Here is a 70,698-nt window from a genome sequence, read left to right as displayed (position 1 = left end):
TGAGTGTTGGGTCCAAGTTGGTCATTGCTCGATCACGGGCAATGAGATGAAAATCTCTCATATGTGGATAAAAATTCATGCCGAATTTTGTTAAAGATCACGTTCGACTCATACGGAAATGACCTTGGCTAGTAGGTAGAAAATTTTGAATAAAGAGTTAGGAAAATGGAGAGATGCGTTGGCAAAAGCGAGAGACAACGTTCAAATTACAAACATCATACATGATTTTTTTGAACAAATGGGGAAGCATTCTATATCGCCCTCAAAAATCAAAACTAGAGTACAACAAATTTGAGATAAAGTAATCTTTCAAGAGATTCTTACCGCGAGAGTGCCTACGTCTGTCCACGTTTTTGCCACGGTTGGGTTGTGAACCACGGTGGTGTTGGCTTGATTGATGGAGCATACCCACTGCTATAGCAACTTGATCATCATCTTCTTCCCACTCCCTTTCTTCTTCAGCACATTTGCGTATTCGTTCTTCATTTTCTCGTTCGGCCCTCTCCAACAACCTTCTCATGTAAGACATTGAGAGTAGAATGTGTTTTTTAAAATCTGAGAAATGAAATGATAGAGAGAATATGGTGTGAGAGATCTGAGTTGAGGCTGTGGTTTTATAGAGGGATTTAGAAGATAGAAGGGACAATTGTAGCAACTGAAAATCTTATCTGAAATTTGAGATGTGAATTTATAATAAATATGGACATGTGGCAACTGAAAATCTTATCTGAAATTTGAGATGTGAATTTTATAATAAATATGGACATGTGACAGCCAAAAATCTTATCCGAAATTTGGGATATGAATTTTATAATAAATATGGACACGTGGCAATCGAAAATCTTATCCATCGACCGGATATAGATTAGCTCTATTTGCTTTACTGTCAACTGCAACATTTCATGTCTTTGTAGCCAAACCCAGCAGCTCCCCGACTCCCACCACCACCACTATGTATCTCAAGTTCTAAACCCACAATTCCAACCGTTCAATTTTTTTTTTGGTCGAATCCAACCGTTCATTCAGAAGTAGTCAATTTGGGATTCTCTTCAACCACTTTAGGCCGACATAAAGCTCTGTTAACAAAAATCTTTCATCTCATGAAAAGAAAAACTCATAGATTAACAAATATCCCGCTTTGCTAATTTACATTGACTTTTAGGTAAGGACATGTTTGGTGCAGTATAAAAGCTTCTAAAAAATCCATTGTGCCACCACGTGGCCGGTACCTTTTTTTTTTTTTTTTTGGTGAACACGTGGCTCGTCCTTTCAGTTCCTTCAATAACAGGTCAAAGAATCCCGCTTCAAACACTCAAACGAAAAACAGAGGGAGAGCCAAATCCATGAGCGAAACAGAATCTATGCGTTGCAGAATATGAGATTTTCTCACTGAATAAATTAGCTGAAAATTTTCTCGGAGCCGAGAAAGCGCGAGAAAATGTCGACAAACAATGGAGAGGTAGAGGAAGGAGGAGGGAGCGGACGGCGAACATCTCCAACTTCGAGTAACACCAGACTGAGAATCAAAGCCGACCCTTTCTTGGTGTGCTGCAGATGCTTCAGCGTCATCACTGCTCTCACTGCCGTTCTCTGCATCGTCGTCAATGTCTTCTCTGCCATTGAATCTTTCAAGGATGGATCTGATGTACTCTCTCTCTCTCTCTCTCTCTCTCTCTCTATACATATATGTGTATATATTTATGGAGTTGTAGATTGGATGATTTGATTGTTTGTGTGTCGGTGAATTGTAGGTTTTCGACGGGATATTTCGGTGTTATGCTGTTTTGGTTGCGATTGTGGTGGTTGTGGCCGAGACCGAATGGGCGTTCTTTATCAAGTTCTGGAAGGTTCGTTTTCACTTTTCACTATTCTTAAGCCCTAACACATTTTATCAAAGGAAAATTTCGATTCTTAGAAATTAATTTTTAAGCAATTTTGGTAGCTGATTTTAACCTTAACACAACAAATTTATTACGAACATTGTGCGGTTTCTATGCTCTAGTTAGAAGACTCAGAGTCCAGAGTAAAAATGTGATTGAAATGTTTTATTTCTTTCCTTTAATTGTGGAAATCTCCAAATCTGATCTCGGTTAGAGTGATCGTAACCATAACTTGTTTCAAGGAAAAAGAAAGGAGAAAATATTGCTTAGAGGAGTAGAATCTGAAACTTTCACCATAGGAGATGTAGGTGTTGTCAAATGATACACGCTTTGGACTGAATGGGTGGGGAAAAGAATTTTGTTTTACAAAGAAAAATTATGTTTGGTGTAAAAGTGGACAAAGGAAGAAAAGAAAAGGTTTAGATTTCCATACGTTCTATTGTTGGCTTTTTATAATGAGAATGAGCAAAAAGAGAAGGATAAAAAAAAAATTAACTGAAACTTATGCGCAATTACAAGGGGAAGTTGGCTTACCAAAACAAAAGATACCAAATTTTGTAGTTTCTTGTCATATTTCCCCTCATTTACTCCATGCAACCTAAGCACAAGAAAACATTACAACTTTCTAAAAACAGTCTCTCTCTCTCTCTCTCTCTCTCTCTCTCTCTCTCTCTCTCTCTCTCTCTCTCATTTTCTCTTGCTGTACAAGAGCCAAACATAGTGTAAGAAGACATCTCCTTTATGGATGCCTTGAACTGATTATAGGTCAGTGTTCCAAAGGCCACTCCAATGCTCCTGATAGAAACAGACTAATTCTTCTATCAAGGATCAAATCTTCCCAAGGAAAATATGAAATGAACTTAATCCACATGGAATAAAAACTTATTATTAGATTTTATAATTCCTCAAATAAGGTACTTGATCTTTGTGATGATCAGGGACCCCCTTTCTCCCCAACAACCCACAGGAGGGGTTTTGCTAAGATGCGATTATAATTCCCAAACCAAAAGGATTGAAATAATAAAAATGAAAAAGAACCTGAGAGAGTACCAACAGTAAGACAGGCACTTGATAACATTCAAACCTTTGCTGCTAAGTGCAATCGTGATGAATTTCTGTCTCCATTTCTCTCATTCTTACTCTGTTTAGGAAAGATCAACAATTTACTGTTTTACAGTAACTCAAAATTTCTGGCAATGTTGGAGTTATTATTCAGAATTTTGCTTCTGTGATCTAATTTCAGTATTCAGTTAACTGTTTGCAGGTATTGGAGTATTGGGTTGGTAGGGGTATGCTGCAGGTCTTGTAAGTCTTCAAATATACTCAAAATATTTTGTTTCAGTTTCCTAGAGTATTTCTCTGCACCTAGAGATTGTAGAGCGCACCTCAGTTTGTTCCAAATTGAATATCGTAGCCTTATAACAGTATAATTGTAGCTATGAGGTCCGTGACAAAGAATAATGATGGGATGGAAATTAAATTTTATGCTTGACTTCGACTGAAGCAACTTGTCATATCTATTGCACACCAGCATAAATTTTATATGGTTTCTGAAGTCGTGATTGTTTGTACCAGTGTTGCGGTCATGACAAGAGCTTTTCCTGATGATACTGGTACAAGGAAGACGCTTGTTCTTCTTCAGAACATAGCAAGCTATATGCTCCTTGCTTGTGGTGGGGTCTATATTATTTCGGTAAGTCTCAGTAGAAGAATCCTATAAGAATTCTGGACATTTGTGTGTCTATGCCTGTGTGCATGTTTAAATGTCTTCTTGTAGCTGAGGTTAAAGATTTCTGTCTCAAGAGCATGATTAAAAATTCATGTCTTGTGTTGAGGGCTGCTTGGGAGTGGCAAAACATAACACACCAAAGTATCAGAAAATCTTTTAATATTCAACACTACAATAAGAAAAACGAAAAGCATTATTAATTCCAGACTTTTTTAATGGAAATAAGCCAATTACTAGAGGATCACAGTAATTATTGATAACCCTCACAGAATTACTTCAGGGAATTTGTTGTGTGTTGCGGTAGGGAGCACTAACCTAATTATATGAATGTTCTCGTGATATTTCTGGTTCATGAATTATGGTCAACTAGCAGTAGGAGCTGCTAAGTACATTGGTCAAAGTTCTATCTACTAATCTTCAATATTTGATTTTTTAAGGGAATTCTGTGCATTGGCTTCCTGAAACGGGCTCGGCAGAAGACAGAAATTTCAAGGGAGCAAGCGGTAAAGGATCTTGAGGTAAGCTTTCATATTCCTGGATTTCCAGAAGTGATGTGTGTTACTGGAAGTCCAGACATGGTTCAATGTTCCTTTTGCTTATCATACTTGCTTGTATATGGTTCTTACTACAAGGAGAAATAGCTTTAGCCCTGACATTAAAGGCTTGCTTGCTATAAGCTTTCTGCCATTTACGAGTCTTTGGTCTTTTTAGATAGTCTGTTTATGAGTTAGGTTAATTTGTGTTTGTCAATTGTCTGTAAGTCAAATCTATTACAGAAGTTTGCTTACATTCACCTGTTTGCAACAATCACAGGAGTTGGAGCGGCGAAGGGAAGAACTTGAACACTTGCTTATTGAGGAAAGAGATTAAGACACTATGGTACGGTACCATACCGTACCGTAGACACAGAGTGATTCTCATGAACCTTACTCTTGTTTCAGTATTTGATTCTGCTAGTGAGTGGCCTCAGAACTAGTTACTTTGTAGGAGTTTATTTGTTTGTATAGTTGTGAAAAGGCATGTTATTGATTTTCCAATGTACCGAACATAAGAAATCTTGGCTGTTATTCATTTGTTTAGATAAAAATCTCCATAGGCTGTTTTAAATTGATGGATTGTTTTCTGCCATAAACAGAGGTTTATTAATGAAGTTGTTTTCCCTTTTTGGTTGCGTTTGGCCATGACAAAATTATTAATTTCCCCCAATAACTTAATTAAGATTTAGATACATATAATCTGTACTTTATATTAAGAGAACCCTCTTGTCAGTTGATAGTGTATTTATCCAATGCCACGGAAAGAAAAATTGGGGATAAAAAAGGTAGGGGTATTGAAAGCATTTGCTTGGCTAAGCTGTTTTGTTGCCTCATCCATGTGAGAGGTGAAATGCTAGATTCTCTAGTTGGTCTGACTGTTAGATGTTGAATTTTTTAAAAGGTCAATTTTTTTTTTTTTTGGGGTTTTATCGGGTTTGCACTATATCATAATTGTCAATTTACACCGTAAGCTTTTTTTAAATTGTATATTTGTGTACCCTTGAACTTTACATACATTACTGGAAAAAAAAAAAAATCACATATAGTAATAGTCAAGTTGAAAGATAAAGATAAGATGGCAATTGCAAATTACCAAACTTATATTTTTTTTATTCAACAACTATCATCATCAAAACTTGAACTTATGACCAACCCCACCACCAAAACCCAAAAAAAAAAAAAAAAAAAAAAAACTTGACTCATGATCTCCTCCAGAAAAAAAAATAGAGACAAAATACCAAGACTAACAATATGTCACGTCGCACAAAATTGGTTGACTTACACTTTGACTTAGGGGAGGCCCTAGGCACAAGCAGGTAAGACGGCCGCCTAGGCCCTAAATTTATAGGCTTTTTATCACAAATGGTTCTTAACGTTTAAGATTTTATCACGAATGGTCCTTGAGGTTTTTTTGTGACACTAATAGTCCTTAACGTTAGGGCTTTTTATCACAAATGGTCCCTCCGTTAAAAATTCTGTTAAGTGTCTGATGTGGAAGACAAGTGGAGCCCATATTCCAATCACATTGTGACATGTGGATGGAAAAATAATTAAATAATTTTTATTTATGAAAATTCCTTTTTTTTCTACAACTTTTCATCCCCCTTCCTCTACTCCATCTCTCTTCCCCTCTGCCCTCGCTCTCCATCCTCTGCCCCCTCTCTCCCCCTCTGCTCTCCCTCTCTCCCCCCTGTCCTCTCCTTCTCCCTCTGTAAAAATAATAATATAAACCATATATCTTTCTCCATCTTTGTATAGTGGTATATAAATCATAACCCACAATCCCCCTTTGTTTTTTTCTTGCCCATTGCCTGCCACCTGCAAGAAAAAATTGTCTTTGGGATTCTTTTATTAGTCTCTGTTTTTTTAACACAGCCACCCGCAAGCCGCAACCCACACCCAACTCCCCTACCCTCTCCCACTGTATTTTCTCTCCTCCTCTACTCTACCCCTCTGTTTTTAATTATTTTAAGTTGTTTGAAAAAATATTTGCGTAAAAGGAAATGTGAAACTACCTTGTGCAAGTGATTATGCAAAATACACAGAGGGAGAGGGGTGGGTTGTGGGTGGGTGGGCGAGGGGTGGGTTGCGGGTGGGTGGGCATGGGGTGGTCGGGTTGTAGAGGCAAGGAAAAAACAACAGAGGGAGAGGGAGAGCACAGGGAGGAGAGAGGGCAGAGGGGAGGGGGAGAGAGACAGAGAGAGAGTGGATTTTCATAAAAAAAATATATATATTATTTATTTATTTATTTAATCCACATGTCATGATGTGATTGGACATGTGGGCTCCACTTATTACACTTAACAAAATTTTTAACGGAGGGACCATTTGTGATAAAAAGCACTAACGTTAAGGACAATTAGTGTCACAAAAAAACCTCAAGGACCATTCGTGATAAAATCGTAAACTTTAAGGACCATTTGTGATAAAATGCCAAATTTATATAATACCCTATAGGCTTTTTATCACAAAACGTCCCTGACGTTTTCGAAATTATCAGATTGCATCCTTAAAGTTTTTTTGTATCACTAATGGTCTCTAACGTTAATATAGGTGCTTTTAAATAGTCATTCTGTCAAAAAAAAACTGTTAAATCCAGGGATATAATTGTCAAATCAATCTAAAATTATAAAATATATATATAAATTTCTCTCTCCCCTCTTTTTTTTATTTTTTTATTTTTTATGTTTCCTTTCCTTCTCTCTCTCTTTCTTTTTTTCTTCTTTCTTCCTCTCCCCGAGTTCAGTCTTATCTCTCCTCTTTCTTTTTTATTTCCTTCCCTTCTCTCCTTCTTTTCTTCTTCGTTCTCCTTTCTTTCCCCGAGTTCACTCTTCTCTCTCTCTTTCTTTTTTTCTTCTTCCTCTTGTCATGGGCATTTTTTTTCTTCTTCTCTCAGCTAGAAAACTGGGCATTTCCCCATTCTCTCTCCTTTATCTTTTTTTTTTCCTTCATTCTCTGAGAATGATTTGGGTACAATGTGCAAGGGTTGGTTTGGGGCAAAAAGTCACGACGTCGGCTTCTATTGGCCTCTTCTTCTACCTTTGTTCAATTTTTATTTTTATTTTGGAAAAAAGCTGAAGAAAAAGAGAACAAAAAAATCCAGACACAAACCCATTTGCAGGAAAATGAGCAACGACGATGGTAATCGGAATAGGAATAAGAAAGGCCAGTGGACACCGCCAAACAGACCCTACCAGGAGAAAGAGGAAGACATGAAGATTTGGGGAGAGAAAGAAGAAGGAGGAAGAAGAAAAAAAAGAAAGACAGAGAAAGAGAAGAGTGAATTCGTGGAGAGAAAGAAGAAAGAAGAAGAAAAGAAAGAGAGAAAGAAGAAGACAGAAAGAGAGAAGGAAAGGAAATAAAAAAAGAGAGGAGAGAGGACTTTTTATAATTTTGGATTGATTTTACGATTCTATCCCTGAACTTAATAGTTTTTTTGACAGAGGGACTATTTGAGAGCACCTATATTGACGTTAAGGACCGTTACTGATACAAAAAAACTTTAAGGATGCAATCTGATAGTTTCACAAACGTCAGTACGTTTTGTGATAAAAAGCCTACCCTATATATACATACCAGTGTTTTCAAAGGCATGCCTTTGCGCGCATCGGCGAGCGAGGCAGCAGGAAATCGCCCGAGGCTGTCGGCTGTTTCGCGAGTTGCACGTTTAGCGCAGGGAAGGTGTGAGGAGGCGTTGCAAGGCGTGGCTAGGTGGAGCGAGGCGTGCCAGATCTGGACACTTCTGAACCGGAAGAAATTTTGCGAGTCTGCAAATTGGCTGTGACTCTGCGAGGAAGACGACTTCACGAGGAAGACGACTCACGTGTTTTTTTTGCTGAGTTCATCACAAGCCTTTCTCTTTAGTGTTTCCCTCGCTTTCTTTGGCTGTATTAGGCCAAAATGAACTGCTGATACAAACAATAATCAGGCATTTTCATGAGAACCAGACGAGGGAGTAGGAGGCCACCCTCTCATTCGATTCAGTCACAATATCTGAGATCAGGAACATGATTATCTGCAATAAAAGAAAAAGATTTCCTGTTATTTATTAGAGAATCAACCATACACTTAATAAGTACAGAAATAAACGAGTAACTGGATTTGATGTTTTAATATCAGTTGCTTACTCAGAAAGTGCAGTGATCTCTCAAGACCTGTCGAGCAAGATCAACTGCTCCACTCTTTTTGTATATAAGATGCAAATTAAAAGCTGCTTCTCTGCGAAGGTCACAGTAACCCGGTAATTGATTTTCAACAGACTCTGGCTTTTCATGGGGAAGTTTTGGGATGGGGTAATCCTTCGCATGCATTGCAAGAACTTTGTCATAGTGCCAAGCGGCCAGTGTCACAAGACCGACGTGATGGTATGCCCTGGCTATGTTGAAAAAAGCCTCTTGGCTGAATTCACAAAGCTGCAAATTTTTGTGGAGGAATGCTAAGCCTTGTGCAACACACTGGTGCCTATTCTGAAGTCTGTGTCCAAGGGCCAAGTTGATTAAGGCAGTACCGACACACAGATTAATCAGGGGATTCTCTGGCAATAATTTATAAGCTTCAAGGTATTCTCTTGCAGCATCTTGATGACGGCTCTTTTTAGTAAAATGATGCCCAGAAATGATACTCGGAGGTGCACAGTCTTTGAGTTTGTCTCGCTTACCACGTAGAAACTTATAATGCCTCGCATACCAGTCATCTAATCTGGTAATTACTTTGTAATAGCAGTTCCAGGCAGCATTGCTGTATGGATGCTGGTCTGCAATGTATTTTACACAGTCAACCCCATGCTCAGGATCTGGAGTGTTGTATGCAATTTGAGCTCCAAGAGACCGGAGTTCCTCCTCAACAGAACACATGTTGCGAGTCGATTTCAAAGCAAGATTTATAATCTCCAATGCTTCGCAATATCTATGCAAGGAAGCCAATGACTTGCACAAATCTATTATAAGGCCATGATTCTCTTTATCCTTGAGAAGATCTGGCAGGGGAGGTTCTTGGTGTATTTCTTCTGGAGGATCATCACCTGAATCATCACTTTGCCAGTCAACTCCAGCAGCCATTGCCTCAGCTCTCTTTTCTTCCTTTACTTTTGCCTTCTTTTGAAGCAACTTCTTCGCTCTGGCAGCTTTAAGCAGATCTGATGCAGGAGCTACTGGTCTAGATCTGCATAATAGGTTATCTGTTTGGTGATCATCCAGGACTTTCACTCTTTCTAACAGAACACTTTTTGTGAGCCTCTTTTTCACTTTCACCTTTTGCTGAAGAGATTCGATACGTAACGACTCATGTACCAAAGGATAGATTGCATCGACAAATTCCTTGAGCATCCCTTTAGCTCTGTATATGTAGCAAAGCTTCAGTTTCACTTTCCCATTACACCACCATGGTTCCGATTTATTTGTTTGGGCTTCAAAGCGATCTAGATTTTTTGGAGGAGATAGCAACAAAATGGCTTCATCTTCTCTGGCTTCCTCAAGAAGAATAGAAGCCAATGTTAATCGGGTCTCAATATTATCTTCAAGTGTCTTTACAGCTTCATAGAACCACAAAATTGCCTGTACTCTGTCATTCAAGGACAAATGACATCGAGCAATTTTCATATGTAAAAAGCCTTTATTATATTTGGTGTTTCCTTTCAACATTAAATAATACTTCAATGCAGAACTATAATGCCCAAGACTCATAAATGAGTCTGCGACTTTAGCAATCAAGTCAGCCTGATCTGCACTCTGCTGTTCAAGAGCACTAAAGAGAGTTTCTGCCTTCTCCATATTTCCGAGGTAAGCATGGCAGATTCCTGCTTTAATTTTCATTGTCAAAGACATCTCTTTATTTGAACAGAATAAAAGTTGTGCATGCTCAATATGCTGAATTGCTTCATTATATGAATTATTTTCCATAAGTATGGAAGCTAGCAGATCAATGACACTAGGATCAGCTTCGGTTGGATGATCTCTGAGATAAGCCTCCAGAATATGAATAGAATGCTCATGCTGACCACTTCTGTCATACATCACAGCTCCTGTCTTGAGTGCTTCAACATTATCAGGACAGGCTTGTACTATCTGTTCATACGATGCAGCAGCTTTATGATAATCTCCAAGCTTAACATAGAGTGAAGCACGACCCAATTTCAGGTCAATATTTTTAGGATCTGCTGATATTGCTCTTGAAAGGCAATAAATGGCTTTATGAGTGTCGCCTCGTCTATTGAACCAGCCAAAGAGCAGTTCCCAAAGAGCTGGATTTTTTTGTGCTAAAAGTGCAGCAATTGTGAAGCAATTCAAGGCTTTCAATTCATTACCAAGATTATCATGGACAAGTCCAAGTGTATGATACGTCTCGGACAAATCTGGTGCCTGCTTAACAATTTCTGCCAAGATGGGTATGGCCTCTTCATAACGTCCATGTACATAGTGAAGAGTAGCTTCACCAAGCCTTCGAGTAATCTCAGGAGTAAGTTTCTTCTTTGATCCTTTCCGTCTACCTTTTTTCTTGGGCTTCCTTGTTCTCCTTTGCATACCATAATTCATGGCCTCCATTATTTCCTCCATGCTTGCTCCAGTAACATCCTCATGCCTGGCCTTCTTAACAGACCCTTCAGGCCTACTATCCTCAAGTGCTTTTCTCTTTCTTTCAGCTAGAGCCTCATAACCCAAGCCCACAAACTGCTCATAAACTTGGTCACCAAAAGCATCATCTTCCACAAAATCCAAGGGATTAACCCCATCTTTGAAACTGAAAGTATTCTCATCCTCATCCTCATCCTCTTCGTCCACTTCCCCGTCTTCTTCATCCTCTTCATCATCCTCAACATCTTCTTCCATGTCTTCTTCAAGGCACACAGCAAGTGCATACTGTGAAGCCTCTTCATGATCACCAGTAGCATTGTCTTCCTTATCCATCAAGATGTACAGCCAAATGAACCCTCGTGGAGAGCCAAAAGAAAAAATAAATGAACAAAAGCCTACACTGGCAAAAACTATGCGATATCCAGAACCTGTTTTCCCACCATCACCATTAGAATGCTAATTAATATTTACAGTCCAAAATAGAACAAATCAAATTTATCAAACAAGCATATGATCATCCAAGAATACCATAAATTCTGAGAGAGAGAGAGAGAGAGAGAGATATATATATATATATATATATATATATATATATATAATGCAAACAAAGGAGTAAGATATATATATATATATATATATATGTATATATATATATATATATATGATCATCCAGGTACAAAGTTAAAGCCAATTCTGACACTCAATGCTTTCAAAGGCCAAGGCAAACAAAGGCGTAAGCTTTAATAATTAAAATATGCATAGTAAATAACCAATCAAGCATAATGTTCAAACCGAAACATTTAATATTCTATTACTCTAGAATCAATCCCAAGAAGAAGAAAAAAGTGACTCAGTCATTTCACTCACCATCATCCAAGATATATCACAACCAGTGTTTTCAAAGGTATTCCTTCGCGCGCATCGGCGAGCGCGTCGGAGCGAGGCGGAAGGAAATCGCCCGAGGCGGTCGGCTGTTTAGCGAGTTGCACGTTTAGCGCGGGGAAGGCGTGAGGAGGCGTTGCAAGGCTTGGCCAGGCGGAGCAAGGCGCGCCAGATCTGGACACTTCTGAACCGGAAAAAATTTTGCGAGTCTGCAAATTGGCTGCGACTCTGCGAGGAAGACGACTCGCGTGGGTTTTTTTTTAGGTTTATTGTAATGAAACGACGTCGTTTAGATTGCAGTGTTTTAAAAAAAATTAAATGAAACGTCGTTTCACTTGGAGTGTTTTGAAACCAAAAAAACGCAAGTTTCTGTTTTTTTGTTCTTACCTTTATTGTAATAAACTCCTGCCGGCTGTAGCTTTATTTTACTTACCTTTTTTATTTTATTTATTTTTTTCTAAATTAATATATATATATATATATATATATATATATATATATATATATATATTGTATAGTATAACCCTAATTTCTACCATTATCGGATAATCTCCACCAATTTCAAAAATTCTCTTCATCTTTCGACTGCAAGTAAGCCATTTTATTTTTCTATCTAATTCTTTGCAACTATAATTTGAAAGTTATGTATAATTTTTTATCAATTCTTTTTTCAATAAATTAGTTATCTTATTCGTTTATGTGATATAGTAAAAATTTGATGTACATGCCTCATACTTGTATCTTAAAAATATTAATGGTGTTGTTTTATAGCTATGAATCGAAAAGATCCTGCATGAAAGTATGCAAAATAAATAGAGGGGGAAAACTTATTGAGATGCACATTTTATGATCAAAGATGCAGTGAAAGAATTTCTAAACTTAAGCATCATTTGAGTCAAACTCATCATGGTATGCAACCATGTAAGAAAGTTCCTGAGTATGTGAAAAAAAGTGTGTCGCAACTTTGAAAAATTTTCAATTTAAAAAAGAAAAAAGAAAAATGAAATGCTTAGAGAGATTGGGGATGGTTGTTGTTAATAATATGTTAACTCGCAATTGTACGGGGCAATTAGTAGTATAGCAAGACAAGTACGAGGTCGTACCCACGAAGACTGAGAAGTTCAAATTAGTTATGTACTTTAGATTACCAAATTCAAGAAGTTAGGAAGTTAAATCTAAAACAGAATTTAAAGCAAGAGTGAGTTTGAAAACAAATGCAGCAAGATTAAAATGAACTTTGAAGTGAGAATGCTTGTGATTATAGAAAGAAATGAACAAACTGAAATTGCAACGGAAAGCAAGTAAACAAAAGTAACAAAGGGTGGTTTTGAAAGTTAAAACACAGGTTTGGAGACTAGGGCATTCGATTCACCATAACAATTCAATTCTGGGTTATAAAGATTCAAGTAACAAGTCTAATTCAGATTCAAAGATTGATTCTAGCTAAAGTATGATTAGGCCATGGTGTTTGGTCCTAACCTTGTGTTCCTAATTCCCTAATTTGATCATTTGTTGTCTAACCTAAAATTAAGCATTAAGAACCCATTAAGCATAGAAGAACATTTTAAACAACCAAGTATGTATCTAATCCCTGTTGTCGAATGTCCATACATACTCTTCCTATTCATAGTTCAATTCGAATTAAAGCATGGTGTATACTCTTAATTCAAACCAAGATAGTTAACAAACAAGTTCTAATGGTGATCAATCATTCAAACAAGCATGTTAACTTATAAGCATAATGAATAAGAACATGAATCATGAATCAAACTTGAAACTCCAAACTTATAAACCCAGAATATTCATGTTAGGTTACATCGAAGCCCTAGTTATGGATTTAGCTACTCATAATGGAAAAGAGACTTGAACAGAAATGAGAAAACATAATGAATGCAATAAGAGTAGAAAAACCCTTTTTCTGAAGTTCTTGTGGTGTCCAAGGCTTCTCCAAGTGCTTCTCCACTTCTAATGCTTCTCCAAGAGCTTCCCCACTTCTAGAAAGATGTATGAAGGATATGGAGGTGATTTGGGATGAGTTTGAGTGAGTGGTGATGGCTAAGGAAGATGAAATTCGTAGGGAAATGGAATAGAAGTTTGCTGGAGTTGTTTTGGTGATTGTTGGAGTGTTTGGGATTGTGAGAGTGTTTGAGGATGGTTGGAGTGAATTGTGGGGGTTGTGAATCTCAGGATTTGTTGTGTCTTGAATGTGGAATGGATGTGGTATTTATAGGGAGAGGGGAGTGATAAATCTGAATTCAATATGGCTAATGCATACAACACTTGCATTATAAAAGATGAATTGGTTGATGCACTTCACTAATGCATACAACACTTGCATTATAAAATCTGAATTGGTTGATGCACTTCAGCAATAAATCCCACCAGCAGCCCTAGCTCATCTTCATGTCACCATGACCAAGCCTCCAACCAGCTACAATAGCTCATGCCTAGCTCACCATGACCAAGCTTCCAACCAGCTCATCCTGAGGTCAGCATGACCAGCAACTTCAAGGGCTTACAACTTGGGCTAGGCTGAATCAAATGAAGACTTTAAGATGTCCATTGTGAAGTTCAGAATGTGTATGATCCAACCACACAAGTATTGGCCCAATCCAAGCTCGGAGGAGGAAGTTAAGGCCGAAACAAATTGCTAACTCAGTTTGCTCGCTGACAAAATCCATCCTGAGCATGGTTCTGTGTTTGCTAGGTGACGGACTCCAGATTTATCCAATGGAGCTGAATTTTGGATATGTTATAGTACACACCCATTGGAACAACTTTCATGAAGAATGTTGCCTCATCCGAGCTATGTAGGTTGCTGAAACAAAGCTTGAAATATGACCTACGGAACTGGACTGGCAGGGGGCTGTAGCCAAAATGAGTTTGTCTTTAAGCTCTTCTTCTCTTCATCCAAATTAGGCCTTAACATGCATGAATTGCATGAATTATGCTCTCTTGCTCTTTTCGCCTACAAAACACACAAAGGGAGGCAAATAACTCAAAATTATAAGAAACTAAGCAAAAGAAGTAAGTAAATTGGGCATGTATATGTATGAAATTATGAGCTTAACACACCCCCAAACTTAGATTTTGCTAGTCCTCGAGCAAAACAAAAGAGAAACAAAGATAAAAACAAAACAAGAAGTTAACTAGACCACTTTCGTAGGTAACTCGATTGCATTGAGCGTATGCAACAAGCCTTTAAACCTCTAGGCATCCCTAGTAGGAGGAGTTGTGTCTCCTGAGGGTTTAACAGATACGATACCCACAAACGTTTTTCTAACTCTACAAAACAAAATGGTTAGAAAAACAACTTTGAAATCAACTAATGAAAATGAAAGAAAGTTTTAGTCATACCTTCAACACCATAGAGTTGCCAAGATAGGTCATCAATCAGTGTGTACAAGTGGAAGCTATAGCTCAAAGGCACACAGTTTCAAAGCAAGCACACTCAAACCTTGAATAGAGAACATGCTTCGACTCTAATTCTCACAGATAACACTCAATCACTCAGAACCTATGTTTTAATTCTCTCAAGAAAGCATAAGTGAGTGTATGAAATAGAAGCACAAATTTGGTTAGATCTCATGAAAGGAATTAAATACTAAGAATAGAGATACACACATACTTACCAGCACCCATGAATACATCCTCAAAGATCAGCTAGGTCTTTCACAAGGTTGTAATGAAAGGCTAAGGTTTAGGGGAAATGGAAGAATTGGAAGGAAAAACAAGTAACTTAAGAACACACCAAGGTTGCATGCTTCATTAATCTGCAAGGTATCATTGATTTAGATTGGCATGACAGCAAACTTCATGGTATCACCTGGCATGGACTTTATTTTTCACACTTAGATCAAATCGAAACACTTTCATCTTCGTTGATTTGATCTGCATCTTCATTAACTTCATTGCACAGATTCACACCAAATTTCATTTAGGTACACGGCAGCAACTTCCTTGCATCAAACTTTATCTTGGCACACCTTGGTATATTTCTAAGTTATAGGGTATGGCTACAAGAGGTTAAGTATCTCAGATTGAGATACAAAGGTAGGGAAAATGATGAGGGTGATAAAAGAAAAGGCTTTGAGTGTTTGGCTTCAAGAGGGCTAATGGAACACACATATGGGTAGGGTGAAAAGAAAGCATAAAGAATGGTTATACACACATAGCCTAGCATCACTTCAATGAGTTCATTCATGAATGAGAGCAAGCATATGATATCTGCAAAAGAGAATCATCCTTAGTATTCGATCAAAATGAAATGATGAGATCAATTAGAGTGAATTGAAGAAAATAAGTATGGATGAGAAATAGAACACTTTAAACCCTCTCAAGAAAGCAATTAGGCTCGATATAGCTCACTAGGGTAGTCTCCACTATTTTCCTTCAAGAATTTGAGCATGGTACTTTAGCCACCAGAATTCTAAGAGCCAAAGCTTTGTGAAGTGCAAAATTCTGATATGAAAACCTCAAATAGCAGCTCCATAGCATTGATTGTATGACATTCTTTAAAAAAAAAATAAAAAAAATAGTGACAAGAGAACGAAAATTGAAAACACAAATGGATAAGAAAATTGAAATTGAAAACCTTCCCCCCAGACCTGAATTGAACATTGTCCTCAATGTGAAAGCATACAAAAGATGATTGAGAACAAACAAATGATAAAGGGAAAAGTTTAGAAGAAGGTTTAGGAAAAATAAAAAAATAAAAAAATGAATATATAAGCAACTCATGGATGACCAGTTAAGGGCCTCAGAAAACACAGCCAGGGGATCCGGGAAGGTTGGAGGGGTCACAATGGTCCCGCTTAAAACCCAAACTTCTTAGACACCGAAGGTGTCGCCTAAAGAACTCCTAGACACTGTATTGACGGAAGTGCTCACTGGAGTTACCATAAGTTAGCTCATATGAAAAATCTTTTTAAATTTTTTTATTTTTTTATTTTTTTTTAAATTTTTATATAAAAAAAAAAAAAAAAAAGAAATTTAAAATAATAACAAGTAAAGAGAAAGGATTGAAATGCTCCCCCTTGATGCGATTAGGTCGATTGCTACCAAGCACCTTCTTCTTGAACACATGGGTTGCCTCCCAAGAAGCGCCTTAGTTACTGTCTTGGCAAGACATTGTGCAATCAGCTAAGTTGATGGTACGAAGGGAAGTTGATCTACCACATGGCCAGTTTGGATGCCAGCTGAAACTCCCTCATAGAATGGCTTTAAACGTTGTCCATTTACTTTGAAAGTCGAGCCATCTTTAGGGTTTTGAATCTCCACAGCTCCATAGGGAGAAACATTGACCACGGTGAATGGGCCTTGCCATCTAGACTTCAATTTTCCTGGAAAGAGACGCAAACGTGAGTTAAACAAAAGAACTGACATACCTTTGGAGAACTCTTTCCGTTGAATGTTTCTGTCATGGTAACTCTTGGTTCGTTCTTTGTAAAGCTTTGCATTCTCATAAGACTCATGTCTAATTTCTTCCAATTCATTCAGCTGAAACTTTCTTGCATGGCCTGCCTTGTCTAGATCAAAATTTAACTTCTTTATGGCCCAAAAAGCATTGTGTTCAAGCTCCATTGGCAGGTGACAAGCTTTCCCAAACACAAGACGATAAGGGCTCATTCCAATGGGAGTCTTATATGCTGTCCTATAAGCCCATAATGCATCATTGAGCTTGGCTGCCCAATCTTTCCTTGTATTGTTCACCACCTTCTCCAGGATGTGCTTAATTTCTCTATTGCTTATTTCCACTTGACCAGAAGTTTGCGGATGATATGGTGTAGAGACTCGATGGGTGATGTTGTACTTCTTCATGAGTGCTTCGAATGGCTTGTTACAGAAGTGGCTGCCTCCATCACTAATGACAGCCCTTGGAGTACCAAACCTTGTGAAAATATTATCCTTCAAGAACTTCAGCACCACCTTATAATCATTGGTTTTGGTGGCTATGGCTTCCACCCATTTAGACACATAATCAACAGCAACAAGTATGTAAGTATAACCAAAGGAAGATGGGAATGGTCCCATGAAATCAATACCCCACACATCGAAGAGCTCCACAACAAGTATGTTATTCAATGGCATTTCATTCCTGCGACTTATGTTCCCCATCCTTTGGCACCTATCACACTTAACACAAAAATTAAATGCATCTTTAAATAGAGTGGGCCAAAAGAAACCAGATTGCAGAATTTTAAGTGCTGTTTTCTTAGCTCCAAAGTGACCTCCACAGGCCAATTCGTGGCTATGCCTAAGTATGCTTTCTTGCTCTTCTTCTGGAACACATCTTCTGATGAGTTGATCCGGGCAATGCTTGAATAAGAAAGGTTCATCCCATACATAATGTTTCACCATGGAAAAGAACTTCTTCTTATCCTGAGAAGTTAGATCATTTCTAAGAACACCACAAGCAAGATAATTAACAAAATCAGCATACCATGGCTCTTTGACTTGGGCAACATATAGTTGTTCATCAGGGAAAGTCTCATTCAAGGGTAGCACAGCTCCTCCTTTTTCTTCAACCACAATTCTGCTCAAATGATCAGCTACCACATTCTCACATCCCTTCTTATCTCGAATCTCCAAATCGAATTCTTGCAGCAAGAGAATCCATCTAATCAAGCGTGGTTTGGCATCCTTCTTAGTGAGCAAGTATCTAAGGGTTGCATGGTCAGAATAAACAATTACTTTAGAACCAACAAGGTAAGAACGAAATTTTTCTAAAGCAAAAACCACAGCAAGCAACTCCTTCTCTGTTGTGGAGTAGTTGATTTGAGCATCATTCAAGGTCCGGCTAGCATAATGAATCACATGGGGCAGGTTTTTCTTCTTTTGACCTAAAACTGCACCAATAGCAAAGTCAGAGGCATCACACATTATTTCAAATGGTAAAGACCAATCCGGAGCTATGATAATAGGGGCTGAAGTTAGCTCCCTCTTCAAGGTAGAAAAAGCTTCCATGCAAGCTTCATTAAACTCAAAAACAGCATCCTTAGCAAGGAGATTACACAATGGCCTTGTAATGCTTGAGAAATTTTTTATGAACCTTCTATAGAATCCAGCATGACCTAGAAAGCTTCTAATTCCTTTAACAGAGGTAGGGGGTGGAAGATTTGAGATGAGATCGATCTTGGCTTTATCCACTTCGATTCCCTTGCTTGAAATCACATGGCCTAGCACAATGCCTTGTCTCACCATGAAGTGACACTTCTCCCAATTCAAAATCAGATTTGTTTCCTGGCATCTTTTAAGCACTAGAGACAAGTGGTGAAGACAATTATCAAAAGAGGAACCAAAAACTGAAAAATCATCCATAAATACCTCAATGAATCGTTCCACCATATCTGAAAAGATTGACATCATGCATCTTTGGAAAGTTGCTGGGGCATTGCATAAACCGAATGGCATCCTTCTATAAGCAAACGTACCAAATGGGCATGTGAATGTGGTTTTCTCTTGGTCTTCCGGAGCAATGGGAATTTGATTATAACCTGAAAAACCATCAAGAAAACAATAGTAAGCATGGCCAGATAAACGTTCAAGCATTTGATCAATAAAAGGTAAGGGGAAATGATCTTTTCTAGTGGATGTGTTCAACTTCCTGTAATCAATGCAAACTCTCCAACCAGTGACAGTTCGTGTAGGAACTAGCTCATTCTTCTCATTCTTCACAACGGTGATTCCGGACTTCTTTGGAACAACTTGCACAGGGCTCACCCACTTAGAATCTGAAATTGGGTAGATGATTCCTACATCGAGTAGCTTTAAAACTTCAGCTCTAACCACCTCTTTCATGTTGGGATTTAGCCTCCTTTGGGCATCACGAGATGGTTTGCTGTCTTCTTCCATTAAAATCCGGTGCATGCACATGCTTGGACTAATTCCTTTGATGTCTGCTATGGTCCACCCAATGGCTGTTTTATGCTCTTTTAGAACTTTAATTAAGCTCTCTTCTTCATGTGAGGAGAGACCTGCAGCAATTATAACAGGGAGAGTTTCGTTAGCACCCAAATATGTATATTTAAGATTATTGGGAAGAGGTTTAAGTTCTAGCTTTGGTGGGATGACAATGGATGGCTCCAATTTCGTGGATGATGGTCCAAGAGGCTCGATTGGTGGCCTAAAGGATGGTGGGTATGGCGGAAACACTTCTAAGGCAGCCACCACTTCTTGGAACTCCGGTTCACAAAGATCTTCCTCTTCTTGTGTTAAGACAGCTTCTAGAGCATCATTAGACTTTCTCTGCAAAATTTTGGAAGAAACCTCATGATCCACAACATCAATTGAAAAGCAAGAATCAAGAGAGATAGAAGGTTGAGATAGAGCATTAAGCATTTTAAATTCAACAGTTTCACCCAAAACAGTCATGGAGAGAGTGCTATCTTTCACTTTGATGATTGTGTCTGCAGTGGCCATGAATGGCCTGCCTAGGAGAATGGGATCAACACGATCTCCATTTGGATTGTCTTCCATGTCCATCACTACAAAATCAGCAGGGAGAATTAGTGTATTAACTTGAACTAGAATATCTTCTACAATACCTTTTGGATATTTTATAGAATGATCAGCTAGTTCAAGTCGCATTGAAGTCTTCTTCATCCCTTCTAAGCCAAGCTCTTGATAAACTGAATATGGCAAAACATTGATGCTTGCTCCCAAGTCCAACATGGCTCTTCCAACCTTCTTGCCTCCAATGTTAATGGGAATGTCAAAGCTGCCAGGATCATCTAGTTTTGGTGGAAGCTTCCTTTGCAATACAGCACTTACATTCTGGTCGAGCTTTACTCCTTCATTTGGAGCGAAATTGAGCTTGTGAGTTTTCAAGTCCTTGATGAATTTTCCATATGCAGGAATCTGTTCAATAAGATCAAGCAAAGGCAAATTGATATTAACTTTACTCAAAATATCATAAATCTCTTTAAAAGCCTTATCTTGCTTTGCTTTCTTAACGGCCTGGAAATGGAATCTGTGGAACATATGGAGCGGGTGGCACGTATCTATCTTCTTGAAGATGTGGTGGCACAAATTTGTCATCCCTTTTATGCAATTGGAATTGATCGGATTTCTGAGAATCTGATTTGGCCTTAGGAGCAGATTGAGAAGTTTTGAGTTGTTCTCCTTCCGTGGCCATGGTCTCCTCCTCTTCATTTTCTACAATCACAACATCATTTGAAAGATTAGAATCATCTTTATTATCAATGATCTTACCTGATCTGAGCACATGAATGGCCTTGGCTTCTGGGTTCTTTGGATTGATCTCAGTTTGGCTTGGCCATTTCCCAGGCACTCTTTGAGTTATTTCAGCAGCTATTTGGCCTAATTGGACTTCCAATTTGGAGATGGCAGCTTGTGTAGTTTGCTGAAAATTGGATTGGTTGATTGCCATCTGCTTCACTATATCTTCCAATGATGATGATGATTGTTGTGGCCTTTGGAATGAAGGGGGATTTGCTTGATTCTGGGTATTTCTCCATGAAAAGTTTGGATGATTCCTCCAACCTGGATTATAACTTTGAGAGTATGGATCATTTCTTGGACCTTGGTTGTAGGAATTTACCAACTTAGCTTGCTCTTGCACAAATTCTGGATATCCAGCCCCAAGTGGACAAGCTGTGGTAGCATGGTCATGAGATTCACAAATGCTACACACTTCCTTCGGAGGGCTTCTTGAGTTTAATGCAAGAAGAGCATCTAGCTTTTGTTCCAGTTTTGAAATCTGCACACTAGAAGCATCATTAGAACCACTAATAACACGTTTACCTCTTGTATCCGTATGTTGGGTCTCCATTGCTATCTCCTCAAAGAGTTCGTACGTTTCTTCTGGAGTTTTGGTTTTAAAAGAACCACCTGCAAAATTGGTGACTATATTATGACTAGAAGGGGTTAGTCCTTTATAAAACATACGCATTTGAAGCTTCAATGGAATCCCATGATGAGGACATTGGTTGAGCAACCCATTGAATTTCTCCCATGCTTCACAAAACGATTCATCATCTTGCTGTGCAAATAACAAGATCTTGTCCCTAAGCATGTCGGTCTTTTGCGTGGAGAAGTATTTTTCCAGGAACTTCTTTTGAATGGCAGACCATGTAGTGAGTGAACCAGGCTTTAAAGAATTCAACCAATACTTCGCCTTATCCTTTAAAGTGTATGGAAACACTCTCATTCGAAGTTGATCTTCTGTCACACCTGTCAAGGGAAAAGAACTCACAACATTAAAAATATCCTTTATATGAGTCAATGGATCTTCATTAGGTAAACCATAAAAGGAAGGCAGCATATTAAGATGAGAAGATTTAAGCTCATAATTTCGAGCTACAGTGGGCAGCAAAATGCTTGAAGGAGATGCTGGAATTGTTGGGATATCAAGTTCTCCCATGAACTCAATGGCAGCCATCATTTCTTCTTCTTCTTGGTCTGAACTTGCTTCCGAATTTGAAAGTGAAGAACCGGGAAGTTCAGTGTGGAGAGCAAGACTTGTAAATGTAGCAAGAGCTTGCTCTTTTGCAGTTGACAACTCCCTTTCTAGACGATTCTGAATTTCAGAGGTCACTCGTCTGGGTTGCAATGATGGTCCTGCGTTCAAAGATCTAGAACGTTGGAACGAAGACCTCACTTGTTCAAGTAATGGATTTTTAGACATAAACTACCTGAAACAGAAAATTAGATTAATTAGAAACACTAAAAAGAATAGGGTAACCTTGGGCACATAACCAGGGAAGAACTTTCGTTCAGTCCCCGGCAACGGCGCCAAAATTTGTTGTTAATAATATGTTAACTCGCAATTGTACGGGGCAATTAGTAGTATAGCAAGACAAGTACGAGGTCGTACCCACGAAGACTGAGAAGTTCAAATTAGTTATGTACTTTAGATTACCAAATTCAAGAAGTTAGGAAGTTAAATCTAAAACAGAATTTAAAGCAAGAGTGAGTTTGAAAACAAATGCAGCAAGATTAAAATGAACTTTGAAGTGAGAATGCTTGTGATTATAGAAAGAAATGAACAAACTGAAATTGCAACGGAAAGCAAGTAAACAAAAGTAACAAAGGGTGGTTTTGAAAGTTAAAACACAGGTTTGGAGACTAGGGCATTCGATTCACCATAACAATTCAATTCTGGGTTATAAAGATTCAAGTAACAAGTCTAATTCAGATTCAAAGATTGATTCTAGCTAAAGTATGATTAGGCCATGGTGTTTGGTCCTAACCTTGTGTTCCTAATTCCCTAATTTGATCATTTGTTGTCTAACCTAAAATTAAGCATTAAGAACCCATTAAGCATAGAAGAACATTTTAAACAACCAAGTATGTATCTAATCCCTGTTGTCGAATGTCCATACATACTCTTCCTATTCATAGTTCAATTCGAATTAAAGCATGGTGTATACTCTTAATTCAAACCAAGATAGTTAACAAACAAGTTCTAATGGTGATCAATCATTCAAACAAGCATGTTAACTTATAAGCATAATGAATAAGAACATGAATCATGAATCAAACTTGAAACTCCAAACTTATAAACCCAGAATATTCATGTTAGGTTACATCGAAGCCCTAGTTATGGATTTAGCTACTCATAATGGAAAAGAGACTTGAACAGAAATGAGAAAACATAATGAATGCAATAAGAGTAGAAAAACCCTTTTTCTGAAGTTCTTGTGGTGTCCAAGGCTTCTCCAAGTGCTTCTCCACTTCTAATGCTTCTCCAAGAGCTTCCCCACTTCTAGAAAGATGTATGAAGGATATGGAGGTGATTTGGGATGAGTTTGAGTGAGTGGTGATGGCTAAGGAAGATGAAATTCGTAGGGAAATGGAATAGAAGTTTGCTGGAGTTGTTTTGGTGATTGTTGGAGTGTTTGGGATTGTGAGAGTGTTTGAGGATGGTTGGAGTGAATTGTGGGGGTTGTGAATCTCAGGATTTGTTGTGTCTTGAATGTGGAATGGATGTGGTATTTATAGGGAGAGGGGAGTGATAAATCTGAATTCAATATGGCTAATGCATACAACACTTGCATTATAAAAGATGAATTGGTTGATGCACTTCACTAATGCATACAACACTTGCATTATAAAATCTGAATTGGTTGATGCACTTCAGCAATAAATCCCACCAGCAGCCCTAGCTCATCTTCATGTCACCATGACCAAGCCTCCAACCAGCTACAATAGCTCATGCCTAGCTCACCATGACCAAGCTTCCAACCAGCTCATCCTGAGGTCAGCATGACCAGCAACTTCAAGGGCTTACAACTTGGGCTAGGCTGAATCAAATGAAGACTTTAAGATGTCCATTGTGAAGTTCAGAATGTGTATGATCCAACCACACAAGTATTGGCCCAATCCAAGCTCGGAGGAGGAAGTTAAGGCCGAAACAAATTGCTAACTCAGTTTGCTCGCTGACAAAATCCATCCTGAGCATGGTTCTGTGTTTGCTAGGTGACGGACTCCAGATTTATCCAATGGAGCTGAATTTTGGATATGTTATAGTACACACCCATTGGAACAACTTTCATGAAGAATGTTGCCTCATCCGAGCTATGTAGGTTGCTGAAACAAAGCTTGAAATATGACCTACGGAACTGGACTGGCAGGGGGCTGTAGCCAAAATGAGTTTGTCTTTAAGCTCTTCTTCTCTTCATCCAAATTAGGCCTTAACATGCATGAATTGCATGAATTATGCTCTCTTGCTCTTTTCGCCTACAAAACACACAAAGGGAGGCAAATAACTCAAAATTATAAGAAACTAAGCAAAAGAAGTAAGTAAATTGGGCATGTATATGTATGAAATTATGAGCTTAACAATGGTCCATGAGGAGGGGCTCAGAGTATGGAAACTTCATTGGATGAAGAGTATGGAATCCCCGGTACTAGGAGTGTTGCAGTTGATGAGGCTCTTAGAGCACAACCTAAATCAAAAGGACCAATGAATAGATTTGTCACTTTAGAAGCTCGGCTAAATACATTAAATTCAGCATACAAACAAGAAGAAAGAAAGGAAATTTGTCAAAAGATTGGTCGTTTTTTTCTTCTTCTAGAGCACTCCCATTTATATATTGTAAATGATCCATTTTGGCTACTTGTGGTGGAAGGGATTGTCGCATATAGTGTAGGATTTAAGCCTCCATTAATGCCTGAGCTGAGGACTTGGATCCTTAAAAAAGAAGTTTGGTGCATCACGTAGGGAAATATTGTTAGACGGCGACACTGAAGCTACAATGGCCTACATGAAAGCGAAAGCGTAAGTGGATCTTGAATTTTTTTGTAAGTTCAGTGTAGATGAGGAGAATAGGCTTGCTAACTTATTTTGGAGAGACTCTACTTCACTTTTGGATTATGTTGCATCTGAAGATGTCCTCATATTCGACAACACATACAAAACCAATATGTATGACAAGCCTCTAGTGTTATTTGTTGGTTCAAACAACCACCAGACGAGTGTTGGTTGTGCCCTATTGCTTGACGAGACCTTTGGAACATAAAAGTAGTTATTGGAGACATTCATATCCTCCATAAAAGGTAAGAAGCCTACATCAATACTGACGAATGGGGATGAGGCGATATGCACAAAGCAATTGAGTATGTGTTGCCCATGTGCAATCATACGTTGTGCTCATGGCATGTGGCAAGGAATGCACAGAATAACTTAAAGGATGAAGAATTGGTAAGATCATTTCAAGCACATTTTTGGGAACCAATTACAATCAATGAGTTTGAAAAGAAATGAGAGTTTTTAAAGGACAGAGTTATTACACATAAACAAAAGGAATGACTGCAAATGATGTATGCAAAATGAGATGCTTGGATGAAATCACGCCTTAGACCCAAGTTTTTCAGTGGTATGTGCACTACTCAATGCGTGGAGTGTATGAACAAGTTTGTGAAAAATTACTTGATGAAAGGCGTTAAGTTGTTTGAATGTATTCCAGCAATTGATAGGGTCATAGCACGAATAAGGAATACCTCGGGAAATGATGATTTTGACCAAAACAGTCAAAGAAAGTGCTTACAACAACACTGAAAAGTATTGAGCAACATGCTTCCCAAATTTACACTCATAGGTGCTTTTTATTGGTATGTAACGAGATCAATGTTTTGCCAGCACTCATTCATGAAAAAATAATTCATAATTTTGGAGGACGATTTTATATTTTAGCGAAATACGGTGAACCGCAAAATAATTGGAGTTGTGTGTACCTTAGTGGGCAAGATGCTCGAATAGAGTGCAACTGTCAGAAATATGAAAGCGAAGGCATCCCATGTTGCCATTTGTTTTATGTGATGAAGTGGGAGCATGTTATGAAAATTTCCTCGTCACTCATAATGAAGTGATGGACAAAAACTAGTCGAATGGACATTGAATATGCATTTATGTCAGAAAGTGGTAGCAAGGAGGTTGTACAAACCGTGAGATACGGAAATTTAAGTTGTATTGCCAACAAAGTGTGTTTGTATGCATCAAAGAGCAAAGATGAGTATAGTATTATTTATAAATTTTTCTTATTAAAATAAATTAATGTTCAAAAGGCTTACGCCTCAGTGCTTCAAGGCTTACACCTCGCATAACGCGACTAAAACGTCTCGCCTTTAAAAACATTGATACATTCCTATTATTTAAAAAACAACTATATTATATAAATATTATGTTAAGCCCAAACTAATTATGGTAAATATATAAATAAAAAAATAAATTTACCTAATCATTCAATTCAAAATTAAAAAGAAAAAAAATCCAATAAAGGCCCACGTATTGTAAAAAATAAAATAAAATCTTCCTTAATTACTCAATTCAAAATTAAAAAGAGGAAACTCAATAAAGACCCAATTATTTTTTAAAGTTATAACTTAAATCAATGAACCTAGTTGAATCAATAAGGAAATTGACAAAAGACATGGTAGAAAAACTTGATTATGTAAAGTTAATTGTTACTTTTAAATTGAAAAATGTAAGACGAGTGATGTTTTGATGCATGTTATAAAGTTGTTGTGTAAATTAGGTATTGATTGTTTCTTTTATGTTACAATTGTGAATTTTAGTTCATATAATACTTTTTAAATTTAACGAAAAAAAATCATATATATATATATATATATAAGAGGCCCCATTTAGGAGCCTACGACCTCCAAAACGCAAGACCGACACAACATGTTATGGGTTAACGAAAGACTTGACATACAACATAATGGAGGTATGAAAATGGTAGGTAACCCAAACAATGGGTATGAGGTTGACCAAAAAAAAAGTTGTAAAAGAAGAAACTCAGTAAATTTTTGGGTAATAAAGTGAAATTTACTTATTAATTAATTTTTGTAGTAGGCCTATAACCATGTTTTAGTTTCGGGTTAACTGGTGAAATACCCCCTGAACTTGTACCTATGTTTCAATTAGCACCCTACCCTTTTTATAAAAAAAATAGAAAATTAAGGATATGAACTTCTTTTTTTCGCCAATTTCTCCTTACCGTCTAAATCATCAACATTTCATTCAATTTGTTGTTAAATATGAGGGCAAATTGGTCATTTCCATATGAAAATAAAAAATAATAATTTGAAATTTGAAATAATAATAATAATAATAATAGAAATAAAGTTTATAAAAATAAAAATAAAAACCTCACCTACCATATCACTCTGTCTCTCCCACTCTCTACAATTCTTTCTTCCCCAATTCAACCACAACCATAGGCACAAACGCAGCAAAACCTCGAAAACCAACCCTAAGACGACGCCGTTCCCAACGACAAACGCAAGCGATCGTCCCCCCTCTATGGAAGACCAGCCTCTGCTCCTATTTCAGGCGCGAGTCCACTTCTGCTTGAGGAGGAGGACGACACGAATGGAAGACCAGCCTCTACTCCTACGTGGGACCCGACCTCAGAGCGCATGAAGAAGCAACAGTTGGAGGAGGAGGAGGGTGCGAATGGGTTTGGGTCTATGGGTGGGGATAAGGTTTTCTTTTTGGTTTTTTGGATGTAGGGGTGGGTTGCAGTGGGGAAGGGGGTGGATCATCGGCTGCTGTGATGACATTGGATTGGTTGAGTTGAGGGATGAGGAGGAGTTGTTCTGTGTCAGTGAGATGAGTGGTTGGTTGTGGTGATTGGGTGTGTAGAGTAAATTTTTTAAGGAGAGAGAGAGAGAGAGAGAGAGAGAGAGAGAGAGAGAGAGAGAGAGAGAGACTGTGTGTGTGTGTGTGGTGGCTGTAGGAGGGTGGGCTGCTAAGAGGGGAGGTGGCGGTGGGGAAGGGGATGGCCTTGGGTTTAGGGCTGGGTAAGAGGTTTGGTGATGCAATAGTGGGGAGAGGTGTGGTGGCGATGTTGGAGAAGAAAGGTGATGGTTGTTGGGAGGGGTTTTTATTTATTTATTTAATTTTTTTTTCTCTTTTCTTTAATTTTTTCTAAAAAAAATATTTATTTTTAATGATTTAACAAAAAATTGGATGAAATATTGATGATTTAGACGGCAGAGGGGGAAATTGGCGAAAAAAAAATGTTCATATTCTTAAGTTTTTTTTATAAAAAAGATAGGGGGCTAATTGAAACCTAAATGCAAGTTCATGGGGTATTTCACTAGTTAATGTTTGGTACGCTTCACTGGATTGGACTGGACTGGACTGGACTAAATAGCACTCGAAACCCATGTTTGGTAACAGACGGGACTAACTTAAATGAGACTATATAGTCCAATAGTGAAAAAAAGGCCTCACTCGCCCGTCTAATATAGTGAGCCCGAAAAGTGGTTCACTAAATAGCACGTTCCTAAATAGAACACGCTAGTCCGACTCCTCTCTTTAAAAAATGTTAGGATTTTATTTGTTTTCTTTTTATTATTGTTTTAAATTTTTAATTGGGATTTTTAACATTTATTTATTTATTAGGTCAAAATCCGTAATTAAATTTAAATATTACAAGAATTATTTTGATATTGCATTTGACCACATTTGTATTTGGAAAATCAAACTATAATAATTGACAAATGCTTGATATTCTTTTTATATTGAAACAAGTTTAATAATTCATGATGTGCTGGAAAATCAAACTATAATAATTGACAAATGCTTGATATTCTTTTTATATTGAAACAAGTTTAATAATTCATGATGTGCTGCTTTCTTTATCGCAAGCAATTATTACCTTGTTAAATTATATTTTTCAGTTTAAAGTCAAAAGTCAAATATACAAAAATTATACACACACATATATATATATATATATATATATATATATATATATATATATATATATATATTTTAAATTATTTTTTACTTGGTCTTCCATGAAAGACGTAGAATTATATAGAGTGAGTTTAGCTCCTTAGTAATGTTTCGACCAACAAAAAATAGAAGATTTGTAGTAGTCTTGGGGCAAGGCTAAGGAGCAACTAAGATAAATCTTGAGAAGCCAAAAAAAAAAAATCAAAATTTTATTCTTCATAAACAATCATAATTTTATTTGTTTTATTGTTTTAAATCTTTGAATTGTGTTTCTTTGTAGCATTTATTTATTTTTAGGTCAAAATTTCAAATTAAATTTAAATATTACAAGAATTATTTTTTAGTCCGACACAGTACCAAACATAGGTCTTCACTACTTTTACAATCCAGCTTCTTAGTCCGACGCAGCACCAAACGTAGGTCAGTACTTAATCCAGCTTAGTCCAATCCGAGCTAATCCAAGACAGTCCTAGGATTTATTCCAGTCCATGACAGTCCGCCGTACCAAACGACCCCTTAGTTTCTTGTGTGGAGGATAGTGCTTTGTTTATTCACCAAAAGAAGTTTCATTATTTTCTTACCAAAATGGTAATTATTTTTAATTTTTATGAACCCAAAATGTTTATTATTTCAAACTTAGGAAAAAACAAAAAAAAACAAAAAAAACAAAAATCAAGCAACTTTACGAGGCTGAGGAGTGAGAAATGTGGGGAGAAGACGTAAAAAGCAAATTCCCCATTTTGGCCCTCTACTCAGATTTGAAAAACCTATAGAAGAACACAGCTTGCTTCCCGCCCAACTCAAATTTGAAAACCTCTTGTGGTTCGTCTCCGACTCTGCGACTCACAGGTATCTCTCGCTTTCTTCAAAAATTTCTTTCATATCATTTCAATGAAGTCCAGATTCTACTTTCTTATCAAAAGCCCTTTTTTTTTTTCCCTGCTCTAGGGTTTCTTCTTGGCCAAATCTTTCAATAAAGAAAATTGAATCTAGAATAACGAGCTTCGGCTTGTTTGCCTTTGCCCATATATTCATACATACATTCTATAAATCAGTATAAATTTGGGTACTCAGTCAACTGTTTTGATAAAAAAATCCTAATTTGGGTTTGTTCTATTGCTCCATTGCCCTCAACTTGTTTCTGATATAGATTTGTTTGGGAACCCAATTTGTGGATTTGGGTAGATCTACTAGTGTTTTTATCTGGGTTTGTGTATTTGCAGTAGGTTTATTTTTACTTTAAAGTTTTTGCATCATTTATATTGGAAAGTCTGAATGAACTCAGGGGTAGAGTTTGCCTATGCAAAACTGACTTGCAAGGTGAAGGTGCACAAAAGTTCTAGCAACTAATTTCCATACTTAGGTGAGATTGCAGAGGCACATATAACATTCTACTTCACCGTGTGCAATAACCATCCATGATTGCCCATTGTTCCCAGTTGCGTGACTTTGCAGATCCAACTTTCGAATGGCAGCAATGATGCAGGGCAGCGGCTACAAGCGACTGTCCAGTGACCCAAACAACCCAAAAACACAGAGAATAGAAGGATAAGGCTGTAGAATTGAAGTTGGAACGAAGATAATTGAGTTCTAGGGCAAAATCCCAATAGAAACTCTATAGAATAAAGTCTGAAATTATATTGATAAAAACTGAATACAAGAGCCTCTTAATAGCCTATTTATACTAGAGTACATCAGCCTAGCATTCCTATTCTTAGTTTATTAAGAAACCCTAACTGACAAAGGAAATTAAACTAAATCCTAGTAAAGATAGCAAAATAATTAACATAATAATTTATTATAGCTAAAATTTAGTCCTTTTTGGCTAGGATGGATGCTCCTGCATCAAGCAACCCCTCAGGTTCCCTTAGAGTCATAACCATATTATGCCCAATCCCATACTAGGTCTGGTGTATGCCTTGATACCAAAAGATGTGAACTCATTGGTAGGAATTGCTTCTGCAAAACCTGCGTGCGGCTTGCAGGGAAACAGCGTGCCTAATGATTCGTATACAAACAAGTAATCCTATACTCAGGACATGTGGGATTGTAAAATGGACATAAAACTCAGAGAATTCTTAGGCTTAATTACTGGAATCTGCTTTTTTACTTCTCATGTGTCTTCTGAGTTTTGTATATTTAAATGCTCTCATTGACATGTTTCTTCATGCTTCAAATTTTACTGCAGCAGGGATTCTCACAAGTTGACAATCAAAGGGAAATGGGGGACGTATATAAAGAATTAGATGATGTCAAAGCACAGATCGAGAGGCTCAAGACTGAAGTCCGGGTTAAGACCGAACTTTCTGAGGCTTTGAAGAAAGCTCACAGTGAGCAGTTGATCAAGTATCAAGAAGCTAAGCAGGAGACTGAGAAACAAGCTCAAGAACTAATTGTCAAGCTTGAGGAAATTTCTCAAGCAAAGCAGGTTTCGGAAACCCTTCAATCTTGTTTGCGTGAAAAAGAATCGTCTCTTAGGCATTTGACTTCTTTGCATGAAAAACTTCGAGTTGATAGTGAGAACAAATTGCACAAATTGGAAGGAGAAAATAAGGAGTTGGCATTTGCCTTAGATGAAGTAACAGAAAGAAACAAAGAGTTGGAGCAGAATTTTTGTGCCAGTACTAAGGAGATTGAGGGCCTCAAAAGACTCTTATCAACTTCAGAGAGGAACTGTTTCGAGGCAGAGCAGAAGTCTCAAGAAGCCAAAGAACTGAGACAGAGAGATGATATCATATTGGAACTAGAGGAGGAAAATAGAAATGCTCATGATCAATTGAAATGGAAGAAAGAACAGTTTAGACATCTTGAAGAAGCACATAGAAGGCTCCAAGATCAGTTCCAGTTGAGTAAAGAGGAGTGGGAGAGGGAAAAATCAGCACTGGTTGAAGAGATCTCTTTATTGCAGACAAGCTTGGATTCCCAAACTAGAATTCTTGAAGGTGTTCAAAAACGTTTAGAGATGTGCAACCAAGTTTTAGCTCATGAAGAAAGCAGGAGGAAGTTTTTGGAGATTGAAGTATCCGAATTCAAATCACGTTATGATGTCTTTGTGCAGTGTGAACAAGAAAGGTCAAAATTTGAAAGCTTGACAGTTCAAAGGGATGAAGAGATTGCAAAGCTAAGAAACTCGATGTCAACAAAAGAACCATTCACAAAAGAAATGGAATTTCGAATTGTTCACCTTGAGCAAGAGAATCAGGAATTGAGAGAATCTCTAAAAGAACTACAAGAAGCTCAAATCAGAAATTATGGGTCAACTGCCCTAACAAAGCTACGCAACAAGCTTAGGGGCTTAGAGCAGGTACATAGTAACTGCTCCACAATTCTGAAAGCTAAAGAATCTGAATTGAGTTTCCAAATAGAAAAGTTGAAAGGAGATATAAGTAGACATAACTCTGAATTGAAAGGTAAAGAGAAGCAGATACAGGAGCTTCAAATGGAGCTAGAAAGCTACCATTCGATGATTGAGGTTCTAAAAGAAGAGATTTCAGTAGTACTTACGATCTATAAATCAGAATTCTCAGAGGCTTACTCCAAAAGATCTGATGCAAAAACTGAAATGCAGCTGTGCAACAGAATGGATGACAAGATCTCTCTACTTACAACACAGTTGGAGATGAAGAGCAGTGATTTAAGAAATGTTCATCTTCAGCTTGAACAAGAACATGAGAAAGTCAAAGAATTAATGAAGAGGGTAAGGTCCTTGGAACTCACTGAACAACAGCAGGTTATCATGGAGGAAGAGATTCAACAACATAAAATGATGCTTGAGGAATCATCTGCACATCAACTTTACATGGAAGAGAAATTTCTGCAGATGGAAGGTGAGAAACGAGATGTTTCTGAGGCTTTAGAAAAGACAAATCTTGAGCTGGCTAAGAAAATTCGTGAAGTAAGTCAATTAAAATATGAGTTACAGAATTTGGAGTCTAGTGCTGAAAGCTTGAAAGTGTGCTGTGAAGAAAATCAAGAAAAATGTAGACAAATGGAGAATTCACTTCTTGCACAATCTGAGAATGAAGAAGTCCTTAAGCATGAGAAAGAAAGCCTTATCACCATTATCAAGGAGCAAAACAATAAAGTTGAAGTTCTACAGCAGCAGATTGTCCTTCTAGAAGCTACAGTTGCAGCAAAGAGAGTGGAAGTGGAAGCCTTAACACAAGACAAAGAGGACCTTATTAAAAATGTGAAGGAGAAAGATAGCTGCATAGTAAATCTCCAAAAAGATATCACATGGATGGAGCAAGAGTCCATGAAAAGAGAAGCGGAGGTAGCAATTCTTGCAGGCATAGATACAGAGAAATCTGTTGGACAAGAGAAAGAGAGGCTTTTCAAGGTTATAAATGAGAAAGACCAGAACATAAACATAAAAAATCTCCAAGTATTGGCATCGTCATTAGAGGAAGACTTGACAAGTGCATTTGTATTGTCTTTTTCAGAAGTCGTAGAAAATCTGCTTACAATTGAAGCTTTAAAGAAAGCCAAACACATGACAGAGCTAGTGATTGAAGAGAAGAACAAAAAAATTGTTGATTTGGAGGAGGAAGTATCTGGTTTGGGCCAAAGATTGATCCATCAGAAGGAAGCCTTGTTTACTCAAAAACAACAAGAAGAGGAACTTCAGGCTTTATTGGAAGCCAACAAAGTGGAAAATGATAAACTGATGGGTGAACACAGGAGACTGGAAGGCATAGTCAAGCAGCTTGAGTTTGAAAAAGGGGTTCTCCTTCAATACACCACAAAGCTATCAAAAGAAAGGGAAGAACTTTTAGTTCACATGGAAGAATTCTGTGATCATATTGGTGAGTTCACTTGTGATGATGTGAAGATGATGAATTTTTTAGAAACAATGTTGCAAAGGTCTAAGGTAGAGGTGGGACCAGCAATGAATTTGACAGTGGATGATGAGCTCTATGATTTTAGTGAAGAGAATGCAAACGCTTCTTTCTCTGCCTCAGCAAAAAAACTTGACACTAGTGCTGGAAGATCACCACTGAAAGAGTTGAATCAGCGGCAGTTGTAATCAAGAGAAGAAATGCAGTTTTAACTGGAGCACAAGGTAATTCAGAAACCCATGATGTGTTTTAAAATGTGAACATATGATTTTTTTCTTGATTTTCATATATTATAAAAGACATTTTTAGCTAATATACTGGGAGATTTAGTCGTTTTTCATGTAACCCACCCCCCTCCCTTAGTATGCATATTCTGCATTGGGTCATGGCAGGATCAAAATCTCTGTGTTTAAGAGATTGTGCTTTGATGTTGAGAGAAAGTCCTTCCTTAACTTAAGGGAAGAGAGAGCAGAGCTCTTTCCAGTATCCTTGAGTGGTGTGTTCTGTTTCACGCTCTCAGCATCTCATTGAAGCATATTTTAGTAAGTGCTACAATGTAGTGAAGCACTTTGCAAATTTGCTGAACATGAAACTGATGTAAGCATAGGCGACTTGCTAGATATAGGATGCATATTGTATAGGGATTTCCCACAGCCGTTGATCATGCTGACTGCATAATGAAGCTGACGTAATCGATGTGATGAGGGACTTAATACATTGTTTTAGTGCAGAGGAAGTGTGCTAATAACACTATAATGTAGAGGGCTACTAGAATCTGGAACTAGCACATAAATCCATCATCCTTTATGTTGGATAAGGTGATTTCATTCATGAGAAGAGGAGTAATCATGCCACGATTAAATTCTTAAGATGAATAAATTCTCATGTATCAATAGTTTGTAGGAAATTTGACTGTAATAGCTTTCTTTTGTGTACAGTGGCCAGAATAGCAGGAAGTTTAAGTTCTGTTACTCGAAATTTGGAAAAAAGGCTCGAGACCTCTTTGAGCTTGAACCTGTTGGCAAGGAAGGGCAGACAAATATTTTGTAATATTCTGCTGTATGTTGTATGAGTTACCACAAAGCGTTGCAATAGGCCAGCCCCTCTTTTGTTTTTGGGAATATAGGAGCCTAGTCGTTGTTAATTGTGCGGTTGTATGAGTCCATTTATATTCTCAGAGCTGTGTCTGTGTAAAGAACTTATGAGCTTTGCTATGGTGCCAACTTTATCCTTTTCCTTCCGGCATGCGAGAATAAATAATGTACCTGAAATTAAATTCTTCAATTCCGAATCCTGGATCACTTGTTTTCAAACGCAATCAGTAAAATTCATCCTGGTTTTCAAATTGAAACCTCGTCTTCTACAGATTCAGCTCATAGAGATCAATTGGGGGCCTTTGCTTGCAACAAAGACTTCTCCTTAGCATGTTTCATGATCATTTCACCATTTTGTCTCCATTTCTTTCAATTAAAAAAAAAAAACCATGAATTAAGCCTTGAATAGATGCGTAAAAGGAACCCCTGTAAGCAGGTGATTTTTTCACTTCTATGCTCTTACTCTCCTGCTTCACAAGCTCCCCGAGCACTTCTCTTCATGTTACAACAGTTGCCCAAGCAGAATTTTAGATTATTGTTTCACTTTTCGAGCACGTTTGAACTATTTGTGGCAATCTCCAAATCCCTTTTTAGAATACCTAACTAAACTCGAACAGGATATTTCAGCCCTGGAGTTGTTTATTGTTCTTATGTGTATATGTAAACGAATAAATACGTATACTACTTTAGGATGACATCACAGTTTCTTGACCATCGTCTTGAGTGTCTAGAGATGAGGCAGATGCTACAGGGGAGTGTCTAGAGAATTTCTTGATAATTGATACAACAAATCGTTATCATAACAGGGATGCGCTTGTCACACGTCACACGATAATCCCTGACAATACAAGAACAAATCAATACTTCTGAAGTTGTACGTCATTCAACATCTATGGAAGATTCAATTCTTTTCATTCTGCTCAGATGAACTTGAATTTTTGGAGAACTTTGTGCGCCATTTCTGCTTGTTCTTCTCAGATGCATTCACATTTTCAGAGTATTTTGTAAGACCCTGCCTCAATGCTCCAACAGTTACGCCATTACCTACCAAAATGCTTGTGACGCCCATATTTGAAACCTGTCAATACCATCACAAAGTGTTGATAAATGGGTGCAAGATTCAAGTCTCATATAAATTGAGGATATAACCAAGGCCAGGAATATTCTGAATACAAAATCTCTTGGCACCGAACAATCTTTGTCACACTACAGATAAACAGTGGTTTCTGATAAGAAGAAGCAAAAATGGCAGGGGAAAAGGGTGGGGTTATTTCTGCAGCACAAATGCCTCTTTTGGTTTCACACCAGCCCTTGTGTGTCGACATAATTGCCTATGATTAGACCTGTAATCTCCTTTTTCAGCTTTACCTATGTGGGCTGCAGAAAGTCTGCATGTGTGTTGTTAAAACTTAAAAAACTAACCCCAAATCACTTCTCTTGAATGCACAGAAGTTTAGCTTCACCTTACCCAATGACAGGATGATTTTTTCCTTTACACATTGTGCTACCATACCAATATAAAACCTCCACAAGTATAAAAATTTGAAGCACTAACAAGTTCATAATTCAAACATTTTTTCTTCATTTTTCTTCACTTCAAATCTTTTGGCAAAAGTCATGTATTTTTAAATTTGATTCATATTAATTTCAAGATGCCAAAGGGAGACGATGATTATGGTGAAAAGGCAGGCATAATCTTACCGCTTGGATGTTCCTATTCTCGTCATCAAAGAAAAGCATTGAGTTGAAGGGGACCCCAGTCCTTGTATGAATTCTCTGGAAATGATCTGTCTTGTGTGTCCAGCTCGAAAAGATCTCCTGTATAACCAAAAAATCAAAATAAAAAGTAAAATTCAATTACTAGATTTACAGTCAGCATGTCTTTGGCCAGCTCTCTTAATCCCAATTGAAACATTAAAGAAAAAAAGGAATATAGAAAAGATATCGTCTGAAGGAGGGAAAACACCAAGAAAAAGAAAAGTGCTCTGCTGTATCACCTGGGCTACAAACATTGACTTGATGCTTAATTTGTCAATAAATGTCTTTGCTATATCTGCAGTTGGAGACCTAGAAGCAATGGCAAGATCAATTCCCTTTTCCTTCAGTGCATACAATATACCTCTAGCATGGGGATAAAGCGATGGCATTTCACGTTTGGAGCGACATTCACTGCAAAAAGAACACAGATGTAAGTCGAGGCTGAACATAAATTTGTAAACAATGAGTTACAAGAGAACATGTTAAACAGTACTAATATGTTAGGCATATTTCTTAATTCAAGGATTCTCTTTTCTTTTCTTTGTGTCCATGTATAGCTAGCTATAGGCTACAAATGGGGGTAGCCTAGACCCTCCAAAATCTCACCCCACTGCTGTTGCCTAGACCAATTCCTAAACTTGGGTGTTAATGCATTTTCTCACAAAATAATACTAAAAATTGAACTGGGAAACTCATTGACCCATAGAGAACATGCATGGGCTCAATGCTATGGGTGTTCACTTCCAATGTTATAATCAAGCAGCAGTAGTTAAAACTCAAAACTAATTTTATCCTCCAGAAAAATTAAAATGTATATTACAAATATGAAGATTAGGTATAAAAAAAAACTTTCAAAGATACACAAGAGTCTAAGAAAATTTCAAAGATGACAGGAAAAGCAAATTATAGGGGAAAATTCAACTAAACGTATTCATTGGTCATCTGGGTTATACATAAACCAACACAAAAAGAGAACAGAATCGAGCATTTCGCTGCTTCCTTGGGGAAAAACATAACTTTTCTTGAGTTTTCTCGGAAACCAAACAGGTTGTAGTGGGAAAAAAGAGAAAAGGACGTACCAATAGAAAGGCCAGAGAGTGTAATCAAGGTCAAAGACAACCAATCTCGGAAGGACTTGGAACATTCCGAGTATCTCCAAAGCCTCTGCCTTCACGTTATCGTCACCCATTCTCTCTTTCTCTCTCGCTATTTCTCTCTGTTCGCGGAGTTTCAGATGGTTTTTTTCAGAGATGGAATAGACAAACAAATACAAGTTAGCCGTCCCACACACGTGTGAATTAGAGGAATTATTATTATTTGACGCAGTAATACCACGTCAACTGGTCATAGTTCCAACTCAATAAAAACAGGAAAGAAGAACAAAAAAGAAGAAATTATTATTATTTTTTTTTTTATCAAAGAGAAACTTCGTGAGATAAACTTCAACGGTACAAATAAAGACATCAACAAGACATTTAAAGTACCAATCTAAAAAAAAAGATATTAATATTAAAAAAAATATTTTTTTTTATTTTCACATTTTAGGAAATATATGCTACATTGAAAAATTATCAATTTCTTAATACCCTGAAGCCTAAGAACTAAAAATATTGCACTGTGAACCCCAAAATGAACAAGGATGTTGGGAGGAATTTGATTCATGACCCAAGAAAAAATGAAAAAGAATGTCAAAAAACGAAGGGAAACCAACAATGGACCTATTTTCATGAGAAAAGAGGCTAAGTTGTCAATATAAGAAGTACTTTGATACGTGCACTCCATGCATATTCTATACATAATTTGTCCAATCCATAGAGAATATTACATGAGTTGCCATGAAATTTGGTTCTTTTAGAAGTGATTGAACAATATTTTTCCTTAATAATTTGAATGAGATTCGAACTCGAAACCTCTTTCACCGTTGGAACCATTATACTAAGAGTTAGTATTGATTGAACAAACTATTACCACTCTACGTTGAGGGGAAAATGACTTGTGTGCATTTTAGGATAAAAAGATAACATAAAATATGAAACGAGCGGGCTTTGAACAAAGTTGGTTGGAATACTTGCTCCTTTTATATCTTCCCAAGACTTAATAGATGTCCATGCAATACATATAGTTGTGGAAGTTATGAAATGGAAGTATTTGCAGTTCAGAAGTTGAACTAACAACACCAAACACCCTTTGACCAAACCGTATCTGAGACCTCAAAATCCATCCAAGTTGTATCTATAAATACTTGTTTCACTGTCCAAAGCAAAACCACAACAACTCATATCCAACAACTACAACTTTCCTTCCTCCTATACATCCAATATTATCATCAGTTAGCTGCAAAATATGGCCTTTCATGGCCTCCCGGCCTTCGTCTTTCCACTACTTTTGGTTTTTACCTTGTCCTCAATGAGCTCCAAAACAATGGTTGCAGGGGCTCGCATTCTTCTGGAGACTAACTCCTTCCCTCAAGTGCCCCAGCTTCCAAAGCCCGAGCTTCCACCATTTCCCACTTTCCCAACTTTGCCAAAACCTGAGCTGCCACAATTGCCAAAGCCTGAGATGCCACAGGTGCCAAAGCCTGAGCTGCCCCAGTTGCCGAAGCCCGAACTGCCACCGGTACCCCATGTTCCAACTTTGCCAAAGCCTGAAGGTCTCAAGTTGGCAGAAGAGCCCCATGTCCCTGAGCTTCCAAAGCCTGAATTGCCACCAATTCCTAATTTCCCAACTTTGCCAAAGCCTGAGTTGCCAAAGTTGCCTGAAATTCCACCTCTTCCCCATCTCCCAGCTGACATACCTAAGCCCACATTGCCCTCCATCCCAACCCTCCCCAAGGAAACACCCCTCCCTTCTCTCATTCCACCCTACAAAACCACCCTTCCTTGAATATTCTTAAATATTTGTTTTAGTTAATTTGTTTCACTATTTAAATACATATTTGTAATATCATTTGTCGTGTGTTTCTTTCTGATCATGTACTAGTACTCCTTTGAGTATTATTTTAACTTGTGTACTTATGGTTACCACTTGTGAGTTCTGTTGGATTGTTATTAATTTAAAATTTATTCGCATTTTCATGTAAGAGGAGGGTAATATTTTCGTCCAAGTGTTTTTAATATGAATACAAAACTTGCTATATTTGTATTTTGAGAAGTAACTTTCCCTCTTGACCCAAGAAAAAAGAACAAAAATAAAAGAGAAAGTTACTTCCCCCCCAACTCTCTCTATACAAGTGTACGGTACGATTCTCTTATTACCCTTCACACTTCTTTTTGCTATGCAGTATCGATAACACAGTAAAATATCGCTTACTCTATTTACAACATGACCTTCACAAATGCAACTTTTTCATGAGGCTCCTAGTAGGTCTTCGTCATCTATCTACACGAAGAGTGAGCCGTAGCCGCTTTGAAGCCTGTTGGTTGGAGGAATCTGACACTGGATCCTTACTACTCAAAGGCATAATCTCTTTCGGATTTATGATTTTAGTTGAGTCAGTTACTTGATGGAATGAAGGTTGGTCTTCTAGAGTGGAAGATAAATATTGAACCTCATTGTCATCTTCCTCTTCAGAATCCAGCACAACACAAGCTGTGAAATCATCACTTGAAGAAGATTCAGATGTATCTGTTTTCCTTGGATAGTCAAATGCCTCATTTTCCATAATCGAGCAATCTGCACTGGATGTCTGAGATATTGGGTTCCCATCAACAGCATCTCCAATATGCTTAGAGAATCTATGCTTCGAAGATGTTTTCGAGATACTCAATCCTTTAAAGAAATAGGATTCAGAATCAGATCCAGAGCCTTGTTCACAATCTTCCATGTCGACTGATGAATCAGCACTCTGATCCCCAGTATCTTCAACTTCCTGTTTTCAAGCAACATAAAGTGCATACATTTTAGTTGGTTAGGCAATATTTGCAACCAGTTTAAGACCAATATCATGGCTCTCCAACTACAAGATTAAACAATAGAGCAAGCAAATTCCAAGAGCATGCATGCTCATATCAGAGGGTACTCTTCTTTGGTAACAGAATACTATTGGTGAATCCATATCACCATTCAGTGTTACTCATTAATGCTTGATTATGATCAGGAGAACTCTTTGGGAACCTTATGCAACATAGAAAGTATCTGGTAAACTATTGGACGCTAACAGAGTGTGTTTATCACTTTCATGTTTGTACATCAAAAATTTTGGAGGTTGCTATTCTGCAATGTATTGTGGTCGTTTCTACACAAAATACTCTTGTACCAAAATAGTTAAATAATTTTCTTTATACTTCCAGTTGGGTCAATGTCATTTGCATGAATGTCACTTATCTTTGGCTGTGTTGGTAAGCGTTGTGTTGTTAAAGACTTGAGATCTATAAAATAAGTACAAAGCACAAGTACGACCATGTGCAGAAGTAGAAATGGCCTGTAACATGGTCAAACAGGTATATGAACAGCTTATAATTTTGGCGAAGCATGCTCCTAGTGCCACCCAACAATATATTTCAGCCAAGTTCCACATAAAGGTCTTTTCAAGTCTCAACATGTTACCAACTAGCGAACTGGTACTAAGACACCCAAAGACCAAAGGAACTTCTAGATTCATCAGTAAGAAAACAAAGGATTACCTTTATTGGCGACATCAAACTCAGATTACGAGCAGCAATCTGCAGATAATATGTATCAGAAACCAACCTGAGACAAGTGCTCGGTTTATATTACTCCTTCAAAACCAATACTGATTCTCTAAAAGACCATACCTGTATAGGAGGAGAAGCTTCCAACAACGAAGTTTTAATCCCACATGCATTGGAACTAGAGGAATTTACATCAAATGTTTTTGTTGGACTGGGCATCTCTTCAGGAAACTTTATGCCAGTTTCTTCCTTGTGTGTTTTGTTGGGCCTTTGAGAGGAAGGAACTTTATCAATACAATCATCTATAAGAGTTTCCTGAGAATGATCTTCAAGGATTTTACATATTAACTTCTTAATCTGAAACCGTTTGACAGAAGCGTCCGCAGGAGGAAACCAATTTTTGTTTAGCTGAAAAATTATAACATGTTTGTAGCATATTAAATGAAAATTCGTGTAGATAGAAAATTATACGTACAAGATAAAAGGACAAAAAAGGAGCAACAACATGTTAAATGCATCTGTAGATTTTCTCCAATGAAAAAGAATTTGAACTGTTAGTTTTTTCTATTGTGAACAAAGAACAGATTTTTATCTAGTCCAGTTTGGCAGGGTACAAGAACTGTGGATTCCCTACCTCCACATCCAAAACACAAGGAAATTGTAGAGAACAATTATTCTTAGGCCGTATCTGCCTGTTCTCATCAGGGGTGCAATCTTAGATGGGTTCCCTGCCACAGGGTCAGAAAATGGCATGCCAAATGCAAAAATCTTGCAGGAAGGCATAATGAGAATCTGACCAACTTATCTTGATTAAAATTGGTGATGTTCACGTGCCTACATATATAAGTATAAATATAACTATAATATGCTTGGTGCATGTGACATTGACAATATGATTGTGGGGGGTGGGGGCAAAAAAGCTTTATGCCAATAATTCCTTTAATGTATCATCCCTACAGGTCTTGGAAACAAAACAGAAACAGAACATGTATAATTTTAAGTTTAAGGCTATGCTGAAAGGAGATAGGATCACTTACAAAGTTGGAGAACTTCTTAAAGGGGCTAAACTCAACAGGAGCTTCCTCCAGAAAACGTTCCACATAATGAAGCAAAAAGAGACCACAATCAAATGAATTTTCCTGCTGTGGCAGCTGAATCAATTTGGAAGAAAAGAAAAAGTCAAGCAAACAATAATTTCTTTTTCTCTAATATGCAGAACTTTATTAAGAAGAAAACAGCACAAGGAATGATAGACAACAATGTCCATAAAAGAGAACTAAAACTAACTGTATACACAGAACAATCAATACGTAACTTCCCTCCAATCAAAATAAATAAAACTAAAGCGTCTAAAATGTTTTCACAAGCAAGCCAACAAGGGTACTGGTCAACACCAGTGGGAAAGGCAGATTAGAGGTTTCAACCCCAGGACCTCCAACAATCTGAACTCTAGTACCGTGTTAGACAACTATGTCAAAAAGATTACCCCTTATGGGAAAAATAGATATCTTCAGCAGAAAGAGTTTTTGTTCCTTAATAAATGATAATGGATTTCACTGAAAAAAAAACATAAGGATACCTCCAATGCGAAAAATCGCAAATGTAGAAATTTCAAAGAAACATTTTCTGCTGTCCCACCATGCTTCTCTTTCCACTCTTCACATAGGTATCTGTCATTTCACGACATTATTAAATATTAGGGCAATCGGTGTGATCCTTAGCCTCAAACAGCATGAGGACACATACTTCAGAATTATAGCATATCATTCAGATAATAAGAATTCTATAGTTATGCCATAATGTATTATAGATCAAACAACTCAAGTTGTGAGCTTATGCAAATGTTATTTTTTTTTTAAATTTTGTTAGTAAAACTTACGGCCAGATTTTGAATCTGCCCCTCCTCCACCCCAGTCCTTAGGCATCATTTGTACCAAAAGAAAATTTTACAATGAGTTAAGGGGAATGAATTTTTTTCATACAGAAGTTCACATAACAGCTTACAAGGTGACCATAAGCCACAAATCCATCAGCAGGTTTTTCCTCTGTTCTAGGGCTATTTTGAGAAACCTTGGCTCAGTAGGGAATACTATCAGATACATTCACATTAAATTACAAAACCACCAATCCATGGAACTACCTCTGCATTAAAAAAAATATTTAATTCTTTTCATAAGAAATGTAAAAGAGTCACCAACTTATCTGTATTGACTTTTCACAGAGGACCAGTATGGCCTCCTTTTGAGGATTCAAAACATGGGACAGGGTTGCAAATTGACACTGATAAAGTAGTAAAATTTTATGCACACATCCATACATCCTTGACTGTTAGTTCATGACACCAGGCTTCACCTTTACTTTTATCGGTTTTATCATTTTCTGGATGGACATTTCAATTTCCCCATCAACTGACTGTAATCTAACGACTAAAATAGAGGCATATACAAATTCATAACAGCTTTTGTTGAAGATACTACATAATACGGATACATGGCCAGGATAAAAAAAAAGAAAACGGATAACATTATGATGCAAATAATAGACCAGAAGGAGACTGATCATGAAGCTGTGCTATCAAAAGCTACCTTTGAACAAGATTCTTGAGGCCTCTATGACTTCCTCTAATTGAATCCATGTGCAAGATGCACGGAACCTTGGGAGAACTTTCAATTTCCTCATCTGCAAGATAATTAGAGAAAATAAACTGAAATAGAGATAACCATGGTACATACAAGACATAAATCCAAATCATAAAAGGTCTTGCCTTCAACATTAGCTACTTCACCCGGATGACAGATGACAATCAAACTCCAGTGCAGTCTGCAGAAGATGCGGTAATAATTCATATTAAGAAGTTGGTATCATTGGATTACTCTCCAATCTGCATGAAAAACAATGTAACACACTTTCTCACCTGTAGTTTACAGGAATGAAAATGTAATCCTTCCCAAAAACATTCACTTTCCTTGTCCATTTAAGAACGCGCTGAAATGCTTCCTTTCCTTCACAAGCAACTGGTTGATCTTTGTCTAGATCAGCAAGTTTCCGAAAGAAAAAACTATTGAAGAAGTGGAACCTATGCTTTTCCTCAGGTTGAATTTTACTTTTTAAGTATCTGCCAATAAGTCAAAATCAGAATTTCTTACTATGTGGAAGTAGTCAGATATAAAAGAGGAACTAGAAGCTACAACCTCATTGCATGTATATCTTTTAACTGTTCCATTTTGATATTAAGTAAAAAAAGAAACAGATTCCTCACTGAATTCCTCGTACTAGTTACACTATGAAATGAACTTCCTCTCCTCCTTAGTCCTAAAAAACCTGCTACTCCTTTCCAATCAAATAATAGAATACAATTATTATCTGATACTAGAAACCTACCAATCTCAAAGACCATATGCAGTCAATTTCTTTCAAGCAAAGAATATCATAGGTTCATCTACAGCATTCAAATTTTGAAATCTACTGATCCAAAACCATTACGATTGCAAGGCACTGTCACTTTCTAAGCAGAGTCATTATATATATCTTCTCCAGTTTCCATAATCTCCAATTAACTTCTAAATGCCCATATCATGTTTCCAATTATAAGGTATAAAATACTTGTTGCTAATAAAAACCGGATTCCTGACCTAAAAATTGGGGGCTTTGTTGTGGACTCCACATGAGTTGTATAAAGATTGTAAACAATCAAGAGATAGCCATAACCAACACCGAATCCATAAGGATGACAAAATGAAAGTTTATAAGGTGAATAATGTTAAGATCCTGCAACATGAATACGTACAACTTCAAATTTATGCCCAAAATAAGAAAGACTTGAAAGGAGCCAGGTCAAACTTACTGAATATAAAAGTCAACTATAGTGTCATTAATAAATGTTGCTGGCTGTAGAAGCTGAAGATCTCTCTTACTTATACAAACTGCATCAGGATCCCCTTGTGGATAGATAACATCTTCAAAAGGCTTACTGAAACTACGACAAACAAACTACATCAACAGATATCATAAAGAAGCAAAAATGTGTGAGATTTGATACTATCAAAGTTAATCAACTTATAGTTAATAATAATGAGCCAAAATTTAAATACCAAAACATGTACAAATGTTAAAATATAATGGATGAAGTATACCAGAAAGAAAAGAAAGAGAAAAAAAACAGATATACATTCCTCTGGTATTTGAAAATACATCAAGTTTTAACCTTGGAATGAGATGAGAGGCTAAACAGGTACTATAAGATTTTATAGCAATCAAAATTATTATAAAAAATAATTAAAAAACTTAGGGAAAAAGTCACTTTTGGTCCCTGTAGTTTGACGGATTTTTCCAATTTTGGAAATTTAACTCTTATAGTTCGACACCCATCACAATTCAAGGACACGTCCAAGTTTCCGTACAATTCTGTTATGGAATAAGCATGTGCCCCTCACGTGTAGGGATATTTCAGTCTCCCACAACAAGATGAGCCACTTCTTCAACCTCTGAATCAAAATTCCTCACTCTCTAATTGCCCTCACTCTGAATCCTATAGGAATTGAACGAAATCTCAACTTAGGATCGAAATTTTAGAGGAGCACCAAGGTATATGGCATGAGTAGACAGAAATACCCCTCCACGTGTGAGGCACGTGCTTACTCAGTCATGCAATTGGACAGAAATTTGGAAGTGTCCTTGAATTGCGATGGATATCAAACTTCAAAGGGACCAAAGTGGGAAATCCAGCAAACTACAGGGACCAAAAGTGACTTTTTGCCAAAAACTTATACATAATAAATCAACTATAGCATCAACCCTGTTTCAGTTGTAAATTATAGAAACTAAAAAAGATGAACAGTCACACGGATTCAATGTAAAAATAATAAAAAAGAATTTACTGCGCCAGTTGAGCACTCACTCAAAATCAAGGATCCACACATCCCCATATCTCGCATCCAATGAACTGATTGCTTCCTCTCCTGCATGCAATAATAGAGGGCATTATAATTAAAAAGATAATGACTATAAAGTGAAATATTACACAAAGGAACATTTCTACAGGGTTAGCTTTTTGAAAAGATAGAAGCACTTATAAAAAAACAGAGAGATTTTAGTTTTATGCGAAACAAAATTTTATTAAAAATTGAAACTCATCCAAATAATATAAAATTTTCAACTTTAATTAGGATGAACCCACTCCTTTATAATCAACTCAATATGTTAAAATCTGAAATTAGATCATTTCAACTTGACATTACATTTAACCAATCTCAACTTTGATAGCTTCTAGATACTTATCCATCTGAGCATTCCAAAAATATTTTTAAAGAGTTGTTCTTATTCTATTGATGCATTCTACACACAACATGTTTGGTGGTGCTAGCAGTTTTTGTGGAGGCACATGAGTGCCGCACATAGTAAGGTAGCTAACATAGGGTGATTGTAGTTGTTGCAATGACAAAGTGAAGCTAGGATCTGATCCCAATATTCAGGATAGGAGACAAACGTAGGAAATTGATGACAATTTCAACTTTAGCTAAGTTATCAACAGATTGCCTCATACGGTCATCTTGTCGCTAGGCAGCTTGTAAAGTAGAGAATAACTGTTTGCAAGAAGAGTTTTTTAATGACCATCATCCTTGTTTAAGCTATTTCTTTTTCGTTTTTCTTTTTTCTTTTTTCTATGGGACCCTCATTTTAAGGGACTAGCTCACAGAATCGTGGCTACTTTAAGTCATTTCTTAACATCAAGTGTACACTGCATAGAATTGTACACTGAAAAACATTACGTGCTCAATCTAGGATTTCACAAGAAATTGTTCCAGTAACCATGCAATGTTTCACATTTTACAAAGCAGTTCAAAGGAAAGAAATTATATGATTCCATCCAATACAAAAACAAGATAGCTCCATCACCATTTATCTAAATATGCACAAACCTGAAGTTTTATATGCATTTGCAGCTGCTCTAGAATCCCTTGATTCAAGTTGAAGGTCACCTATAGCTGTTTCAACCTACAACAAGCAAATTATCAAATTGCTCATATACAAGGTTAAAAAAACCTCGTGTATAATTAGATAAATCTACACCATTCTGACTCAATCTCCATGATATAACCAATTTTCCACTCAAAGATATCATATGTCCCTTGGTCCCAATGTCCCATTAATAGTTGAACCTTCTAGACTAACACAGCAACATGGAAAATTTAACTGAGATGCTGTCAAATATTAGTGTACATAAATTCTATAAAAATTTCTAAAATGGAGTAAAATCTGATTTATTTACACCATATCATTATGTAAACACACACACACACACACACACATATCCTTTTAATATACTTTTCTGTAACTTCCCTAATGCAAAGGAAACAGCAGCTGTAATAGAATGTGATTGTTTGTTGCCTTAACATGCACCACTAAATTCACAATACAACTACTTGAAAGAATGTGCTAACATGTGATCTGTGGATATAAAATTTATACTTTATTAATCACATTTCAACATCTATCTGGCCATAACCTTTACATATAGTGACATGCTATTGATTCCCTGTCCGTAGACTCTGTACAATAAATCGCATAACAAGTACATCCTGGGCATGGACCTCAGAGTCAAGCATGTACTTTAAAGGTTTTTTTTTGGGGGGAGGGGGTAAACAAATCCAATTTAAAGTTAGAAATCGCTTAGAGTGGAAAGAACTAATTATTAATGTCTTCAAATATTGGGGCAACATCCAGGAAATGTGTATAAACATACTGAAAACTAGAATAGCCGCTAACACATAGATATCAAATTCAGAACAAATTTCTCATATATTTTCTATGTGGTTACATACCTCAATACTTGTCTGCCAGGAGTCTCCAAACATATAGTTTCACATGCATCTTTATTTTTGTTTACAAATTGCAAATTTAAAGGTGACATACTGGAGGGGAAAATACACTTCCCACCAATACACACTTCCCGACTGGAAGGGAAAACAGAGGAGCACTAAATCCCAATAATGACACCTTGTGGCCAAATTAATCAGTACAGCACCAGAATTAAAACAGGAAATGGTCTTAAAAAGGCAATAATTAAGGTTTCCAATTGCTATGGGTCAAATAGTGTCAAGTCAAAAGGTAGTACTACCAGCCTCTTAGGCATATCTCTAACATAACTTCCAATTCAAATTTGATGGTGCATGGGTGATACAGGGATTTGAATAAAATTTGATGGACTTGGCCTCTACCAAACTCCAACGTCAAGAATGTCAGTATGAGAAGATATCCCACTTTCTGACCAAAAACGACCTCAGGGAATTTTCCTTTAACCTTTAACTTTTTATTAATTCAATAGTCTATAATTATGTCTCGTCTTTTTTCTCCACCTATTTTCTATGTTTCTCATACTCATCAAAACAAGATTCAATTTCCTTATCTAGGCTCTTAGAAAACCACCAATAAAGACAATATCAAAAATAATAAGGGGGAAGGAAACACACTTACAATTTCATATCCACCAGAACCAGGGTATGATTCTTGTTCTTCTAATGGAGCTACAATTATGCAGAAAGTTTGGGGTAAGATAAATGAAAGACACAAAATTGTGAGAGAAAAAAGGCACCAACAATACTTGATTATGTACAGATTTTTATGGCAGAAAAATTAAAGAGAAACCTTCAGATGTTGAAGGACTTGAGACCAGAGTTGATGAAGAACGCATTTCAATCCTCTCATCATCATCTGAAATTGCACATACTTGCTTTTTCTGCAACAATTTCAAACGAAGTCATTATCAACAATATGATTAAGATCCACATTGGACATTCCCATAAAAAGGGGTAAAATTTTGAGTCTAGCAAATAAGAGAGTAACCAAGTATAGTGACATTTTAAAGTTTAGGCCCATTACAATTGCTTTAAGGTCGTACATTTGGCTGAAAACATACTCACCCAAGCAAGAAATACAACATAAAAATCTTTGAGATAAGTATGAATACTTACTTCATGGTTTGGAGAACTAGAAACCACAGAGACATCCAACCCGGGCATCTCCTCTCTTGCAGCACCACCATCTGCTACTGTGCCCACATCAGTAGCATCATCATCTAATAACAAAGTGGTAATTTCCTTTTGTGGAGTCTTTGTTCCATGTGCAACTACACAAAAAGTAAAGAAACTTAAGCAAAACTAAACATCAATAAATTTAAAAAATAACATTTGAGTTTTAGGCAGTGATAACCCGACTACCTCCAGTGTCAACATCAATCGGTTCATTTCTGAATTCCTTTTCAAGATTCTTGGTAACTGATACAAGTGCATAGTGAGTACAGATGATACATAAATAACTGATTTACTCAATTAATTAAGCTAAAGAACTTGCTAACTTGATTAATAGGCATAATTCTCAGGGCCAAAACAATCCATTTCCGAAATTCCCTTCCCTATTTTCTTTTCTTTCCGTAATTTTCCCACTAACCAAACAGATTACCCACAATTCAAAACGCAACGAGAAAAGAGAAACAAACTCACGGCACTGCAGGAACTTGTACTTGATAATAGGGGAATCGAGGTACTTGTTCTTCGTGCTCTTCCTGTTCCTGGGCTTCATGAGGTTTCGGAATTTGGCGATCATCTTGGCGGACTGCTTCTCCACAACCTCGTCGTCGGCGTTGAACTCGAATGCCTGGAATCGCTTGCTCGGAGACTCGGAGTCGGACGTGAACCGCCGTGTCATGAAGCCGAGCCACTCAAAACTCGCAAACAGAAATGCTGAAGACGTTTGCTAGTATTTGGGTTACAAATACAAACAGAGGTCGAGAAGAGTACAAGACAAGTTTAACTTGAAATGGAAGAAGAAAGAGTTCTCGCCAGAAAAATAAGAGGGAAGAAGTGGGGGAGACTGGGGGCTCCACGGATCCCTACTTTTAATTTTTGAATTTTTGGTGAATTTCATAGATTTTAATTGACTTCGATTGAATAATGAAAGTTTGTTAGAATTTTATGATACAATTTTATAGATTTTTGTTACAGAGACTTTTTAGGGGTCAATTTAATGGGCATTTCCATTAGTTTTATTTTTTTAAATTTTTTTTAAAAAAGAATAGGTACTTTATTAAAATAATAAGTACTATAAGAGTGTACATAAAATAGCAATAATGAAAACAACCAAATTTACAATTTATACTTTGGAAATGGTGGTGTGTCATCATGCCCTCTGCCTTATTGATAGGAGAGTTTAGTGTAAGTCAATTAAACAATTTACTTTGCAATGGCCTTGTACGTAGAGGTGTTAAACAGGTCATTTCAATTCGTGTCATTAAGTTATTCATGCCGAACTGTGCCATGCCATTTAATTAATTAGATCGTGTTCTGTCATAATGATCCATTTATTAAAACTATTGATTCCAGCATGGCCCAAAATTCAAGTTCATATTGGGTCGTGATGTGCTCGAGCCGTGCTAGTGATCCAGTTGTGCCCATACTCGGGCCCAATCACTCATTTTGCTTGATTTAAGAAACATGCACATTAAAAAAAAAACACTAATATTCAAAGGTGATTATTAATAAAATATAAAGAAAGATATGTGAATATATATATATATATATATATAATGTAGTATACGTTACAATTTTTTTTTTTTGGGTAAGAAGGGGACTAACTTCCAGCAACAAAGAATATCCTGGTTCGGGGGTTCTCTATACTGGTTCAAGGAACCTCCTGATTTTATTTATGATGTACTGTACGAGGATTGTAATTCCTGACCAAGGAATATCCTTTGCCTTTGATACGAGTTCAAACTTCTTGTATTAGTTTTTTTACATCAATAATATTCTATCGCTTATCATCAAAAAAAAGAAAAAGAGAAACTAAAAACAGGTGGAAGACGGGGCCAGGAGATTTCATTGACATCTATACGTTACTATTATTAATATAACATTATATATATAAATTAGGTCAGTAATTCTATTATTAAATAATGTAAGGTAATAATAAAATAATGAAAGAAGATAAGGAGGCAAAGATTCGTACTGGGCTCGAACTATGCTTGAAGCGGGCTAGGGCCAAGCACGGCCCATATCGAGTTATGGGCCAGTCTAGTCTAGTCCATTGGACTTTTTTTTTTAATTTTTTTATTATCTCGGTACGGCCCAAGCTTTCTTGACGTGCCTAGCATGGCCCAAGCTTACGTGTAGTGTCAAGCACGGCCCATTAATATCCGTGCTCATGCTATATTGTGCCCCATTTAAATGGGTTGGGCTCATGTCGTGCTGGGCCGGCCCATCCCATTTGACACCTCTACTTGTAGTCAAGTGGTTAGGTCATCTCTACGCGCATTTAGCCCTCTAATAAATGATTTTATAAGGAATAGTGTCATGCTACATTTTTAACCATCTATTAGGTCGGTAATTCTATTAGGTCCGTAATGCTATAAATTAGGTCAGTAATTCTATTATTAACCATCTCCAGTAGCAAATGGCTAAATTTAATATTTTAATAATTCTTAGTATATTATGTAAATTTATTAGTTAATTTAATTAAACTACTATTTAAAATATATTTTAGAATAGAAAAATATTTTGGGATAGGATTTTTTTACATCCACGTGTCGGCGCGTGATTAGACCTATAGATTTCTAATTATATTTTTTCTTGTTTTAGCCTTTGTCTTATTTTAAAAATAATGGAAAAATATGAAGGATAGTTTGTAAAAGAATGAAGAGAATGTGATAAATTATGTAAAAGAATGAAACCAAGGAAGGATAATATGTAAAATGATGAAGATGTTGTGAGAAATTATGTAAGAATGAGGTAAGTATTTATAAAAAAAAATTTAGAAATTTTTAGAAATTTTAGAATTTTAAAAAATTAATCATTTTTTTCAGATTTAAAAATGAATAAGAAAAGCTAGCTGATGTCAACTAACAGCTAGGTGACGTTAGTTGGGGCCATCCAATTATTGTGCCTAGGCTGACCAAAGGGTCACATGTAGCCTAATTTTTAGGAATTGGCACTTTGTGTAGACCTCTTTTTTTTTTCTTTTCTTTTTTTTGTAGCCGTTTATGTAGCCTACGAATTTTGGGGATTTGGGACTATATTTGAGGATAATGTGACTTCTTCGAATCCGTCAATCCCTAGATTGCAACAAAAGAAGAAAGGTTTTTACTTCAATCGAACTAGATTGTTGAAAGCAAATAATATATAAAGGAAAGAAGAAACTATTCCTTACACCAACGTAGTTTCAACATGTGATGGTATCTTTGCATATGGATTTTTGCAATAAAGATCATTGATGGTTTTTGGTATTATCAATCTCACTCTACTCTCTCTCCATGATCACAAATCCAAACACACATAAATTTGTAAAACATACTTGCATATAATTAGGATTTTAAACGTTATCATATTTTTTTTACCCAAGCTGTCATAGTTATCAAATTCTTATTAATGACATATTTGGTAAGTAATTTTTGAACCAAAAAAAAAAAAAAACATAGGTTTTTTGTGTGTACAATATTCTATTGTACTAAGAGCAACTCCACCCATTTGCCCCTTGCAAATAGTATTGTGTATTTCCACCCGTTACCATGGCAAAGGGCAATTACTATTCATTATTTTATTTTTTTCACAAATTTGTTTACCTAAACAATTAATTTGGATAATATTTTGGGTTCGTACGTGTCAATATTTATTATAAAATTCATATCTCAATTGAATAAAATTTTGGTATTTATAGAAAAAAAAAATTAGTAATTTTTAAATTTTTTTTATTGCACAAAAATTGGCTGCCGTTGGATTGGAGAAAAAAAATTGATCGGAGAGCCCAGAGCGCGACACGTGGACTTTAGTAGCACTGTAGCGTTACTGTAGCAATGACGTCAGCACCAAAACGAGGGCTGGAGCTCGGGCCAACCTTGCCCACGGGCCAGCCCAGGTTGCTGGGTTCCACTCCCAGCCCGGGCTTGGGCTCCTCGCTGGAATGCCATTTCCTCTCCCCCCCCCAGCTTATAGCTGGAGTTGCTCTAAGTATAAATTAAGTTGTAAACAAAATCCATTTAGTTTTACCCAAATTTACGAGCATCAAATTTCATGCCCATTATAATTGAAATTTTTATCCATAATATTTGACCACTTAGGGCAACCTTTCAGTCGTAGATACCATCTTTAGTAAGAGCATCCACAATGGACTCCTTAAATCATCTCGTTCGACAAATTTTAGGGAGAAATTGGAAAAATACAACTTCAACCATGCTCTCTATCCACCTCCTAAAATAGGGAGATCTTTAGGAGCCCCTAAATCTTAGGAGAGAGAAAGGACTCCTAGTGGCTCTCTATAATTTAATGCTGCTTTGTTTTATGCATAGTTTAAACTTTTAATTAATCCTAACTATTTATATATATATATATATACAGTCCCCTTCTATTGAGGGATCCCTTAAATAATTTTATTTGAGGGACGCCCTTTAGGGTACCCTACAATTTTTTTCTCAATGATCCAAACCATCTATTTTTTAGGTCTTCATTCATAGATAATCCTTACAAAAAATTAGACAAATCGGAAACCGTTTCGATATCCAATTGTGTCCTACAAAATCAACGAACAACAATGCATCAAGAAAGTACTCAAATTTCAAAAACACAATTGAGTGGTCAAATGATATCGGATTCAAGTGATTTTTTGTAGAGATGATCTTTGAATGAGTATCTACAAAATAGACGGTTTGGATTTGTGAAATGCAATTCGGAGTGGGGCCTACAAGGGGTGTCCCTCAAATAAGCTTATTTGAGGGATCCCTCAATGGAAGCTCTCTGATATATATATATATATATATATATATATATATATATTTATAAAGATGAACCAATCACATTGAAAAAAAAAACAACTATAGTATTTATGACTCCCTAAATTAGAGAGTATGATTGGAGTTCAAATTTTATAAAGAGCTCCTAAAATAACTTTTGTGTGTTTTTAGCTAAATTTTAACTAGAAAATAGGGAGCATAATTGTAGATACTCTAACAAATGAACCTTATCACTGAAGAACGTCTACTCACAAACAAGTTTATATTTTTCATCAATGCAACTGCAACCATTCAAGTTAGTTTTTATTCTTTCTCATATATTTTATTCTTTTTGTATTTTCAAGTTTTTTATTTTAGGATTTTGAATTTATTTGTTGCGTTAACTTTTAATAGGTGAAATGGAATTTTGGTCAATATTTGTGAACACGAAAGTAATTAAGACTTGACAAAAAGATACATAATAATAATATCAACAATTATCTAAACAATTTCTTTTATAATTAATTTTCTAATTTCAATATATTAATAATGCTTTTCAATAAAATATGAAAATAGTTCAATTAAATATTGTTATATTCTCTGACACAATTATTATTATTATTATTATTATTATTATTATTATTATTATTATTATTATTATTATTATTATTATTTATCAAATTTATAAATTTATAAATTTTCTTATATGTATTTTTGTAACCAAATTGTCAATGTATTATCAAGTAAATATACCCAATTCATACATATGTATGATATAAGCTAATTATGATTAGTTATTAATTACAATGTTTATTCAATTTAGTGTTATGTAGTTTTCATTTTATTGGAGGATGACCAAATTTTTTGAATAAATACAAAACTTATCATGTTGTGATCACTAATTGTCGTTGTGGCTACCATCAAATCTTCGGAGTTATTTCCTCAACCCCTCCCTCCTTCGTAAAGCCAACTACATTTTAACGAAATCGAGTCTTGACATCTCTTTTTCTCTCTCTTTTGCAGGTGCTGCGCACCACAATAAATGGTTGATGGGGGCACCTTGCGATCATAAGAGATCATTATGACCCAGGACTAAAATATCAATAATATTGATGAAATTATCTTCTTATTTTTTCGGGTCTAGGATATTTTGGAATATATCCATACACATATTGTATAAGTATCGATAATATCGATGATAATATCAGAAAATATCGACGCCGATAATTTCTCTCACACTTCAGCAACATTTGGCCAAAATATCGCTAAAATATCACTATAATATCAATAATATTGAGATGATGAAGACAGTGAAATTTTTTGAAGAGTTATTTACACAACACTCCCTAAAGTTTCTTGTGTTTTCACAAAGCCGCCTTAGGTCTCAAAAATTACATGAATACTCATGAGGTTTCAGTTTGTTTTCACAAAACCCATTTTCGTTGATTGTTTGTCCAAAAATTTATAATTTCATTGAAAAAAAAAACTTATGCAAATGACAAAATTAACCTCAATGAAGTATATGCAATCTAATCTCAAATGCCAACTTTGTCATATGGATAATTTTTTTTTTGGTATGAAATCATCAATCTTTGGATGAAAAATCAATGAAAAGGAGTTTTGTGAAAACAATTTAAAACCTCAGGGGGTGTTCTTATAATTTCTAAAACCTCAAGGAGTTTTGTGAAAAAAGCCGAAAGCCTTAGGGGTGTTAGTGTAAATAATTAAAATTTGAACCTTATAGGAACTCTATGTGGTACTAAATCACTCATGTATCTTACCATGTCATGTATAAAGTGTAAAATATTGTAGTAAATCATCATAAATAAATGATTATACTGAGTTCAATCTTCTTTCATTAATTACTACATATTTTCTACACTCGCAGTGTTTGTCAGCTCGCTATATAATCAACTTAAATCAGTTAAACCCATCATGCAATGCATTTCCTTCCAATTTTTTGTGATAAAGTAATATATAATTGACTAAATAAACATCCTCCAAGGTTTCAAGAAAAATTTCCAAGTTTTTCTTACAATTTTTGTGGTTTTTATTCAATTTTTATCGATGTCGATAATTTTTCGATATTTCAATTGAAATTTTTGTGTGTTTGGACCATCGATATTTCCGAAATCATTTGTTGGTGCCTAAAATTGGTTTAACAGAAGATAACGATGACCTCTTCGAGATCGAGGTCGGTTAATTCTTCCGAACTAGGCAGTGTGACCAACCAAGTCGTCCTCCAGAACTTGTAAAATAAGATAACTTCAATGGGTGACACTGGTGTGGTGCCGGCCAAGGACCCTCCGATGCTTAAGTCAGTCGAGTGTTTGAGAGCAAAATTGCACAATGGGTTCTAGTGCTTAGAATTGCATACCTTTCTCGGAGGATGTCCTCAGGCTTTCATATCATCCAAGGCGACCGAATTCTTCTTGGAGTGGAACTCCAAAGGAAACCGACTCTCCTTGAACTAGGACTCCATTTAGATAGTCATCTTGGTGATCTAGAAACATCCCAAATTCTATAGGACTAGAAGTCCTTTGAGTGAACACCATGTAAATCAACCTCATGTGCACTAGGCCCAAGCTCATGGACCAATAGGCCCACAAGCCCACACGATTCAGGGTGGAAAAATATATGGTGACCAGGTTCGACCTCAGCTCGACCACTAACACCGTGTTCTAGCCTAGCCCGACCACTAATACCATGCTCTGGCCCAGCTCGGCCTAGAGGTATTTTACCTCACAAATAGAAGTCCCCCAAGTCCCCAGACAAGAGAAGTTTGTGTAGGGAGTTGCATTTTAATAATTTGGCTGAGCTAGCAATATTAAATTGTAAAATAATATTTTAATATTCCCCCATGTCACAGATCGGCACCAAGAGTCCCCCAAGTTCTATTAAAAACGAGCTTGGCGAAAGGACTTGGTTAGTGGCGAAGAGAGTAAGAATTTAGCTCGAAAGAGAATAATAAAATATGATGCTTGAAAATGTCCAATGGTGGGTACTCCACATGGCAAGTATGCATTGGTGGAGAAGTGAAATTGAGCTTTCCAAGACAAAGCCCCATTTTTGAAATGAGAACAACCCAAGAGCTGGGGTCAGACCACGAAAACAAAAGGCAAAAAATGAAGACACACCAGCCCCCAACCTAGCTACTATTTGGAGAATAAGAGAATGGGAGAGTAACGACGCTCAGTTGAAGGACCAGCAATCCCAATACACCCAGCGGGGGCGTAAGATCTCAGCACCATCCAACACCTTTTGTTTTGCAAAAAGAGATTTGCACTTTCCTTTATTTTTTGTTTGAGTTTGATTCATAATTGTGGGTCACAAAAATCCTCAAAAAAAACCCCAAATGCTTTTGAGTAGTGCCAAAAAGGGTGCCTTTTGTTTTTTCTTTGGAAGCATGTGTGTCATGTTGTTCTTTGCTCCCTTGTTGCTATTTGGAGGCCATATGTGAATTGATAAAGTCTGGAACTTTATGCATGCTCTTGGACAATTTGTAGGAAATCGATATTTGTTTTTTTGGTTGAACCCACATGGGGTAGGTGTAACAATTAAGACACAGGAAAAAGTCCCCAGGCATATGGAAACATGGAGAATTTTTATGAATTGCTAACTGCCTTTCTTTGTCATGGAAAATGCTTTCCGCTCATGTTTGCTGCCGCCTTTTATTCTGATTATGGCTATTGAAGTAAAGATAAACCAAAGAGTTTACCACCTTGTGATATTAGGAGGCCATGTGTCTTGATATGCTAAAAAAAAAAAGTCTGAAGCTTTGTTACCCCGTATGTGACTATGTCGTGGAATTGGGAACAAGGCGCTGTTCTTCATTTTTCCTCGTTGGAACCCCCTAAACCTTAAATTGTTGAAAAGATGCGAACACATAGTGCACTTGTGCTATTGAGATCTCGGTATCTCTTGTTTCTCTTTTTTTTTTTTTTTTTTTTTTTGTGTATGAAATTGCAAACAACAATGTGGCTCTGTGTACCCGTTGCCATGGATTCGTCCTTCTTTGCATATATGTCTTGTATATCTAAGCTTGCATCATTGTAGTCGTTCCTCAAGGTAATTGCTTGTGTTTAAATTGTTGAAAGTGTGTGAAATATTTTTCATGCCACCACTTGCATAATGAATCAGAGCAATCTAGGAAAAACAATTGAAACAATGGGGGAAGTCCCTAAGTCCCAAAGTGAAAAGGTCCCTCGTCCTCTGTGTTGTATGTTGGAATCAAATTGCATGACAATAAGTCATATGTTGGATTAATGGCCTTCGAAAAAGAGAGAATCAAGGGATTTTTGTTGTTGTTGTTATGGCCCAAATATATGGATGTAAGTCATTGGGCTTCCACCATGTGCTTCATATGAACCCCCATACACCTTGCTGCAAAAGCCAAGTGAAAAATAGAATCTCTAAACAGTCACAATGTCCAATATATGTTGTTGCGTCATTTGCACCGTCGTCAATTTGGTCATATTGGTGTGTCCATATCATTTTCGTCATGACTGAATGATAGGTAGTGCAAGTAGACACAAGCAAGGGGTAGAGGACATCACGATCCATCGACAAGATCAGAATCTAAAAGAAAGGAACCTCGCCATCTGAGTTGGGTAAGTCCCCATTCTAGAACACGACCTAGTGTATGTGACATGCCACGTAGATGTCTGAGTCGGGTAGTTCACGGTTTGGGATGGAGGATTGGGAAAGAGATTGGGATCCAAGAGACGAGAGCGAAGGAGGTGACGAGGATGAAGAAGCCGAGCTAGTAGGAGGAGAGGGGGGTCATGATGATGACGAGGTAAATATGGAAGATGAGGTGGTAGCAGAGAAAATAGGTCAATATAGCATTGATAAGGTAAAAATGAGATGACTGAGGGTGAGCTTGAGAATTTGAGGTTGGAGTGGAATCCCAAACACAATAGAGTTAAGGTTGCTCAGAAAGGATGAGAAGGCAAGTCAACCCCCGAATGGCTCGGTCTTGATACATCCAGGGTTCTTTGAGGTTGCCTCTCCACTTGTATGTCCATAAATTCCTTAGAACCTTAGGGTTGGCTTCCATGCAGATCAACCCCAATGTCTATATAGCTTGGTTGAGCATGTATGTATTATGGAAGCAACTTGGGCTTGGTGAGCCTTCCTTTGCTCAATTCACAAACCAATATTGTCTGAAGAAGCATCCAAGTAGCACAGGGTGGTGGTATGTCTATACTTTCATGAATATATGAGGTGCCTTGATAACAAACAACCCTTCAAAGAAAGCTTGGAAAACAAGTATTTCTTTGCTTCAGGAAATTGGGAGTTGAGAGAGGATGATGTGGACTCTGGTGCTCGAGTGCAGACTTGCTTCCGTCAAGCAGGTGGGTACTTGCATTTCATGTAGGTCAGCATGTTTTTAATTGGTGCACCTTTGTATGATTGGTTGACGATCTAATACACGGTGTATATGTGGTTTTACAGATAGGTGGGCCAGACCTCCTATTCGGGGGTGGAAGTTGGAGCAGATCGTGAGAGTCCGAGTTGAGAAGGGCATCATTGGGAGGTTGGGTAAGAGGCTGACCACTCCTTTCAGACTTGTAGAGTTCGAGCTCGCATCCCCCAAGAACCAAGGCAAGCTTTTCTTGTGCACTTTCCTTACTATAATTTATTTTGATAGTCTAAACCTAGTTTGTGTTGTAGGCAGTATGTCACCAGAGAAAGGGGCACGGAATCCAGGCTCCAGGCTAGCTGAGTCCTTGAGCAGGGCTCTTAAGGAACAGAGAAAGGCAGAGCCAAGAAAGGGTGGTGGTGGAGGCAAGGGATGGTGGTGGAGGCAAGGTTGGCTAACCTACCATTCCCGTGGATGGCGATCCTGGTCCCCTTCAAGTCATCCCTCCTAGCACACCTTCTTAGCAGCCAACCATTGTGCTCGATGAAGATGGTTCCACGAAGAAAGACGGGGAGTTGTACACGACGGCCGTGGAACCTGACCCCAAGAAGTGAAGGGTGGATAGTGGTTGATTAGGGCATTTTATTGAATATTTGTTATCCCTAATCTATATTTGTTAGTGCCTTAGTTTATTCTATTTGAACTAATTAGATTATTTTTCACAAAATGTGAAGTAAATTATAAGTTTGCTAAAAATTGAATTACAGGTCAAAATTGTCTAAGGTGCAAACTAATTAATATATTGCCCATGTTGTCTTTGCAGTCATCAAAGAAAATGAATTTCTTGGAGACTTAAACATGAAGAAGCAAAGAGCTTGAAGATGCCAAGCTCATTGTCCTGGCTGAAATTCCTTCCTTTAAATTTGACTATCATGAAATCCCTTAGTTCTTTCCATGTAGATGTGAGAACTGTCATAAGCACCTTGATGAATTTCCTCTAGCTCATTTAACTGCAATTTCCGCTTTTTCCCAGCTGAGTCATATGCAAAATTTAACTCTTTAATGACCCAGTAAGCTTTATGCTCTAGCTCCATAGGTAGATGACATGCTTTCCCATAAATAAGTCGAAATGGTGACATCCCAATAGGAGTCTTATAAGCTGTCTTGTATGCCCACAAAGCATCATTTAATTTTAAACTCCAATCCTTGCATGTAGAACCCACTATTTTCTCCAAAATACGCTTGATTTCTTTGTTTGAAACTTCAACTTGACCAGATGTCTGTGGGTGGTAATGTGTAGCCACGCGATGATTAATCTCATACTTTGCCAGTAGGTTAGCAAATGGTTTATTAATAAAATGTTTCCCCCCATCGATAAGAATAATGCGCGGGATTCCAAAATGTGGAAATATAACCCCCTGGAGGAACTTCAGGACCACTGACCCTTGATTAGTTGGTGCTGCAATGGCCTCCACCCACTTGGAAACATATTCCATAGCCACTAAAATGTATTGATTCCCGTTAGAAGATGGGAATAGTCCCATGAAATCAATACCCCAAACATCAAATAATTCAACAATCAGGATACTTTGTTGGGGCATCTCATTCCTTCTGGATTGGCTGCCGACCCTTTGACACCTATCCCAAGCCTTGCACAAATTCTAGGAATCTTTAAAAAGTGTTGGCCAAAAGAACCCACTATGTAGGATTTTCTATGCTATCATTTTCTATCCAAAATGTCCCCCACATGCATAATGATGAGCAAACTTTAAAACACTTTCCTGTTCAGCCTCAGGAATACACCTGCGAATAATCTGGTCTGGACAATACTTGAATAAGTAGGGTTCATCTCAGAAATAGTGCTTTACATAAGATAAAAACTTCTTTTTTTGCTGGAAGGAAAAATCTGGATGCACCACACCCTTAGCCAAATAATTGACAATATCAGCAAACCAAGGTGTATCCAGACGAACTGAAAATAACTATTCATCGGGGAAACTTTCACTCAATGGTAGAGAATCTGCCTCCATAGCTGCTGTAATAATTAATCTGGATAAATGGTCAGCCACAACATTCTCACTAACATTCTTGTCTTTAATCTCTTGGTCAAATTCTTGAAGTAAAAGAACCCAACGAATCAACCTAGGCTTGACATCCTTCTTAGACAACAAGTATTTTAATGCAGCATGATCAGTATAAACAATTACTTTAACCCCAACCAAATAAGACCGAAATTTCTCTAGTGCGAACACAACTGCCAACAATTCCTTCTCTGTAATTGCATAGTTAAGCTGTGCATCATTGAGAGTACGACTTGCATAATAAATGACATGGGGAAGCTTATCTTTCCGCTGCCCTAAAACTACCCCGACAACATAAGTTCAAATAGTAAATCCCAATATGGTGCAGCAATGATAGGTTCTGAAGTTAGGAGTGCTTTCAACTTGTTGAACGATTCTAAAGAGGCCTCATCGAAATTAAATGGTGTGTCCTTAGCCAATAAATTGCACAAAGGTCAGCTAATCTTGGAGAAATCCTTGATGAACTGACGATAAAAACCTGCATGTCCTAAGAAGGACCTCACACCTTTTACTGATGTAGGGGGTGGCAGCTTTGCAATAACTTCAATCTTTGCTTTGTCAACCTCAATGCCTTTGCTAGAAATCGAATGTCCCAAGACAATTCCCCGTTTCACCATGAAATGACACTTTTCCCAGTTTATCACTAAATTTGTCTCTTGACATCTCTCAAGAACTAATGATAAATTCTCTAAGCACTGATCATATGAATCCACAAATATAGAAAAATTATCCATAAAAACTTCCACAATATTTTTGACCAAGTCAGAAAAAATACTCATCATACAATGTTGAAACGTAGCAGGTGCATTACATAATCCAAACGACATCCTTCGATATGCAAACGTCCCCCAAATGGGCATGTAAAAGTTGTCTTCTCTTGGTCCTCTGGGGCAATCGGGATCTGGTTGTACCCAGAATAACCATCCAAGAAACAATAGAAAGCCCTACTAGCCAATCGTTCTAACATTTGGTCAGTGAATGGGAGGGGAAAGTGGTCTTTTCTAGTTCCTGCATTTGTCTTCCTATAATCCACACACATCCGCCATCCTGTAGTTAAACGTGTAGGGACCAGCTCATTGTTGTCATTTTTAATCACTGTAATGCATGTACGTTTTGGAACAACTTGTGTAGGACTCACCCATTGGCTGTCTGAGATAGGATAAATCATACCTGCATCAAGTAATTTCATAACTTATGTTTTGACCACCTCGTTCATAATTGGGTTAAGGCGGCGTTGAGCATCAACTGTTGGCTTCACGCCGTCTTCCAATAAAATTCTGTGCATACAGACTACTGGGCTAATACCCTTGATGTCAGCAACTGTCCATCCCAATGCATCTTGACATTTTCTCAAAATTTGAAGCAATTTATCTTCCTCTGTGGGGGTTAAATCTGCTGCAACAATAACTGGCAGTGTCTCTGCAGCTCCTAAATATGCATATTTCAGATGTTTTGGTAAAGGCTTCTGCTCCAATTTTGGTGGTTGCTGTCTGGACGGTTTAAGGGGTTATTTAGGCTCCCTTAAACTCTCGTAAACATTCCTAAACTTTGGCAACAGTTTGGGTAGACTGTCCAACGCGTGAATGTACTCAAGAACACCTTCATCTTCAGAATTTGTCCCATGTTCCCCTTGCAAAACATGTATCAACTGATCTGTATTTGAACTGGCATAAAAACTATCTTGAACCATACTGTCTACCATGTCAATGCGCATACATGCTTGCTGTTCAGCAGGACATTTCGCCGCCTTAAACAAATTAAACACCACATATTGGTCCTGAACCCGTAAAGTCAATGTTCCAGCTTCCACATCAATTAAAGTCCTAGTTGTTGCCATAAATGGCCTCCCCAAAATAACAAGTGTTTGAAGGTCTTCGTCCATATCTAAAACCACAAAATATGCTGATAGATAAAGATTATCAACCTTAATAATTAGATCTTCAATAACACCTCTTGGATAAGTGATTGAATGGTCAGCCAGTGTAAGTATAATTGATGTAGACTTTGAATCTCCTTACCTCAATCGTTGGAAAATAGAAAAAGGCATCAAATTAATACTTGCACCCAAATCAATTAAAGCACGTTTAAAATTAGAATTTCCAATAGTACAAGAAATATTAAAACTTCCTGGATCTTTTTTCTTATGTGGCAGTTTGTGTAGCAAAACTACGATGCACTGTTCTGTCAAAATGACTTTGTCCAAATCTGCAAGCTTCTTTTTGCTGTTGCAAACTTCTTTCAAAAATTTGGCATATGATGGAATTTTCTTGATCGTATACAGCAATGGAATGTTGATTTGAACCTTGGATAATGTCTGCATAAAGTCCTTCTGGATAGGGCAATGGAGGGTCATAAACACGCAGTAAAACTTATTTTGGGACAGTTTCGAGATCTACCAGATTATGTTTTTCTGCAATTTTGGTAGGTTCTGCTGCTGCAAAATTTTCTGCGTTATCCTCCACTGCTGGCTGCTCCTTTTCAATGCTATTTTCACGATTGTCATAGCTCTTTCCACATTGTAAAGTCCGAACAACGTTGCAATCTTCACGTCCTCTTAGATTAGGCACTGTTTGACTAGGAAATTTGCCTTTTTCTCTGTCTAAAATCTATGTAGCAAGCTATCCAAATTGTTGCTCTAAACTTTTAATTGATGCTTCAACATTTTGGAATCTTTGGTTGCTGCCCTCTATGAATGACTGAGTTGTTGCTGTCAATTTAGCTAGCTGATCATCCAAAGTTGGTTTGGATGGAGCAAATGGTCTTTGGGCATGCTAGAATGGTTTTGCATTATTCTGATTGTCACCCCATTTGAAATTAGGGTGATCCCTCCATCCTGGATTGTAATGAGTTGCATATGCATCATTCCTAGGCCTTTGATAGCTGTTCATCATATTAACATGTTGCTTAACAAGGTTTAGGGTAGGATTCTTTATGCTGTAGCCCATTATGTCATGTGTAGCCATGTTGCAAATACTGCAGACAGTTGATGTAGGTGGTTGCTGTTGTGTAGAATTTGCAATTTGTTGTTGAAGAATATCAAACTTTGCATCAATTTTCTTCTCCATTTTTTCCATTTGTGCAGACATGTTGGGAGAACCTACTGATAACCCAAAAATTCCCTTTTTTTGTGAATGTTCTGCTGCCCATTGTTGAGATTCTGTAGCCATCATATCAAATAATTCAAAGGCCTCTCTTGTAGATTTATTTGACAACGAACCCCCAGCTAATGCATTCACATGGCTTTTAGATGTAGGATTAAGCCCATCAAAGAAAATATTCGTTTGTGTATTTGCATCAATATTAGCATATGGACACTTTATGTACATCTATGTATATCTCTCCCATGCTTCATGAAACTCTTCATTAGGCTTCTATGTGAATGTCAAAATCTCCTTCTTGTAATTCAATGTCTTGGATGCTGGATAATATTTGTTCAGGAATTTTGTGTGTAATTGTCGCCAAGTAGTAATGCTATTAGCTGGTAGAGTGAACAACCAAGTTTCTGCCTTGTCTTTCAAAGTGAAAGGGAAAAGACGTAACTTAATAGATTCAACAGAAAAACCCCTAATCAAAATATTTTTGCAACCCACAATAAATTTTGCAATATTTATGTTCGCATCTTCATTAGGCAGCCCACGAAAAGTAGGTAGAATTTCAAGCATATGGTGCTTGATCTCGAACAAATCACCATCTTCTTGTTCAGGATACATAATGCAATTGGGGACATCATTGGCATGGGCAGCCAACAACTCTCTGAGTGGTCTGCCTGCTGCCGGCAGTGCTAATGCCATGTTACCATCATCCACAAAATTTGCAAACAAATTATGCAGAAAAGTGCCCCGCAGTGAACAGTCCCACGCCCAATTAATTTCTCGTCGTTGTCTGTGCAGTGTGCGTTCTGGTTTTGGATCAAACTGCGCAATCTGTGCAGTTCCTGATTTGGTCTGGACCATGCAATTTGCAGAATATGAAACAGAAACGAAATTGTGCAATAAAAAAAAAAAATTGACGAATTTTTTTTTTATCTAAAATAGTCCTTGGCAGCGGCGCCAATTTCTTGATATGATTTTTACCATCAATGCAAATAAGGTTAAAATCACATAAAATACTTGCAAGAATACAAGGCTGTTGCAATATAGATGCTCATCCAAGGTCGTTCTCCTCAAGGACTATCTAGCAATTTATGTAAAAACAATTTCCAATTAACTACCTAAAATTAAAAGTTGAGAAAGATGATTATGAAATTGTTTGATACTAAAAACAAATTTTAAACAAAAACAATTACAATTGAAGAAAAGAGTTTTAAATATCAATTTATAAAAGCACTAGGGTTTCGCCATTACCTAGCAATCCTATTAATTTTTACCAATTACTTATGATTTGCACATGCAACTTTGAAGGTTAGGTTTTCCTAATTTAAATTCTACTTGGAACCTCCAACATAGAACATATATCCAACATGCAACCCGTTCGGACGTTCGGATCAAATCTGAACATGAAAGACTCATTATGTTTTGTGAAAATCCTTTGAAAAACCATGCAACCCTTAAGATGTGGTGTTCATTCTAAGTGAAATTACAATTATTAATCACAAGAAGCCAGCATCAATTTCAGGGAACCTTCCGACCAAAATTGCATCCAATTACTTTTCTAAAGATCCTAATGGTGATCAGGCATTAAGACAATTAGATAGTTTAAAACAGTGATTAACAATTCAAAGTATGCATGCAATCAATCACAAGCAATTAAATAAAAATTACATATTCATGCTAAGGTTCAAGGCTTCACCCTAGCAAAAGAAAATTAGTTACGCATATTCATAACTGAAATCATGGAAAATATTATTAAGAAGGAAAAGAATGAAAACACCTTAAAGTTGCAAAACTCCAAAACCCTAGCAATTGCTCTCCACAATGTCACATTCAAAAGCCAAAAAGAAGTCCCCAATATTGCCGTGAAAACCAACTTAAATACCCCATACAAACAAGCTGCCCCATCCAACTTTTCTATCCCCACAAGGAAACTAATTAAAATAAAATAATACTAGGACAAAAAGTCCAAATTGGACTAGGAGAATCTGCATTTAAACTGCCCAGCCACGTTTTAGCCTCAAATCTCCTTCAAATTAGACCTAAGATAGCTTGTTTTAAAGATAAAAATATTCTGAACACTTCTCTAGAAGGCCACGAACCCATCCGAGGTCATTTTGGGCTCCAAAACGCAATTAAAGCCCAAAACGTCATTATTCCAGCACCGCGCACTGCTCCTTTATTTTATTGCCAGAAAATAACCGCTTGGTAGAAAAATCTGAAATTTCGATACGATCAAGCTAAATGACTCACGAACGTCCTCCAATTGGAATTACTCCAAAATTCATCCATTTGATTATGTTTTGCTTCAGAGGAAGTCGAAAGTCCTATATTGGAAATATAATTCAAAGTATCAAAATTCTTCCAAAATATTAACCGAAATATACTAAGAATGGGGTTAAATATATAATATAAAATATGCCCATCAGTGACATAGCAATTTTCAAGCAGAATTTCTAAAATGAACATTTGTCACCAAAACTGTCATAACTTCTTTAAGAAAACTCGAAATCATGAATCATAAATTTCTATGGAAACTAGACTTCCATATAATTTGAATGGTGTATGGCTCACTAGCTGATTCCACCTGAACAAGTATAGTTAAATCTGTGAATTTGACTGATCTGCAGAGACTTTTAAAAAAAAAAAAACTTATTTATAAATATTGACTCCAAAATGCACATCACGAGTCCTATAGTTTAATATACTGAAACTAAGCCAAAAGATGGTTAAAAGCACAAGTTTTATTGAACACCATGACCAAATGATAGGTTAGGATAGTACAAAATTATATGTATTTATAGACTGATCAGAGTCCAACTTGGGTACATCGTGCATACTCTTTTCGTACTTTGTTGGAGTCCCCAGCTACGGTTGCTCCCCCTGAGATAATATTGATGTTTTTCGTAACACGTGGTTGCTTATAAGGTGTGTTGTCATCCTGCTCTGCTTGCTTTTTTTTTCACCCATGAATCGGTTTAGACTACCTTGCCTAATTAGTGCTTCAATCTCATCTTGGAGTTCATAACATTGATATGTTGTATGACCGTTCTCATGGTCATATCTGCAGTATCGATTTGGATCCTTTCAGTCTTTGGAAAACTTCAAAGGTCAGCTTATCGCTTACATCATTTCGACCTTCTCCCGTTTATCTCCTACATTAGGCTGCGACAGATCTTTCCCTTATGGTGTGTCATATGTCATCTCCTCAGCTATGGCATGACGATACCCCTCGGACACCAAGTCCTCATAACTCTTAGGTGGAAACTTGTTGACATGGAAGAGAAAAGGTCCTCTTCGGAACCCAGCTAGAATAGCAGTATAAGCCGTATCTTCGGAGCAACTAATGCTAATTACTTCTCGATTGAAATGGTTGATGTAGTCTCGCAACTTCTCCTTAGGGCCCTGCCTGATGTTGATGAGGTAGTTGGGTGGGCACCTTCTTTGAGGCAGATAGAAATAGGTTCACAAAGCTTTGTTTGAGCATGTCAAATGAGCTGATGGATTCAGGCTTTAAGGACTTGAACCAATCCTTAGTAGATCCTTCTAAGAGCATAGAAAAAGCTCGACATTTCATGGCATCTCCGGCATCCTTCACATTCATCTAGTAATCAAAGTCGTTCAAGAAGTCCATTGGGTCGGTGGCCCCATCATAGAGTCGCATCTTGGGCTGTTAGTTGTCATGGCCAGATCGAGAGGTCCTAGACCTCGCTCACGCTCGAAGGCTGTTAGGCGGACTTCCAACTTCTAATCCATTTCATCTTGCATTCGCTTCATGGCTTCCAAAATTCTACTTTATCTAGCATGCTCGTCTCCATTAGGGCGGACTTTAGACTAATTGACTTCCCAATCACGATCATGATTGACTTCATGACCACGATCGACTTCACGATCGTGATTACGAGGTCGTACGTACTGAGCTTTCTTTTCTTCAAGCAAATCTCTTAGGTTAAGATATTCCTTCTGGCTTTCGGCTAGCATGAGAGAGAAACCAGAGAATGAGCCGTGAAGGCTAGTCTCAAAAATTTGCAGCTTCCTGCGGTTCATTCCATTAAGATATCGGGGATGGCTCTCACCCTCTTCATTGTCATGTCCCTCATGTTGAAGTTTTCCTTGGCGTTGGGGTCCTCTGCGTTGACCATCTCCATGTTCCTGATGCCACTCTTCTAGCCTTCGTTGTCTTCCTGTATGGGTCTTCTCTACTCCCTCCATGACCTCCTTGTTCTAATCACGGAGTTCGTTAATGTCTTTCCTCATCTCTTTCAGGTAGGTCTCAATGTTAGTTAGGCGATTGGATTTCTTCCTTTTTTTCCTCGGCGCAGCGGGGATGACAGGTTCATCAAGGTTGGACTCTTCACTCATGGTGTCAAGCAAATGGTTGTTGTCTAAAAACTTAGATGAAAATCAATAAGAAGTCGATTCTCACAAACGCCGCCAAACTGTTGATGCCTAAAATTGGTTCAACAGAAGATGACCTTTTCAAGATCAAGGTCGGGCAATTCTTCCGGACTAGGTCAGCGTGACCAACCAAGTTGTCCTCCAGAACCTACAAAACAAGATAGCTTCAGTAGGTGACACCGATGTGGTGCCGGTCTGATGCTTAAGTCAGCCGAGTGTTTAAGAGCAAAATTGCACAATAGGTTCTAGTGCTTAGAATTGCATACCTTTCACAGAGGATGGCCTCAGCCTTTTATATCATCCCAGGCGACCTAATCCTTCTCAGAGTGGAACTCCAGAGCAAACCAACTCTCCTCGAACTAGGACTCTAGAACAACCTAGTCCTCCTCGAATTAGGAATCCATTTAGATAGTCGTCTTGGTGATCTCAAAACATCCCAACTTCTATAGGACTAGAAGTCCTTTGAGTGAACACCACATAAATCAACCTCATGCGCACCGGGCCCAAGCTTATGGACCAATGGGCCCACAAGCCCACACGAGTCAGGATGGAAAAATATATGGCGACTAGGCTCGAGCCCAACTCCACCACTAACATCATGCTCTAGCCCAACTCGGCCTAGAGGTATTTTACCTCACAAACACCATCGATATTTTAGACCTAGATTATGACGCATATGAGATTCTTCACCTTTCTTTCATTTTAGTCCACAAACTCTCAAATCAATCAATTAGTCCTTTGTTTTTTTTTTTTTCCACATATGAATTTGGCCTCTACCGTCAAAACCTTCCTTCAAATTCGTCACATGCCTTCACATGACCAACTTTAAAGAGGCATTTTTGTCAAATTACAACCCACCCACTAAAGGGAAAAGATAAAGGTATTTTGCTCAAAAGGTAATTTCCTCTCAATTTATGTTCCCATATTGGGGTGCCATCCAAAAAAGCAAATGCTTTGTTGAGCAAAAGATGTGAGTTTTATTGTATCTTATGGGTGGATGGTGTATATTTTAATGAAACTACCCCTTAAAGTTACTTTTTTTGTCATTATGTAAAAGGATGATTTAACGAAATATGGCGGTAGAGAACAAATTAATGTTTAGACTGAAAGATTACGGACCACATTGATTAATTTTGAGAGCTTGAGGACTGAAAGGAGGAATTTTAATAAATTCATAAACCATATATATATATATATATATATATATATATATATATATATATATATATATATATATAAAGCCGTTATTTGAGGGGCTTATTTGTTTTTGAACAACATATTGAGTGTTGTTGAGTATTTGGAGATGGGGACAAGGAGTAGAAATAAATTTGTGTTTTTATTGAAATTATTGCCTTATCATTTCTAGTGTTTAAGTTTGAATTGCTATGGTATTTCAAATGAAAAGTTATTACACTTGTACATGCACACTCCTATTTTCTCCTACGATACTCCTCTCTTTTTTTTATTTAAAAGCGCTTTTTTTTTTTTTTAATAATCTTTTTATAACTTGTCTTATTAGTTTTACCCTTTATATTTAATTTCATCTTAATTAAATATAGTAATTTAACGCAGCTCTATTGACCTCATGCACTCTATCTGTGAGTACGAAAAGAATTGGGGTGCATATGACTAAAACCAAAAAATCACTAGACTTAAATAATTATTTGATAAGTTAAAAGAAACTAAATTAAGAAATTCAGTGAAAATTAAAAAGAAAAAAAAAAAAGAACTCCACCTTGAAGTATCTCCGCACACCAACCCACTCGCTCTCACCTCATCGGACTCATCTCCATCACCGACCGCACCCCCAAGTCCAGTGGAAGTCTCCCCTACCATTGCCAACCATTTAGTCCCAATAATAGCCATTAGGTCAACATGGGAGAGT

The 70,698-nt window shown here is 37.1% G+C and overlaps 7 protein-coding genes, 1 non-coding gene and 1 pseudogene across 9 annotated transcripts; 5 read left to right on the top strand and 4 right to left on the bottom strand.

Moving 5' to 3' along the window:
* The first annotated feature begins 1,290 nt into the window (after window positions 1-1,290).
* LOC110774625 (vacuole protein) lies at window positions 1,291-4,775 on the top strand. The gene is made up of 6 exons (XM_021979190.2): window positions 1,291-1,645; window positions 1,752-1,847; window positions 3,145-3,185; window positions 3,456-3,573; window positions 4,047-4,127; window positions 4,423-4,775. The coding sequence occupies exons 1-6, from the start codon at window positions 1,439-1,441 to the stop codon at window positions 4,477-4,479; spliced, it is 600 nt and encodes a 199-aa protein (XP_021834882.1). The 5' UTR covers window positions 1,291-1,438; the 3' UTR covers window positions 4,480-4,775.
* A 1,789-nt stretch (window positions 4,776-6,564) lies between these two features.
* On the bottom strand, window positions 6,565-11,849 carry LOC110774615 (uncharacterized). The gene is made up of 3 exons (XM_021979176.2): window positions 11,582-11,849; window positions 8,273-11,142; window positions 6,565-8,160 (listed from the first exon to the last, which is right to left on the bottom strand). Exon 2 carries the CDS (start codon window positions 11,045-11,047, stop codon window positions 8,273-8,275), a length of 2,775 nt encoding a protein of 924 aa, XP_021834868.2. The 5' UTR covers window positions 11,048-11,142; window positions 11,582-11,849; the 3' UTR covers window positions 6,565-8,160.
* Window positions 11,850-21,525: 9,676 nt separating this feature from the next.
* Window positions 21,526-21,632, top strand: LOC148292360 (small nucleolar RNA R71). Its single transcript, XR_015827204.1, has one exon. It is a non-coding gene; the product is annotated as a small nucleolar RNA R71 (small nucleolar RNA).
* Window positions 21,633-24,428: 2,796 nt separating this feature from the next.
* LOC148292359 (protein FAR1-RELATED SEQUENCE 4-like) lies at window positions 24,429-25,325 on the top strand (annotated as a pseudogene).
* Window positions 25,326-29,541: 4,216 nt separating this feature from the next.
* LOC110774619 (uncharacterized protein At4g38062-like) lies at window positions 29,542-34,930 on the top strand. 2 transcript variants are annotated; one of them, XM_021979183.2, is made up of 3 exons: window positions 29,542-29,657; window positions 30,997-33,870; window positions 34,585-34,930. In XM_021979183.2, exon 2 carries the CDS (start codon window positions 31,030-31,032, stop codon window positions 33,832-33,834), a length of 2,805 nt encoding a protein of 934 aa, XP_021834875.1. In that variant the 5' UTR covers window positions 29,542-29,657; window positions 30,997-31,029; the 3' UTR covers window positions 33,835-33,870; window positions 34,585-34,930. The 2 variants fall into 2 exon arrangements, with proteins under 2 accessions (XP_021834875.1, XP_021834874.1); XM_021979182.2 differs by having other exon boundaries at window positions 29,560-29,657; window positions 31,000-33,870.
* A 445-nt stretch (window positions 34,931-35,375) lies between these two features.
* On the bottom strand, window positions 35,376-37,759 carry LOC110774621 (Haloacid dehalogenase-like hydrolase (HAD) superfamily protein). Its single transcript, XM_021979184.2, has 4 exons — window positions 37,578-37,759; window positions 36,738-36,909; window positions 36,442-36,558; window positions 35,376-35,818 (listed from the first exon to the last, which is right to left on the bottom strand). Exons 1-4 carry the CDS (start codon window positions 37,685-37,687, stop codon window positions 35,642-35,644), a joined length of 576 nt encoding a protein of 191 aa, XP_021834876.2. The 5' UTR covers window positions 37,688-37,759; the 3' UTR covers window positions 35,376-35,641.
* A 1,007-nt stretch (window positions 37,760-38,766) lies between these two features.
* Window positions 38,767-39,577, top strand: LOC110774609 (uncharacterized). The gene has a single exon (XM_021979171.2). The coding sequence runs from the start codon at window positions 38,842-38,844 to the stop codon at window positions 39,379-39,381; it is 540 nt and encodes a 179-aa protein (XP_021834863.2). The 5' UTR covers window positions 38,767-38,841; the 3' UTR covers window positions 39,382-39,577.
* On the bottom strand, window positions 39,567-50,026 carry LOC110774617 (Cysteine proteinases superfamily protein). The gene is made up of 16 exons (XM_021979178.2): window positions 49,628-50,026; window positions 49,346-49,402; window positions 49,100-49,254; window positions 48,774-48,864; window positions 48,603-48,652; window positions 47,048-47,123; window positions 46,027-46,087; window positions 44,974-45,105; window positions 44,044-44,244; window positions 43,894-43,949; window positions 43,715-43,808; window positions 42,709-42,799; window positions 42,167-42,280; window positions 41,253-41,537; window positions 41,121-41,159; window positions 39,567-40,366 (listed from the first exon to the last, which is right to left on the bottom strand). The coding sequence occupies exons 1-16, from the start codon at window positions 49,830-49,832 to the stop codon at window positions 39,869-39,871; spliced, it is 2,205 nt and encodes a 734-aa protein (XP_021834870.1). The 5' UTR covers window positions 49,833-50,026; the 3' UTR covers window positions 39,567-39,868.
* Window positions 50,027-60,162: 10,136 nt separating this feature from the next.
* Window positions 60,163-60,741, bottom strand: LOC148292358 (uncharacterized). Its single transcript, XM_088245790.1, has one exon. It carries the CDS (start codon window positions 60,739-60,741, stop codon window positions 60,163-60,165), a length of 579 nt encoding a protein of 192 aa, XP_088101916.1.
* Window positions 60,742-70,698: the final 9,957 nt, after the last annotated feature.

The sequence above is a fragment of the Prunus avium genome, chromosome 8, assembly GCF_965620075.1.
Source record: "Prunus avium chromosome 8, drPruAviu1.hap1.1, whole genome shotgun sequence".
Lineage (NCBI taxonomy): Eukaryota > Viridiplantae > Streptophyta > Magnoliopsida > Rosales > Rosaceae > Prunus > Prunus avium.
The sequence above is the reverse complement of the archived record's forward strand: the minus strand, read 5'-3'. Positions and strand labels throughout refer to the sequence as shown.

Bases quoted from the DNA above. Each gene is read 5' to 3' on its own strand.
- LOC110774625 (XM_021979190.2), top strand. From the start codon at position 1,439: ATGTCGACAAACAATGGAGAGGTAGAGGAAGGAGGAGGGAGCGGACGG. The intron at 1,646-1,751 runs GTACTCTCTCTC...GGTGAATTGTAG, and splicing joins CTTTCAAGGATGGATCTGAT to GTTTTCGACGGGATATTTCG. The intron at 3,574-4,046 runs GTAAGTCTCAGT...TGATTTTTTAAG, and splicing joins GTGGGGTCTATATTATTTCG to GGAATTCTGTGCATTGGCTT.
- LOC110774617 (XM_021979178.2), bottom strand. From the start codon at position 49,832: ATGACACGGCGGTTCACGTCCGACTCCGAGTCTCCGAGCAAGCGATTC. The intron at 44,245-44,973 runs GTAAGTTTGACC...ACTTATTGGCAG, and splicing joins ATAGTTGACTTTTATATTCA to ATACTTAAAAAGTAAAATTC. The intron at 43,809-43,893 runs GCAAGACCTTTT...ATTATCTTGCAG, and splicing joins TGAAGTAGCTAATGTTGAAG to ATGAGGAAATTGAAAGTTCT.
- LOC148292358 (XM_088245790.1), bottom strand. From the start codon at position 60,741: ATGGAATATGTTTCCAAGTGGGTGGAGGCCATTGCAGCACCAACTAAT.
- LOC110774615 (XM_021979176.2), bottom strand. From the start codon at position 11,047: ATGGATAAGGAAGACAATGCTACTGGTGATCATGAAGAGGCTTCACAG.
- LOC110774609 (XM_021979171.2), top strand. From the start codon at position 38,842: ATGGCCTTTCATGGCCTCCCGGCCTTCGTCTTTCCACTACTTTTGGTT.
- LOC110774621 (XM_021979184.2), bottom strand. From the start codon at position 37,687: ATGGGTGACGATAACGTGAAGGCAGAGGCTTTGGAGATACTCGGAATG. The intron at 36,910-37,577 runs GTACGTCCTTTT...TTCTTTTTGCAG, and splicing joins ACTCTCTGGCCTTTCTATTG to TGAATGTCGCTCCAAACGTG. The intron at 35,819-36,441 runs GTAAGATTATGC...TGGTATTGACAG, and splicing joins AGAATAGGAACATCCAAGCG to GTTTCAAATATGGGCGTCAC.
- LOC110774619 (XM_021979183.2), top strand. From the start codon at position 31,030: ATGGGGGACGTATATAAAGAATTAGATGATGTCAAAGCACAGATCGAG.